The sequence below is a fragment of the Vombatus ursinus genome, unplaced genomic scaffold, assembly GCF_900497805.2.
Source record: "Vombatus ursinus unplaced genomic scaffold, bare-nosed wombat genome assembly UNPS02014821.1, whole genome shotgun sequence".
NCBI lineage: Eukaryota > Metazoa > Chordata > Mammalia > Diprotodontia > Vombatidae > Vombatus > Vombatus ursinus.
In genome coordinates this window covers 3,541,749-3,613,837 of record NW_020954599.1, presented here as the reverse complement: position 1 = coordinate 3,613,837, position 72,089 = coordinate 3,541,749, and positions in this window count along the sequence as shown.

Below are 72,089 nucleotides of genomic sequence, written 5' to 3'. Positions count from 1 at the left end.
TTGGAGTAGCTTTTTTCCATGCAACACAAATCCTGAGGCTTTCTTTCCCTTAGATTAAAAGGTATTGGTGCACTGAAAATAAGCAGTCAACACAGGCTCTGCTTTGCCAAATGGCCTCTCTAGCCTTTGCAAGACACTCAACACCTCGAGTTCAGGTTTCTGTACTTCCAGGGTACCTACAGGATCACATGTAGGCCTCAATAGGTTTTCCTCCACCTCTCTCCCTGACAATACTATAGCACTTAAGTGGCATATCACATCTGAATGGTCCCTTTCCAAAGGGGCATGGATGCTGACTTGAGAAAGTTCTTAGCTTGCTGTGCAATGAGGGAGGTCCTGATTAGTACAAATAATGAATCCTGTAAAGTACCACAGGAATTGAATGTGCATTGTATTTTTCCTTTTGGCTGGAACCAATTAACATATTTTACATAATTATAACTTCAAATATCATGAATTCAAATACATGCAACCACTTCATAGGATTCATTGTTCACACTAATCAGTACCTTTTCTATAGTCAGTACCTTGTTTTTGCACTGGCCAGCCAACTCTCAGATCTCCATCTATAATGAATGCTAAAAGGCCAGATGCCTTTTTTAAAAACCATATAAACTTGGAAAGATACAAGAACTTTTATGATCCATTCTATATTCTCTCTTCTCTTGATATCTCCTGATATGTGGTGATATCTTTCCACTTGAGTGAGTGGCCTAGTTCCTTGTTTCTAGATATTCTCCCAAACTTTGATCGCTTCAAGATAACTCAAATGTAATTATTGTTCAGGTAGTTTACAAAACACAGATGGTTGCTGCCTGCATGAATCCTTTAGAAAACAGCTTATCTTTCTTCAAATTGTCTAAGTTCTTACATAAGGAACTTAAAATATTGATATCTTTTGTTTTAAAATCACATTTATTTCCTAGCCTATTTTTCTTCCCTTTTCCATCCAGAGACTCATTTCATATATTGAAGAATTAAAAAAGAAAAGATGAAAATTAGCTCAGTAAAACTAGCCAAAAATCAACTAAGCAGATAACATATCAGCATTTCACATCCATAGTCCCTCACCTCTACAAAGAAGGAAGGAAGGTGTAATCTCATCTTTCTTATTTGATTATAAAGTACATTGAATATCTTTTCCCCCCACAGTCAACCAGTACTCTTCAGAGCAAAAATCCCCTATGAGGATCTAGTCCCATTACTATTTACAATCATGTCAGTGATTGGACAGCCCTGATGCTTATTTTGGCCCAAACCATAATCACAATGCATGGGGCAATGCACAATGTCAATACTTAATCACATCCAAGCAATAATGTTAGCACTTTATCACACTACACTGTACTCACATCAATAACCAAGAGCACACAAAATTTTGTCTACATGGGTCCAAGAACTCCAGTTTCTTCTCCAGAAGTCAGCTTTCATAATTTCTTGTCACTTCTCTGCAGCTGTCCCTCCCCATTGCTCCTGGCTGCTGCCATTTTTCAAGTAGTTCTCTCCTCTTTTGGGCTCCAGTGGTACATCTCTGATAATTCCTGACAGAAGCTCTACCACTATCCTTCCAGAGCTACCATTTCTAGGGTAGCTTCCCTGAGGGAGACTGTGCAGACAATTAAATTCTTCTCAGGGAACCTGGGCTGCTTTCTGGTCTTAGATCTCTGGTCACTTCCATAATCAGCTGTTTCTCTCCCCATTGTTCCTAGGCCTGAGTCCTAAACTGGGGCTTAGCTCTACAAAGCCCCAATCCAAGTGCATCATTTCACTGTTTAGTCAGTCATCCTCAATGAAGTGTGAAGAGCTTGGTAAGTAGACAGTTCAAAAATATCTCCACATCCCTCAAGGAGATACTTTAAAAGCTTCAAATGGAGCATCAATGGGCAATCATGCCCATCCAGGAGGCATAATAGAATTTCCAAATAAAGGCCTCCTTCTGTGGCAGCCAAAAAGTAGATGTCTTCTTGAACTACATTAAGGATGGCAATATGTTTAGGAATAGGGTGATGATACTCGCACTGTATTCTTCCAGGAGTATTAAGAGAGAGAGTAGCATAAAATACTCTTCCGTACAAAAATATTAGGGGGTGGTGAGGTGGCACAGGCCATGTAGTCAAGAGGACCTGAGTTCAAATACAGACTCTGACATTTGACACTTCCCAGCTGTGAGACTCTGGGCAAGGCACTTAACCCCAATTGCCTCACCAAAAAATATACTCTTCTGTGGCATTTTTCTTTCTTTATTTCTCGATTTTTCTTTCTTCATTTTCTAGATTTCTTTCTTCAGTTCTAGAGTTAAGAAGGGTGCTGGTGAGCTGGAGAATGTCCAGAGGAAGTGTCCAGGATGGTGAAAGGCCTTGAGTTTATTCTATATAAGGATGTGTTGAAGGAATTGGAAGTGTTTATCCTGAAGAGAAGAAAACTTGAGAAAGGAGAGGGGGTGCAGTATAATTGTGCTCAAGCATTTGAAGGTCTGTAATGTGGGACTTGTTGCTTTTAATCCTGGAGGGCAAAACCAGGGGGAGTAAGTGGATGTTGCATAAAGGGTTAATTTAGATTTTATGTCAGGAAGAAAACAACCACCACCACCACCACCTTCCTAATAAAGGGAGCTGTCCAAAAGTCAATTGAGAGTTGCTACATTCCCCCTCCTTGGAGTTCTTCAAGCAGAAGTTGGAGGACCTCTTATTGGGTAGATTACAATGAAGACTAAATTTTTGTATGGTTTGGAGTAGATGAACCCTGAGGTCCTTTCCAACCCTATAACCATGATGGAAACAGTCCAATGGATGGAGAAGTTGAAGAGTAGTTACAAAAATTTCCAAGCTTTCAAAAGTAGAAGCTTAATGGATACACTTCAATTACACTATTCCATCTGTACATAGTGACAATTGAATAACAGTGTATGTTTCTCTTAGGATCTCTAGATTATAGAATGATTTTCATTTCATATTCATTTCATTTTATAAGTGCATGTTAGATGGAATGGAAGCTCCTTAAGAGCAGTCAATGATTCATTTTTTGTACTTAGATCACTAGAGCCTGACATACAGTGTCATGTAATAAATGATTATGGATTGAATGGGAGCTTGTCCTGTAATTGCCTTCTAGTGAAGACTTTCTAGTGAAGAAGAAAGTCTTCTGCATGTGTAGGGCAGCAACAGCTTTAATTTAGAGAATCAGAGTTGCCTGAGGCACTGAAAGGTTATGGAATATCCAAAGAGTTTCACAACAGAACTTGAACCCAGGCCATCCATAATCCTGAGAGTTCTCTCTTCAAAACAAAGCAGTGCTCCAGTCCTTAAATAAAATCCCATCAAATCAGATTCTTTCCACCACCTCTGTCAGATGTCATTTCACATTATGCCTTCTTTCTTTCTCTGTTTCTCTCTCTCTTTCTTTCTCTTTCTTTTTTATCTCTCTCTTTCTCTTCCTTCCTTCTTTCCTTCCTTCCTTCTTTTTTTCTTTCTTTTTGCTTAATTACTTGGTTCTCAACACAAGTTCATGATGGAGTAGAGTGGAGGGAATGTCCTTATCTGCACATTTGCAGGCCATTGCTGAACCTGCTGAATCGGGCTGGCAAGTGTCGTGTTTGACAGCAGAAAATGTGAGAAGTACAAAGTGATACAGTTAATAGAGATAAGTGCTCACTGAGTTTCCAAAGATGAATTGGCCCAAAATTACAAGGAACAAAAAGAGATCAGAAATGAAAATGAATCAAGAAAATATGAGTCATAGTTGAAATGCCCTTTACCTCCCCACATTGTACCTATCTGCCTCAACTCTAAACTGTCATCACATACTTAGGGTATCCCACAGACTCAGATTATCTGAATTACAAAGGATATTAAGTTCATCCAAAAGGGCAAAAATGTACAAATACCTAAGAATCCTTCTCACAACTGATCAATCAGCATTTGCTTAAAGACATCAATCTAATAAAAACTGGCTACCTCCCTAGGCAGCCCATTGCCTGCTTTGATCATTCTAATTATGAAGAATTTTTTCCCTGACATTAAGCTAAAATCTTCTTTTCTAAGATGACACAGTCATAGACTTTCAGTGTTGGAAGGTCTCAGGGATCATTTAGTTCAAGCTAGATCAGAAAAGGAACCCTTGGTGACCTCCAGGGAATATTAGAACAGGAAGGGACTTTAGAAAGAATCTAACCCAACCTAATTTTGCAAATGAAGAAACTTCAGCCCAAAGAACATAACTGACTTGCTAAAAGTTGTGTAGCCAAGTTCTCACTCTTATTGGAAGCCAACCCTCCTTCTAACTTAGAGGCAGTTGAGTGTTGCAGCAGTTAGACCACTGGGCCTGGAGTCAGGAAGAGTTACCTGAGTTCAAATATAGTCTCAGACACTAGCTGTGTGACCATGAGCAAGTTTGCCTGATTCAGTTTCTTCAGTTGTAAAAAGGAAATACTAATAGAATTTACTTCATAGGATGATTGTTTAAGGATCAAATTAGATAGATCTATAGATATATAGATATAAATATACTGTATTTGGCACATAGCAGGTGCTTACTAAATTCTTGTTTCTTCTTTCTAAGTTTCTATTAGTATTCCTTTTTAATAATCACTATTATTATTGTCATTATCATTTTTTGTGAGTCAATTGGGGGTTAAGTGACTCACCCAGGGTCACACAGCTAGTAAGTGTCAAGTGTCTGGTCTGAGACCAGATTTGAACTCAGGTCCTTCTGACTCCAGGGCTGGTGCTCTATCCACTGCACCCGCTAGCTGCCTCCTATTGTCATTATTGTTAAGAAACACTTTGACTCACCCAGAAAACTGGTAAAGATGAAAAAAAGATGGCACTAGTCAATGTTGGAGGCACTGTGAGGTAATGCTATGTCCATCAGCTGCCAACTAATTGCCATTCACAAGGCAGGCATGCTAACCTAGCTGAAGCTGCAGGGGAATTGCAGAGGGAGGGAAGGCAGGAGGCAACATGTATCAGTGGAACCACCACCATCACTTTAACCACCATCTCCTTTGACATCTTGTTGGAGACTGCATGAGCTCTTGAATTTTTTTTTGGTGAGGCAATCAGGGTTAAGTGACTTGTCCAGGGTCACACAGCTAGTAAGTATCAAGTGTCTGAGGTCAAATTTGAACTCAGGTCCTCCTGGCTCCAAGGCTGGAGCTCTGTCCACTGTGCCACCTAGCTGCCCCATGGGCTCTTGAATTTAAAAGCCTTAGGAATAGCAGTATTCCAAACCACAAAACATGATTCCAACCCAACCCCTACAGTCATCATGGAGGGGAGAAATCATTGTGGAGAAGGGGACTGCCTTCCTCATCATCACTAGCAACAGCTGTTGACCAACCACTACCAATAGGCAGATAGGCACAAGAGCTTTGGTAGTGTCAGAATCATCCCCTCACCCCACAGACCACCAGTCCTGTTTCCTCACAGCCATTATTTGGGAAAATGTCTCTTATGGAGAGGAGCTAGCCACCCCTTGCTACCCAACTGCCACTGAAAGTCTAGCTAAAGCAACAAGGCATCCTGAGGGATAGATGTGAGGCAGAACTGTCGAGCAAGTCAAAACACCACCTCCACTTTGATACCATCTCCCTCCAGACCCTGATGGAGATCACCCAAGACCCTGGGTATGCCAATACTTTGAATGCATGCAGCCATCATCCTGGAAAGTAATCCCTGTGGAAATGCCCCCGGAAAGCTGTTGCTAAAAGTGCTATAGCCACAGCCACTGAAAACCCAGTATAGAAAGTTCTTCTCACTAAAGTCCTTGGTACTGTCAAATCATTCATCGTCAGAAACTGACATGATTTTATCAATAGAAATGACATTGAAGAAGAGACATCACCACCTGCTTTACTGTTGCACCCTAAGGACCATAGGGCCTGTCCAGCTTACTTGCTACTAAAACTGTCCATATATTGTTTCCCCCATAGAATGTGAGCTCAATCATTCCTTTTTTATTTTTTATTTCCAGTGCTTTGCACAGTCCTTTGTTTATAGTAAATGTTTAATAAATGCTCTATCCATCCATTTGTTCTCCATGGAAAGGCAAGCACACTAATACACTACTGTTGGAGCGACAAATTGGTTTATACATTCTGCAAATAACTTTGAAATTACTATACAAAGAAATTGATTTAAATGTCCATATCCTTTGGCCCAGAGATCCCACTGTAAGTACATATCCAAAAGAGGTCAAAGAAAAAATGAAAGGTCTCATATGCACCAGTATTTGCAGTAGCCATTTTTAAACATTTTTCTATTTGACCTGATTTTCTAGTTGACTCATTATTTTTTATAACAGAAAGGAGTGGAAAATAAAAGTTAATGTTTATGAATTGGAGAAAGGCTAAACTAATTGTGATGTATATGTTTATTATGTAGTAATATACTGTGACGATGAAGAATTTAGATAATCCAGAGAATGATAGAGTAAAGTAAGCAGAACTACAAAAGCTACATATACAAATAAATGCACATATATATAAATATATATACATATACACATATGTAAATATTATACATATGTGTACAATAAGCCCTTCTATAATATAACCACCAATACAAATCCAGCTTTTGCTTAAAGTCTTATATTGTATGAATATTACATACATGACATGTTACATTATAGACGTATATGTGTGTGTATATACACATATGTGCATATGAACATATATGCATACATGCATGTATGTATATATATGTATATATGTGTGTATGTGTACATATATTACAATGGTGGAAAGGATAGCAAGAACAAAAAGCCTTTACTAAAGGTGGTAAATCATAATGATTAGATATGATTAGATTTGGCCCTGAAAAAGAAATAAGAAAATGCAAATTCTTTGCAGAAGTGGGGATTATGATATAGATTACACTGGTGGTATCCAATTCAATAGAAGTGGGAGCACTAATCCATACACAAGGATTCCTGTGGGCCACATATTGACGGTATGAAAATGTAATGTTGTCTAAGTTTTTTGTATTTTTATTGTATTTTTATTTATTTTATTAAATTTTATTTTTATTTTTTAAATTAAATTAAATTTTAAAATTATTTAATTTTTTATTAATTTAATTTTAATTTTAATTTTTTTATTAATTTTAATAAAATTAAATTTTATTAAATATTTTCCAATTACATTTGAATCAGGTGCAGTGGGCACTTGGGAGTATTGTGGGCCACATGAGACCTGTGTGTTTGACACCTGGATTCCATCATGGAATCCACAGTTAGACTCAATGATGGTTGGTTAGTTTTGCTGAACTTTTTTTCTTTCCTTTTTCTTTATTTTTTATAAGGTACGATTTGCAAACTATGGGGATACATTCAGAAATGTAAACAAAGTGCTATCTGGATGTGAAATCAAACTATATCAGTAAATTAAAAAAATTAATAAGCATTATGATTCTTTGGCAAAGTTTGAGGAATTTTCATGGCCCTAAATCTTGAATTTTGCTTAGTCTTTGATCATTTCGATAATTATTTGACCTGATTTGCTATTTGACTCTAATTATTTTCCCGAAAAGTTTAGATTTCAAATTGTTTGAAAAAGTAAAAAAAAAAGTTCCTTTTCCACTTCCACCCCCAATTATTATTGCTTTTTCTCCATAATGCCGGGGACTCTTTTTTTTGTTTTTCATTTTCAAATGAATTTAGTCCTGCTGCGGGTGCCAGATTGACAGAAGTCGCAAAAGGATTTCTTTATTTAGGCACAGAACAGATGCAGCCCTGGTGGTGTAAAGCTCCTCCACAATGTCCCATTGATGAGCATCGTATGCTGTACATCTACCCTGGGGGGCTTCGAGGAGCTGTCCATGTCTCACTGTGACTTTGAAAACACTGGGGGGACAAAGAGAAAAAAAAAGGTTTATTTTTCTCCCTGCCATGTCCATAAAAATAGTTGAACCTTATAGTATTTTTTTTTTTGTACGTGGCAGGTTTCTTATAGGACTTTAGATTTTGTCTATCCCCCATGACTTTCACAAGATTCATAGTATTATATCTGAAAAAATCATGTTAATTTTAAAATTGAACACTATTGGTGAATATTTAGCTCACCTAAACTGTGGCGTTGAATGTCGTTTGATTGTATTTTGTCTATTGGATGCATGTCCTCTGCATGCAATAGTTATTAGCCAATATGCTTGTACTTCTTTCACCCTGGGGTTGTTTTTTCCTTTGGAAGGATATTGTGGTTGTATTCATCACTGACAGCACTCATGTCTTTTGGGAAGAAGTCCAAATATGAATTCAAGAAATGGATCTTACGTAGCATATTGTCTCTAATAATCTTATAGACCTTTCAAAGATCATGGACGATTCCATCAATTTTCTGCCTTGTAGTTTAGCAAAAAAAGTTTTAGATCACATTTATAATGGTTTACACGCAACTCCTTCAACATTCAAAGCCACAAAGTTAAGCTTGATGTCAGCAAAACTTTTCTTCTACCAAGAAGAGCTCTTCATAAGTGTGAGAGAAATGATTATTTCCCTCCTATCTTAATAGCCAATTATTGAATTAGGAACAAGGTTTTTCCCCTTTTCTACTTCCTCATTCAGAAATCAGCCTCTGTAGGTTTTTCAGACAGCCTTTGAAATGTAGGGCTGATAATGAAAAGGAAAACTCAGATTTGTTCAAAAGGTAAAGAAATTTTAGTTTAGGTGAATTGATGGATTCTGACCCATATTGTTTTACTCGCATATGTTTGGGGAAAAGTGGATTCTCCTCTTTGTCCAGATTACCCTAGGCAGGGTGATATGGATATAGATATATCTCTTTGACCAAGACTGAGTGATCAGAGTTACATCCCTCAGACCCAAAGAATATTAATTCTCTCATTACTTGTAACCAGTCAGAGTTGATTTCCACCTCTAGGAACACCCACTCTTACAAGGACATATAAACATTGAGTGGGTTCCATGAGGCATCTTTGATATTTCAGAGTGTCACTTATCCCTTTTATTAATTATTGTTAGTATGATTAATAAAATGATTACACAGAAACTCTCAAACGTTTTATATGTCACAAGTGGAATGGGCAGTTTCCAGGGATATTGGGCTCTCCATTAGATGATTTCAAGTGATGACTGGATAATCACTTTTTGGCTATGTCATGGAAGGTACTATTGTTTAGTTTTGTGTCAGACTAGAGAGATGTAGAAAAACCTTTCAACTCTGAAATGATGTGATATCTGTTAAAAAAAAAACTAGTGAGAAATAAGGCTGAAATGGTAAGCTTGTGCCAGAGCATAAAATTACAGATTTAGTAATTATGCTATGGCTAGCCCTCTCTTATGATAAATGAGGAAATCAAGGCCCAGAGAAATGATATGACTTTTTCTAGGTCACACAACTGGTAAAGGTTAGAGCCAGATATTGACCTGAAGTCAGTCATTTCTGGACTTTAAGTCCAGTATTTTCCATTGCATCATGTTGACTCTGTGTATTTCCCTTTAAAGAGTTTAGTTTTACTAGAAATTTTAAAAAAGAAGGCTTATACAAAAGGATTTTGGGAGAAATTGTACAGATGCATTATTGGAAAGAGCCTGAAATAGATTAGCTAGGAGGCTATTATAATAGTCCAGTAAGAGAGAATAAGACCCTGAATAAATAGGATGACGGTGAAAATGGTGGATGGATTCCAGATGAATTGTTGAGTAAAATCCAAAAGACTATGAATCCAATCAGAATTGGGAAGACATTTACAGAGAGACACACAACTAAGTCTAAGGTTTTAGGTTGGTGCAATTGGCAGACTGTTAGTGCTAATAACAGATATTGGAAAATCTAGAGTACCTGGAGGAATTTTGACTTGGAGTATTTTGTAGTTAGCTTGGAGTTTTGATTTGGTGTATATTGAAGTTAGTTTTGGTGATGTTGTGTCCTAAGATGACAAAAATGCCATTTCATTAAATAATTGGTCATCTCATATTATATTACTTGTGGTAAGCATTTCCTAAAGGAACATCATGAAGAGAGCTGTAGTTTGTATATTATTTGTTTCATGGGATGAGGAACTAGAACAATTCTATAAAGAACTCACTAATAATACTTCAAATTAATAGAAATTTTTAATGAGAGGCAATGTATAGGAAAATGAAGAGTTGGCCTTTGAAACAGGAACATTTGGCTTTAAGTTTCATCTTTGATATGAACTGACTGTGTGACCCTGAGCAAGTCACGATTTCTCAATGCTCCCAACCACCTCTCTGCGATTACAAGTAACAGAGTAGGTATAAGTCTCCATGGCAGATGGAGTTTCTTCATCAGAAGATTCCCATGAGATTGACATCATAAATCTGGTCTTCCAAAAATATTTTAAGTTATGGAATCTTCAGTTCCAAAGTGGGCAGAGTAAAAGAATTGGTTAGGATGAAAGCATGAGAAAGGCCAAGCACTTGTAGATTATACACCTTTGGTAATCTTTATAGCATGAATATTTCCATCAAGAAGACTTAGAAAAAAAAAAGAAGAGTTGGGAGGGAGTGGGCACTGAATAACACCCTCTTCCCCCAAAATGGAATTGCTCTTCAGACCCCTGGACATTGCTAATTATCTACAAATATAAGCTAAGGGCCTTGCCTTGCCTTACACATTGTCACTGCACCTAACAATCAATAATGATCCCAAAGAACAGACAACAAAGTATACCTAGAGGCGAGTGGTTTTGTAGTGGTTAGAGCATTGGGCCTAGAGTCAGGAAGAGCTGAATTCACATCTGGCCTCAGATTTCTACTAGTGTATGAGCCTGGGCAAATCCTTTAACTTCTGTCTGCCTGAGTTTCCTCAACTGTAAAATGGGGATAATAGATCATCACCTAACTTCCAGGGTAGCTGTGAAGATTAGATAATATTTGTATAAAATGCATAGTTAGCACAGCACCAGACACATAGTAGGTGCTTCATAAATGCTTGTTCACTTCCCTGTCTTATTAGCAATAGTTTGCAACATTCTCTCTTATGCTTGTAAATGGTTTTTATTTTCCCTTTGAAAACTACTTTTTCATATCCTTTTACCACTTAAATGCTGGGAAATGACTCTTTTTTTTTGATATATAAGAAAATTACAATACAAATTCTTATATATCTTAGGTATTAGGCTCTTTTTAGAAGTATTTCCTAGGAAGATTTTTCCCCCATCACCTGCTTCTCTTATTCTAGCAGTATTGATTTTCTTCATGGAAAAGCTTTTCCATTTTGATGTAATGGAAATTATCTATTTTGTCTTTCATGATCACCTCTAGCCTTTGTTTAGTTAATAATTCTCTCCCCACTCAGAGTTGGCAAGAACCATCTTACTACTCATTAATCGTTAAAAATAATCTAACATTGATGCCTTTTGTCTTTACTTTGCAGTTATAACTGAAACTCCATTTCATCCATACCTTCCTCATAACAAAAAAAAAACCAACTTCTTCAGTGACTGCTTATGATAATGTATATAAAAACCTAACCCAATAATCTCTTCTTTCTCTGCTTTGAGGAGGTCTCTTTATGCTCTTTCTTAGAGATGTTTAGGGAATTTTCTTCTTTCTATTTCTTTCACACTTCACTTGAATGTACATTTTCTGGAGTCATTATCCTGAAATTCAGGATGGGAGTGTGAGCTCAGTATCAGGATCAGATAACTGCCAGTAGCCACACTCAAATTATAGTCTTCATCCTGAAGTAAGGAAGACAACAAGCCTGGCTGAAAACTTCTTAAATGCGTACCTTTCAGCAGACTTGGTTGGTGAAACCTAGTCAGAAATCATGAATGAGCCAGTCCAAGTTTCTGCATCTTACCCCTTCTTTGCCCTAGTTGTTTAGTTATTTTCAGTCATGTCCAACTCTTTGTGACCCCATTTGAGATTTTCTTAGCAAAGATACTGGAGTGGTTTGCCATTTCCTTCTCCAGCTCATTTTACAGATAAGGAAACTGAGGCAAACCGGGTTAAGTGACTTGCTCAGCCTCACAGTAAATGTCTGAGGCCAGGTTTGAACTCAGGAAGATGAATCTTCCTGACTCCAGACTTGGTATTCTATCCACTGTACCACCTAGCCCTAGGTAGGGCAGCTAACTTGGATTATGATAGTTCTTGGCTTAGTCCCTTCCCATAGCTGTGTAGCTCTTCCCCTAAGACGTTTTGCATAGAGTTTTCCATTCTATATTCTAAACCCTCTTGAAGGCATGGAGTGAACTTTGAGGCAAGTAGCATACTCCTTGGTGATGTTCCCTTCCCATAGTCCTAGGTAGCCATCAAAGATGGAATCATAATGGTGTTGCCAAAACCTAAACCTGTGATCACTTAAGCTGTACTTCTACCCATAGGCCTGAGAGGAAGAGGCAAGGTAGAACTCACCTCTGCCTCCCAAATTCTGTCCTCTGGAAATTCTGTGATGGTTTGGAGAAGCCTGAGGTCTAGGTGTCCTGGGTGGGGATGCTGAAAGACCCTTCCCTCTGAAGCCTGCCCATCCTATAGTTCTGGAAAGAGTTTAAGAGGGAGGATAGTAGTTTCTTGAGCACTGACTCAGATCCTTATCAACATGATATTTTGTTGATGCAATTTTTTTTCTTTACTGTGTATGGATTACCTCACAGATGTTTCTTTAGCTGATCTCTCCCGTTTATCAATCCCCTGCTATATTTGGAATAATCTCCCATTTTTCCTGAGATGGTTACTGAGTAAGATTGGCTTGACTGGAGACTTTCCAATATCTTTGCTGGAAAATTCTGATATTTATTATTCAGATAAAGAAAATATATATCAATTTGATTCATTACTTTGATGAGCTTTTTTTCAATGAACTAATACTAATGTGCAATAGTAGTAATGAAACTTTTTCTAAGACCAACTATTATTTAGATTACCACATTCATCCTTGTTGGAATAAGATATTATGTTTAAGTCCAGATTTTTTTCTTATAATTATTTGTAAATAATTATTAATTTCTTTTAAACATTTTTAATAAAATTTTGAGTTCCAAATTATCTTTCTCCCTCCAGTTTCTTTCTCCAACCACTGAGAAGGCAAGCAATATGATGTCAATTATACATTTTAGAAAAATAAAATGAAAAAAATATACTTCAGTTTGCGCTCAGAGTTCATCAGTTCTCTCTCTGGAGGTGGATAACATTTTTCATCATGAGTGCTTTGGAATTGTCCAGGTTCATTGTACTAATTCGAATTGCTAAGACTTTCACAGTTGATCACCCTTACAATACTGCTATTACTTCACTCTACATCAATTCATATAAGTTCTCCCAGGATGTTCTGAAACCATCTTGCTCATTGTTTCTCATAGCACAATAGTATTCAATCACAAACATATAACACAACTTGTTCAGTTGATCCCCAATTGAGGTGTATGGCCTCAGTTTCCAATTGTTTGTCATCACAAAAAAAGAGCTGCTATAAATATTCTTGTACATATAGGTGTCTTTCCTTTTTCTTTGATCTCTTTGGGATACAGACCTAAAAGTGGTATTGCTGGGTCAAAAGGTAGGTACAATTTCATAGCCCTTTTTGATGTAATTCCAAATTGTTCTCCAGAATTGTTAGACCAGCTCACAACTGCACCAACAGTGCATTAGTGTGCATACTTTTCTATATCCCCTCTAGTACTTGTCATTTTCCTTTTGCATCATGTTAGCCAAACTGATAGATGTGAGGTGGGACCTTGGAGTTGCTTTAATTTGCATTCGTCTAATCAATAGTGATTCAGAACATTTTTTTATATGACTATAAATAGCTTTTATTTCTTCTTTGAAACTGCCTATTCATAACCTTTGATCTTTTACCAATTTGGAAGTGGATCTTGTTTTTATTAATTTTACTGAGCTCCCTAAGTATTTGAGAAATGAGGCCTTTATAAGAGAAACTTCCTTGGCTTAGATTCTTATAATCTAGCCACCGCTCACATTCTTATAATCTATCCAATAGCTTATTAATGTTCAATCTCCTTAAGAATCTGCCCAATATGATGGATGTTCTATTAAACCTTGTCTTTGGCTGAAAGAAGGCTTGGGTCAAATTCTTTTGGGCAAGCATCCGTATGTTGTGTTATTGGGGTCCCAGCACCCCTGAACCTCTAAACCACATCATTTTGGTGGCCCATAGGGGGAAACTGCCTAACCCCAAGTTTTTCTCCAGCCAAGACCGGAAGGTACTTAAACCTCCCCCCCCCCCTTCTTGCTCTGTAGTTGGGATTGCTCTCCAAGCACCAAGACTTGGAGGTACTTTTCCAGCAGACAGTTACAAGACTGTCTCGCACTCAGTCTGATGCTCTCAGGCTCTTAGTCCACTAGGTCAGTTCGAGGCCATGGACCTGGGTACACCTTCCACAGTATAGAGGACAAGGACAGATGCCCAACCCGGAAGTGTATGCCCAATTCTATCAGTTCTCTCGCCACTGTAGAATTGGGGAAAACTGCAGTTGCTTTTTGGTTCCCTGAGGCTTACTTACTCCCTTCCCTCTACACCCCTGAATCCTCCTTCATGGAGGTTTCAGAGAAAAGTTAGAACAGCTAAAAATATCTTGGCAGATTTTGGATTGATCATTAAGGATTTTTGAAACTCCTCCTTACAACCCCGGTCACTCCTTTCTCCCACTCCCTTCCCTTGAGTCAAGAGGCTATGTTAACCTCTCTCCTAGGAGAAGAGAATTTCACCCTTTACCCCTCACTTTTGATTTCACCCTCCCCCACATGGGGAAAAGGAAGGAGAGGGGAGGGGCAGCAGCTACAGCATAGCCTCACTGGCAATGGCCTTGGGCTCTGGGGCAACCTTTTCCTGGAAGCATCAGCCAGGTTCAGCACATCCTGCCCAAGGTAATGAAGCTAGCCTCTGAGCTTGGGTAAGCTCGTTCTTTTAAATTTGTAGTTTTAACTGTTAATGATGAGATGTTGATTCTCTTTGTAAAGTAATTTGGAAATGAATTTAGCAAAATTGAAGTCACCTGATTGGTAATGGGTTTGTTTCAAGTTTCAAATTGGTGAAATTTTTGTATCACTTATGTCAAGCAACTTTTCATAATTTGGTTACTGCTAAAATAACTTGGCTATTGTTGGTTATTGTTATAATGTGTAAACTTGCCACAAATCTTGTTTGAGTTTTGTCTTATCAAGAATTTGCAATCATATAGAAATTTCTAATGATTGGCTTTTTACACCAGGACAAATTTAAGTTTGACATGTAAATCCTGGAAATTTTTTTTCCTAAACTGGGATTAGTGAAACTTGTTGTTTGAGGTAAAAGCTCGTAGGATTTTATTTTGAGTTGTCTGATGGATCATAATCCATTGATAATCAAAAATCTACCATCTGAGAGAAATGCCACAAGCTACTCAGAAGATGTGATACTGGTGGGAAGTTAGCATTGGGAAAAGATGAGAGGACAATTTTAGCCTTAGTCTAAGATGGGATCCTCTTGGCTCAGATTCCTCATTATGTTCCTTTGAAAGGGAATATTACCCACTTGGCTATTCCTGAGTCTGGCTATGAGGTGGATTTGATACTGCATGGTTGGAAAACTGAATTATCTGAATCCAAACAGAGCTAAGAATGTTTTATCCTCTCAAAGTTGGGCCCTAAATCTAGTCCCTGATTTATATCTGGGCCCTGCAGTGTTTTCTGTTAGATTTGTGTCTTCCAGACTATAGGCCATTCACCTACAGTTGGTAGCAAACAGCAGGTACCAGCTGATGTCTCCCCATCAGACATTCAGCCTGTGCACGGTTCCAGTCAACCTCCTCTTTGGGACCCCTTGAGGCAGGGACAGCTCTACACCCCTTGTCAGCAGGAAGCAGTTTCAGAAGCCGAGATCTTCACCCTTTACACCAAAAGAATTTGGGTCCCATTTGTTTGACAGGGGAATGATGGGATTGGGATCTGGACCCCAGAAAGGAAAAACCTTGGACTTCTCCACATGGCCAGATCTCTGGCTTTTGCCTGAGGCTATAATCCCATCAACTAGCTGTACATAGTGGCTACACCCAATCTCCCAATTCTGTTACCCTTAACCTAGCCTGGCCTTGCTTTATCTTACCTCCTGATGGCCCCCTGCCATTTCCCACTCTTAATCCTAGCTAGGCTCCATTCTCCCTTGGCCATGAGGTCCTGGTCCCAGGAATTCTGTTCACCTCAGTTTACTGGCCACTGCTAGGTCCCTCCCAACAGTCTTTCTGTATATAGGGTCCAGCTTGTCTCCATTAAGATGCTTAGATTCTTATAATCTAGCCATGGTTTAGATTCTTAAAATCTAGCCACTGCTCAGATTCTTATAATCTAGCCAATAGCTTGTTAACGTTCAGACTCCTTAAGAGTCTGCCCAAAATGATGGATATTCCAATAAACTTTGGTTTTGGCTGGAAAAAAAAAGAGAAACTTCCTTTAAATAACTCCCCATTTCCAGTTTTCTTTCCAATTTTGACTGCATTGATTTTGTTTTTGTAAAAAATTTTTAATTTCACATAATTAAAATTAACAATTTTACTTTCTATGATCATCTTAATCTCTTATTTAGTCATAAACTCTTTCCTTATCCGTATATCTGATAGGCAAAATTTTCCATGCTCTCATAATTTGTTTATGGTATCACACTTATGTCTAAATCATGTTTTTATTTTGACTTTATCTTGGTATACATTGTGAGTTATTGGTGTGTGTCTAGTTTCTGCCCAACTGCTTTCCAGTTTTCCCAGAAATTTTTGTCAAATGTGAATTCTTGACCCCAAAACTTGATCTTTGGGCTTATTGAACAGTAGATTACTATGATAATTTATTACTGCATATCGTATACCTAATATGTCCCAGCATCACATTGTTTTCATGATTACCACTTTGTAATGTTGTTTGAGATCTGGTTTTGCTAGGCCACCTTCCTTCACATTTTTATTTCATTGATACCTTTGATATTCTCAATGTTTGGTTGTTCAAGAAGAATTTTGTTATTGTTTTTTTTTTCTAGGTCTGTAAAATAATTTGGCAGATTTATTGGAATGGCATTGAATAAGTAAATCATCTAATGTAGAATTGTCATTTTTTAATATTTTTGGCTTGGTCTACACATGGACAATTAACATTTTTCCAGTTGTTTAGATCTGTCTTTATTTCTGTGAAAAGTTTTTTTAATAATTGTGTTCATATGGTTCCTGGGTTTAAACATCTAAGTATTTTAGATTGTCTGCAGTCATTTTAAATGAAATTTCTCTTTCCAGTTTTTCCTGCTGGAATTGGTTGATAATATATAGAAGTATTGAAGTTTTTGTGGGTTACTTTTATATCCTGCAATTTTGCTAAAGTTGTTTATCATTTCAATTAGTTTTGTAGTTGATTGTCTAGGGTTCTCTGAGAATTCTTGTTATTGTTGTTCATCCTTCCTACTCAAAGAGTACTTCATGCTATTGGGATCAAACTACAGTGTGTTCAACTGCGGCCAATCAGTCAAATGTGAGCTTGAGAACTTCGACCACAGATCAGCTGCAAACAATCCATTTGAACATTTCGGATGGAGATTCATGAAATCTCATGTTTCCATTGTGATTGTGCTTTGCTCATGGAGCACAGTATCTTCTTTCATACAGGCATGCCGTGCTGGGTGATCCTTTCCCAATATCTCCCATGTCTCACAATCGATACTAAAGTTATTCAGAAAAACCTTGAGAGTTTCCTTGTATCACTTCTTCTGAACTCTATGTGAGCGCTTGCCTTGTTTGAATTCTCTGTAAAATTGTCTTTTAGGTAAACTTGCATTTGGTGCTAAAGTATACCATCCTAATATTTGCAGAGTGGTAATTTTGTTTCCTCATTGCCTATTCTTATTCCTTCAATTTCTTTTCCTTGTCTCATGGCTATGGCTAGCATTTCTAGCATAACATTGAATAATTGTAATAATGGACAACCTTATTTCACATCTGATCTTATTGAGAAGGCTTCTAGGATATCTCCATTACAGATAATACTTGCTGATGGTTTTAGACAGATACTGCTCATCATTTGAAAAAAGTATTCAATTTATTCCTATGCTTTCTAATGCTATTAATAGGAATGGAATTTTGTATCTTCTCAAAAGCTTTGTCTGTTTTTGTTTTACATTTGTTATAAACATGGTCAATTATGCTTCTGCTTTTCCTAATATTGAATCAGCCCTTCATTCCTAGAACAAATCCCATCTGGTCATAGTGCATGATCTTTGTGCTGTATTGCTGCAGGCTCCTTGCTAGTATTTTCTTTACATTTTTTGCATCAACATTCATTAGGGAAATTACTCTATAGTTTTCTTTCTTTGCTTTTGCTCTCCCTGGTTTAGGTATCAGAACCTTGTGTTATAGAAGGAATCTGGTAGAACTTCTTTGTCTACTTTTCCAAATATTTTATATATTATTGGAATTAATTCTTTAAATATTTGATAGAATCCATTTGTGCCTTCTTCTGGTTTGGGAGATTTCTTTTAGGGAACTCATGTAAGGCTTGTTCAATTAATCTTTTTAGATAGGGTTATTTAAGTATTTGCTCTTAAGTATTTTATCTTCTGTTAATTTGTTAATTGATTAATTTATATTTTTTATAAATATTCATCTACTTCACTTAGATTATCAGTTTTATTGGCATATAATTGGGCACGATAACTTCTAATAATTGCTTTAATTTTATCTTTATTGGTGGTGAATTCATCCTTTTCATTTTTGACACTGGTAGTTTGATTTTCTTGTTTCTTTTTTTTAAAACAAATTAACCAATGGTTTATCTATTTTATTGTTTGTTTGCTTTTTTTTTTTTTATAAAACCAGCCCCCACTTTTATTTATTAGTTTAGTTGTTTTTTTCTTTGACTTTCAATTTTATTAATCTCTTTTTGGATTTTCAGGATTTCTATTCTGGTGTTTAATTGCGATTTTTAATTTGTCCTTTTGCAAGTTATTTTAATTGCACACCCAATCATTGATCTGTTCTTTCTCTTTTCTATTGATGTACACATTTAAAGATCTAAATTTTCCCCTAAGTATTCCTTTGACTGATCCACAAATTTTACTATATTACCTCATCATTGTCAGTCTCTTTAATGAAATTATTTGTTGTTTCTATGATTTGTTCTTCAACTCACTCATTCTTTAGGATGGGATTATTTAGTTTCCAGATAATTTTAAACTATTTTTCCATGAACCTTTATTGAGTATAATTCATATCACATCATGGTCTGAACATTAACTCTCCTTGGTTGGTTGGTTATTCTTCCATTGATAAATTTCACATTTTCTTTTTTCTTTTCATTCTTTAGACTTTGACTTTGTTTCATTGTTTCTTGATGTCTCATGGAGTCATTAATTTTTACTTGCCCAATTTAAATTTTCAAGGGAAGATTTCCTTCACTGAATTTTTATACTTCTCGTTTCCATTTGGTCAATATTGCTTTTTAAGGAGTTCTTTTCTCCAGTGCCTTTTCCCAGCCTTTTTAATATCATTTGGCCAATTCAATTTTTTTAGGGTGTAATTTTCTTTGGTATTTTTGGTGTCTCTTTTACCAAGCTGTAATCCCCCTTAAATGAAATAATCTTAATCTCTCTCTCTCTCTCTCTCTCTCTCTCTCTCTCTCTCTCTCTCTCTCTGTCTCTCTCTTCACACACACACACATTACATACATATATGCATATACTTGAACACATCATAGCAGATATTTAATTCCTTACTTGAAGTGTCTTTAACAATGGAAAATATAGTTCACATGCAACAAACATTTATTAAGTTCTTAATATGTGCAGAACATTATGCTAGGTATTTGAAGAAATATAAAGTTTAGATAAGGTATGATTCTTGCTTTCATGTAACCTCTAGTTTAATTTAACTGGGTTTCCAAATAAACCTTGAATCTTTTGTTTGCAGCTACATATGTGGAAAGATAGATGTCTCCTAAGTCATGGAAAAAAAACAGTGTGATGTGGCACTTATTACCTGATTTCAAGAGGTGAGGTTAGTACTAGAGCTTCTTGGGAGCAAGGCACATGAATTTTGACATACTCTTTTTCATATGTGGCTCCATAAACTCTTTTAGAAACTATTTTTAACTTCTACTATTTATTTATTTTAACATTTAAAAAAAATTGAGTTCAAAATTCTCTCCCTCCCCCCCTCCTGGCAATTTGATACCAATTATACATGTATAATTATGCAAAACATTTCCAAATTAGCCATATCAGAAAAAAGCAAGCAAAACAAGTGTGAAAATTATACCTCGGTTTACACTCAGATTTCATCAATTCCCTCTCTGGAAGTAGATAACATTTTAAAATCACAAATTATTGGAATTATCTTGGAACATTGTGTTGATCAGAGTCTCTAAGTCTTTCACTATTGATCATTAAAATATTGTTGCTACTGTGGACTATGATCTCTTGGTTCTGCTCATCTCACTTTGCATCAGCTCATAATTTTTCCCAGATTTTTCCAGATCGTTTCTTATAGCACAATATTATTCCATAACAATCACATGCTATAACTTATTCAGTCATTCTCCAGTTGATGAGCATCCCCTCAATTTCCAATTCATTGCCACAACAAAAAGAGCTGCTGTAAATATTTTATCCATATAGATTTTTTTTCACTTTTCTTTGATCCCTTTGAGTATAGACTTACTTACTTGCTAGTGGTTTTGATGGATGTAAAGGTATTTCCAGGTTTGGTTACATATACATATATTTAGGGAGAGAGATTCATAAAATGACTGGCAGCCACAGACATGTTAAGGGAAGTCAACTGTTCAACACATCCCTGACTTCTGATTGTGTCCCTTGAGACTCTGGAGACTTTCTCCTTGGGTGAGATCATGGCCTTTCTTGCTTTGGAGATCTCATTTCATTCCCAGATGAGCTCATTCACTCATGTATTTTCCAATATATTCTAACCTTTAGAACTGCGCTAATTTCAGTGTGGTATCTGAGTTTGCATGCTATTTGCTATTTGTGAAGGTGTTTTGTGTAACTGGCATTTGGTTGGAAGGGGATAACCTGGTGAAGATAAGCTGAAAGCTATCTTACCCTTTAAGAGTGACTAATGAAGTAGTTTCCTTTTGAATCCCCTTTAAAAAAAATCATCCATTTGACTGGAGCATATTAACAGGGACTAGATGAAGCCCGCCCAATACCCTTTTGCAGATAGACTATGGAAGGAATAAGTGCCTAACTCCAGCCCTACTCCTACTCTCCTCAAGATAGAAACTAGTCTCATTGGAGAAGGATGGCCCACATTTCATATACATATTCTCTCTCTTTGTCTCTCTTGTACATGTAGATGCATATGCATATGTATGTGTGTATACACACACACATATGTATATAATGATGTCCACAAGCCATGTCTATACATTTTAAATAATCCATGAGATGTGAATATCTCACCTGGGTGCACAGATTGTACACTAGTGATAATCCCTTTTAACTCTTTCAATGGACTTCTACCCATACTCTGTTCTTTTAGTTACTGAAAGAAAACTCCTAGCCTCTGCTTTTCTCTGGAAGCATACTTCTAACCTTATGTACAGTAAGAGTGAACCTCTGACCACTATCCTGTATTCTTTAATTTTTTAATTCTCTGACCCTAAATTTTTTAATTCAAAACAACCTAGTCGTGTGTGTGTGTGTGTGTGTGTGTGTGTGTGTGTCTGCAGTGTGGGGTTGTGGGCCCTTGTTGGTTAGGCCCTAGGAACCTTCTTTCTTTTTGTACTTTTTATTATTCAATTAATTTTAGGGCCTTTTTGGATTCATTTTTCCTCCAGTCTGCTTTCATTGTGCAAGCGGTTGTTTTAATGACCCTTTCATTTATTTTCTGGTCACTGAGCCCTAGTAACATTTATTCTCTTCTCTTTTCACTTTAGACATTATTCCAAAGTTTTTTTCTCCTTTATTGGCACTTTTTTATTTGACTTTCTTTCATAATGTTTTGTCTGGTTCCCAGTCCTCTCATTGTACCCTTCACTGGATTTTTTTTGTATCTCCTTGGGCAATGTCTTTCTACCCTTCAGCAAATGCGGATGTGTTTTGACAAGGTTTTTAGTTCTGCTTAAGTGTGCTTTAATGCTAACAAAGTAAAGAGCATTTAAGAGTCTAAGCTCAGTCTACTGTTATGTATCATGCAGCCTTGAGGGGAAAAGTCCTTCCATCCCTAGTGTATTACAGAAAATCAAATGGATAACTGAGCAGTTCAGCTCTGAGAAGTAGAGCTTGCCTATCTTTTACCTACCCATACATCTGCTTCCACCCAAATAGCTACTGAACCCTTACTATCTCCAGGGGAGCAAAAAACCTGAATATACAAATTCAGAGCTATAGATAATCTCTCTCCACCGCACCACTGTTCTCTCTCTGTCTCTCTTCTGACTCTATCTCTGTGTCTTTTTCTCTATATAAACACACACACATATATACATGCATATACACAAAATATGCACATACATATATGTATATGTATGTATGCATATATGATGCACATGTGTGTATGTGTACATGGGTGATCAGGGTGGACTAGCACCTCCGGTTTAAGGGATTGCCAAGCCCTTTGTAAGGGCTGCTCATCCATTTTTGATGTCCAACCAGCTCTCACCTGTGTCTCCAAGAAACTGTAGCACCCATAGCAGCTACACCCTGGTAAAATCGTCTCGGCAGACAGGCTAAACCAGGCCTCAGATCTGTCAGTGAGTTAGCGTAATGTCTCCCCAAACATGAAGAATTACCCCAGCAGAATGGGTGGATGAAAACTGAAATTTTGTTGGGATGAAAATTTGTTCCAACAGCCATGAAGGCAGCTGAAGCAGGCATTGTGGAGTGCTTAGAGCTTGGTCAGACTTCAAAGATGCCAAGGTCACCCACTGCACCTCAGGCCATTGCCAGTCACCTTGACATTTGTCCTGCCACTGGACTTCAATGACTCTTGAAGAGAGAGCAAGGCTGATGACTTTGTGCAACTCTGCTTCACTTAAATCTAATTCATACATGAGTCAAGGTATCACCCATTACATCATGATGTCATTGGCCCTCTTTGAAAAAGAAGAATGAATAACAACATGTATACATACAAATATGTCTCTGTCCAGCTATCTCATTCCTAATCCTTCTCTTTCAATATAACAGGAAGTTCGAGGACCTGAAGACAGTGCAGGTAGGTTCACCACACATGTTTCAAAAAATATGTATTTTGAGCAATTAAAATGGAAGAAAATGCCTTATTTGACTGTGCTTAATAAGTGTTGAATTCATGTATTCATAAAATATAGAATGATTTTAATTACCCCCAAATGGCTCCTGACTATTTGCCTTGTATTTCCTTTACTGGGAGTCACTGTAGTATAGGGGAAAATGTTGGATTTAGAGTCAAGATTTGGTTCAATTCCTACCTCTTCCCTTTGCTAGCTGTGTGATCTTGGATAAGTCATTTGCTTTCCCAAAACCTTAATTTCTTTTTTTAATTAATTAATTGATTTATTTTTAGTTTCCAACATTCATTTTTATAAGATTTTGAGTTCTAAAATTTCCTTCCTCCTTCTATTCCCCCTTCCCCAAGATGGCATGCAATCTGATATACGCTATACATGATCATTTTAAACATATTTCCACATTAGTCATGTGAAAAAAGAATCGGAACAAAAGGGAAAAAACACGAGAAAGAAAAGGCAAAAAACAACAGAAAAGAGAGAAAATAGTATGCTTCCATCTGCATTCAGACTCCATAGTTCTTTCTCTGAATGTGGATAACATTCTCCATCATGAGTCTTTTGGAATTGTCTTAGATCATAGCATTGCTCGGAAGGGCTACATCTAACAGCTGGTCATTGCACAATGTTGCTGTTATTGTGTACAATGTTCTCCTGGTCCAGAACCTTAATTTCTTAATTTGGAAAATGGATATTGTAACAGATTTCCTTTGGTCAGCTAGGCAGCACAGCAGATAGAGTGCCAGGCCCGGAGCTAGAAAAACTCATCCTTCCGAGTTCAAATCTGGCCTCAGACACTTACTAGTTGTGTGATCCTGGGCAAGTCACATAACCCTGTTTGCATCAGTTGCCTCATCTGTAAGATGAGCTGGAATAGGAAATGGCAAATCACCCCAATGTCTTTGCCAAGAAAATCCCAAATGGGGTCATAAACAGTAAGACAAGAAGAAAATGACAACAACAATAACAATTGTGATCTAAAACCATATCTAAAACAGTAAAGAGGACCAAAAAACCCAGCTTGATCATAAGGGAAGAGAGTATTTCTAATATAGTGTAGTAGAAAGAACATTGTGAATAGATTCAGAGTATGTGACACCCCATCCACCTCCCTCCGCTGCTTCTTTCCCCACCCATCACTTAGAAACCCACCCAATCATTTACATGGGACTCCGCACTGGACCCCTATGCTCTCGGATATTGGGATCTCCATCACTCACAGGAGCTGCTTGGCGCGCCAAGGACCATGACCTGAAATCCACCCACCCCCTTAACTGTCACTTAGTGGCCTTGTCCCCCTACAGACTAGTTATCACCATTAGATTTGGTCCTGCTCTTGATCTTCAACCAGAGCTCATTGTCCATTTGGTGGCTGAGAGGACAATAAACAACCTAGCTGCCCTGAGGCTTTTGGTTGGGACCTTATAGGATCACCTCAGTAACTGTCTCCAGGGTCCACACTGATTTTCATCACCTTTCCTGGACCGTCCAAGGTGAGGTGCTCTCTAGTCACATGCAGAGCAAACTACTCTTTCCTATGCCAATCCTCTTTAGTTCTTCCCTGGGAGTTAGGGGGGATAGATGAAAAGGACACCAACCTCTGGATCTTGACAAGACTGCTGCGAGTTCTGCCCACCCATTAAGACAAACCTGAGACCAATCAGGAACCAATGAATGTACTACCTTCCACCCTGCTGAGTCTCACCTGTGTACTCTCTCCTTAGAAAATCTTGAAATCTAGGGGCAGCTAGGTGGCACAGTACATAGAGCTCTAGCTTTGGAGTCAGGAGGACCTGAGTTCAAATCTGACCTCAGACACTTGACACTTAACTAGCTGTGTGACCCTGGGTAAGTCACTTAACCCCAATTGCCTCACCAAAAAGAAAAAGAAAATCTTGAAGTCTTGCCTACCCCACTTGGACACAATGAAGAATCTTCCCATGACTGATTGGATAATAAATCAATATTTAAATATTTCTCTTTCTAGTCATTATCCTAAATCTTCCTTAATAAATAAATCTATATCCCAAGGGTCCATGAATTTTGTAATATATTTTTAATCAAATTGCTTTTCATAGCCAGGGACCTTTTCAAAACATATTTATTGGGGTTCATATACCCTCAGAGTAGCCTGAGCCTGAGGGAGAGCTCACTCCTCTCTATAAAATATTCCTTCATCATTAGTATTAGTGAGAAGGATTATGGAACCCAGATTTCCCCTTGCTGACTTAGAAATTATAAGACCTTATTCTAACCTCAGTTTTCCAAGTCCAGAGGACAGACTTTCAAAAGGCTATCAACCTCTTCCTCCTGCTATGACCTAGAGATCATCACAATTAAGGGTCTTTTTTTTTTCTGATGACTGAGAAGCCTTGTCTTTTTAGTGTCTGAGATGAACAATTATCCTTAGCCCCCTTAGCCTCTCCTCTCTTACTCATTCCAACCCTCATGTCCCTAGTGTTAATGTAATAACAATAAGACTTAAGACTTTCCTTTTATCAGTTAAATCTGTGACACAAATTACTCTGGCATTCAATTGTCTTCCCAACCTGGGACCCAGTTGGTGACATCATACTACTCCAGCCTTATTGCTGGACGTTACTATGTCCTCTACAGTCCAGACAAACTGGCCTTCTTACTGGTCCTCACAAACAATGCTCCATCTCCTGATTCTCCATTTCTGCTTTGCAGTGTCCACTCTTCATGACTCAGATAATCTCCCCCTCATCATTTTCTCCTCTTGGAAGCCTAGGTTTCCTTTAAGACTTAGCTTAAGTACAACCTTCTTCAGGAGGCTTTTTCTGGAATCCCAAGTGCTAGCTCATTTCATTGTAAGATCACCTTGCACACTTTGAGTGTGTTCTGTCTATACCAATATATATGTGTATTGAATGAATGAAAGCTCTTTAAAGGCAAGGACTGCTTCTCTTTCATCTTTGTATTACCAGTGCCTAGAATAGAATCTAGTATATAGTAGGCATCTAATAAATGGTCGCTAACTGATGGATGAATTGGTTAAAACAGGCAGATCATTAATATCTATTGCTTATAGATCATTGTCTGGTCTGCAGGACTCTGAAAGCCACACATTTCTACAGCAGCTGCAATGGCCTTCCTATTTCATTAAATTGTTACTCCTTTGGGTATTAGTTTTTCATCTATACCATGATGGGGCTAGGCCACTGGATTTCCAAGGTCTCTTCCTGAACTAAATAGGCATGGCCATTGGGAATATTACACCAGTGGTTTTCACTTAAGGTGTGGCGGACAGTGCTATAGACCTGTGCATCTTGGATGTTTTCCAGAGTGCTTTTTTCATTAAAACTTATTTACAAAGAATAGATCAGTAAGAAATATACTGTGTCTGCCAATCAACTTGCCCCCCAAATACTAAATGAGAATAGTTAAATCAGCAGATTCACTTGCTGGCGTTATCTGCATGGCAGAGATGTCAGAGTACTGCTACCAGGCCTGACGTCGACATGCAGGGAGTAGCAGAGCATGGCCTTATTCCTTTTATCTTCCTCAGGAGAGCAGCCAAGTGGCATAACCAATTCTTCCATCCTTTGTCTTTCACCTGATGTTTACTCTGCACATCACTTGAAGCTTTGCTGCTCTTCCCCTATTTTCAACATTTGTCTTTTCTTTCTTCCCCATAATGAAATCAACGTTTATCTCTGTGCCATGCTATTGTGAATTGTACTGCATTAACATCTTCTAGACTCCTGTACATTAGGAGCAGATCTCTGACTTCAGTATTCCTCAATTCAAACCAACTTAAGTGTGTGTGTGTGTGTGTGTGTGTGTGAGTGTGTGTGTGCATGTAAGCACTGTGGGATTCTAGGCATTTCTTGGTTAGACTCTAGGAAGACCCTAGACTTTCCCTTTCAAAGCTATCAAAAGACAGTGAAAAGTTGTGCTAGTCATTAGAAGATTTTCAGCATCTAGAGGGGGTACAAAGAATAACAGCCTCTGCTCCAGGGACTAAGGGGATTTAAAATACACAGACAACCATAATGAATTAACTGTACTGGTCACTGGGATATAGTACTGTACCTACCAGAGATCAAGTACCCTGTCCCACCCCCTTTTGTCGTTTCTCAAACTAATGTCAAAGAACTGTAGATTTGTTTTTAATGGCTGTAAATTAATGGAGGAGGCATTGATGTATTCTTAGGCCGAAAAAAAGGATCTGATTTTTACAAATGACCATACCTGTCTTTTATTTATTTATTTATTTACTTCTTGGAGTGGAGTTGCCATCAGGAATTTCCCTGGTCACTTAGTTAACAAGATCACAGCACTATTTCAAGGCTTCTTGAGACATGCTAAGAAATTTCAAGCTTTTATTCTCAATTGCTATTATTTTAAAGTCAATACCACTCACCTAGGGGAATGGCTACAACTGGGTCATGACTTCCTTTGCAGTGACATTTATTCGATGAATTTCTTCATGGCAATAATTGAATTAAAAAAATCAAACTAGTGTTACGAAGTAAATGCCATTATGCAATAAATACGAGTAGAATTCATACAGGGCCCAGAGACTCACAAGACAGGTTAATTAGCTTAAGGTCTCCATGTGGTATGCAGAATTTAGCACTGATGTTGCATGGACAAATTATTTTCTTGGCTGCAGTGAGTGAATACTTTGCCAGAATGCCTAGCTAGAAGTAAGGTCTAGTTTTATACATGAATTTTTATGTTGCTATTAAGAGATTTAATTTTTTTCTTTTTATTTCCTTCCTTCCTTCTTTTCTTCCTTCCTTCCTTTCTTTCTTCCTTCCTTTTTTTTCTTTCACTCATTTCAACAACAATAAATCATATTTTAAAGGAAAGAAGAAATAAGAATGTCTATATCATTTGATGTTCCCAGAGGGCTGTCATCCAAACAGTAACAAAGACAACTTCCAAAATCTAACACATTCAGTTTGAAGTTATCATAGACCAGGGATTTTTAATCATTTTGTATGTGTGTCATGTACCCTTTTGGCAATTTGGTGAAATCTATGAACTCCTCAGAATAGTATTTTAAATGCATACACTAAAATAAATTGAATCACAAAGGAAATAAATTATATTGAAATACTATTATAAAACTATTAAACAACACCACAAACAACCAAACAAATGTATGGGCCCTAGGTTAAGAACCATTGTCAAAGATTATAAGGACTTTGAGTATCATCCCAGGAACTAATTGCATGCATACATACATACATACATACATACACATGCATACATACATATACATATATATACATGTGAGTGTATAATTCACGGAACAGCTTATCTAATGGAAAGAGACAGATCATTAGCTTGTTACCCAGAATTTGATGAATTCTCAGGGCTAAGGCAAGTCATTAAATATAAAAGACAAATTAAAAGTGGCTAATAGTCTTGCATAAGTCCCTTCCACTTTTGGAGAGATGGTGGTGGTGTGTCATTAGGAAAGAAGAAAAGGATGCTAAGAATCACAAGTTTTAGACAATCTCTAAATTCTAGTTTAATTGTTGCTAGTGTAAATATAAACTCTTTGTGTAATGATCAATGCATTTATATCCTAGTGGAAGAATTGAAACATATGAATATTGACAATATCATCATAAATGAAAACTGAAAAATGTAAAGACATCATAATTTATTAGAAATATGGCTCACAAGTTATTCTCTGAGAGATGAATGAAGGAGTTGGCAGAATTGATTTTATTCATGCCCCAAGAAACATCATTTCATGGGTCACTTGGTCATTTCACCTTGCAATGTGAACATAAGCACAAAAAAAATCTAACACAAACATAATTTCTACTTGTATGCCGACATCTACTGAATATTCTCATCTTGGAAATTCTATAAAAACACTTGACAAGATCCTCCAAACTTAATCAATATGTGTCTTAATACTTGGTGACTTCAATGCGATGGTGAGTGCAGGGAAGCATCTGGAAAATAAAATTTAGCATTAAGAAATGAAAAAGGCCAAGGATTTTAAATGATTCAAGACCCTCTGTACGTTATGAATACTTTACTTGAGAAGAGAGCTAGAAAGTTCTGGAAATGGTGAGTACTGAACATTACTGAAAGTTAAATTGACTACCTATTTTTTCTTAATCATCTTTTCCAAAATATTATCGTTGTATTTTGTGTTTTATAGCATCACCATTTTAAGAATTACAACCCCTTTCTTCAGCTTCAGATTTAACTCTCTCTTGCAACAAAGAAAAATAATTAAATGAAAATATCCATTATATTGACATATGAAAAAAATATAATATTTTACTCTAGTATTTTTACATATTTTCACCACAAGGGTGGGGATATGTTTCATCATCTGTTCTCTGGGCCATTATTGGTTATTCAATTATCCAGAATTCTATTTCTTTTAAAAGACATTTTCTTTTACATTGTTGCAGTTATATATATTGTTATTTTAGTTCTGCTTATTTCAGTCCTTAATGGTTAATACAAATCTTTTTATGTTTCTATAAATTCCTAGTATTTATCATTTCTATTTTTATTATTATTAATTTATTTATTTTTAGTTTTCAAAATTTACTTCCACAAGATTTTGAGTTCCAAATTTTCTCCCCATCTCACCCCTCCCTCCACCCCAAGACAGCATACATTCTGAATACACTTTCCCCTAATCTGCCCTCCCTTCTATCACTACCTCGCCTTCTCTTATCCCCTTCCCCTTCTATTTTCCTAGGGTAGGATAGATTTCTATACCCCATTGCCTGTATATCTTATTTCTCAGGTGCAAGTGAAAACAAATTTTAACATTTGTTTTTAAAACTTTGGATTCCAAATTTTCTCCCTTCCTCCCTCCCCACCCACACTCATTGAGAAGGCAAGCTACTCCATACAGGTTATACATGTGTAGTCATGCAAAACACTTCCATAGTAGTCATGTTGTGAAAGACTAGTTTTATTTCCCTCCATCCTATCCTGCCCCCTATTTATTCTATTCTCTCTTTTGACCCTATCCCTCCTTAGAAGTATTTGCTTCTGATTACCCTCTCTGCCAGTCTGTCCTCCCTTCTATTATCCTCCTGCTCCCTTCCTCCCTATTTTCCTCTAGGGTAAGAAAGATTTCCATATCCAATTGAGTGTGTATGTTATTCCCTCCTTAAGCCAAATCCAATGAGAATAAGATTCACTCATTTCCTCTCACTTTCCCCCACTTACCATCCACTGTAAAAGCTTTTTCTTGTCTGTTTCATGTGAGATAATTTACCCCATTCTACCTCTCCCTTTCTCCTTCTCCCAGTATAATCCTCTTTTACCCCTTAATTTCATTTTTTAGATATCACCCCTTCATCTTCAACTCACCCTGTGCTATCTATCTACCTACCTACCTACCTACCTACCTACCTATCTATCTATCTATCTATCTATCTATCTATCTATCTATCTATCTATCTATCTATCTATCTATCTATCTATCTATTTTTTCCCTCCAACTACCCTAATACTGACAAAGGTCTCATGAGTTACAATTATCATCTTTCCATGTAGGAATGTAAACAGCTCAACTTTATTAAGTCCCTTATGATTTTTCTTTCCTGTTTACCTTTCCATGTTTCTCTTGAGTCTTGTATTTGAAAGTTTTTCTATTCACCTCTGGTCTTTTTATGAAGAATGCTTGAAAGTTCTCTATTTCACAGAATATCCATTTTTTCCCTTGAAGAATTATACTCAGTTTTGCTGGGTAGGTGATTTTTCGTTGTAATCCTATCTCCTCTGACCTCTGGAATATATTCCAACCTTCTGGTTCCTGAATGTAAAATCTGCTAAGTCTTGTGTTATCCAATCAGTGTTTCCACAATACTGGAATTGTTTCTTTTTGACTGCTTGTAATATTTTATCTTTGACCTGGGAGCTCTGGAATTTGGTTATAATATTCCTAGGAGGTTTTCTTTGGGAATCTCTTTCAGTTCTCTTTCAGATCTCTTTCAAGTTCTATTTTACCCTCTGGTTCTAGAGTATCAGGGCAGTTCTTGAAAGATGATGTCTGGGCTCTTTTTTTCTTATCATGGCTTTCAGATAATCTGATAAATTTTAAATTATCTCTCCTGGATGTATTTTCCAGATCAGTTGTTTTTTTTCCAATGAGATATTTCACATTGTCTTCTTTTTTTTTTCATTCATTTGGTTTTGTTTAACAATATCTTGACTTCCATAAATCACTAGCTTCCAATGACTCCATTCTAATTTTTAAGGAAGTATTTTCTCCAGTGAGATTTTGGACTTCCTTTTCCATTTGTCCAATTTTGCCTTTTAAGGCATTCTCCTCATTGGCTTTTTGGATTTCTTTTGCCATTTGGGTTAGTCTATTTTTTAATGTGTTATTTTCTTCAGTATTTTTTTAGGTCTCCTTTAGCAAGCTGTTGACTTGTACATTTCCAATCAACCATCCAGGTTGTCTTGGGCTGGAAATTTGTTTCATGCTGTCTTTTTGTGGGTTCTGCTGCTCTAGAATTTGTTTAGAGTCATTTTTTACAGGTTTTGGAAGGGTTTGGGGGGGGAGCTCAACCAAGTCACTGCTTTTACTCTGCTATCTTGGCACTGCCCCTATCATTTCTTTCTATACAATAGTATGTGAGTATGTATTATTCCCTTTAAGGCACTCTGTAGTCTAGCCAAATGGCCTTCTAGGTATTCCTCACACCCAATCTTAATTTCTCTTTTCCAAGACATTTCTATGGCTGGCCACTATGTCTGGGATCCCTTCCTTCATTTCCTCTACTTCTTAAGTATCACTTCCTACACAAGACTTTTCCTTATCCCACCTACTATTGATGTTATCTCTCCTCCCAACTATCTTGAATTTGCTACATGTATTTTTTATTTATTGATATGTATATAAATTGTATCATTTTTATCTCATTTAGTCCTCATAATAACCATTTTACAAATGAGGAAACTGAGGGATGCAAAGACTAAATTCCTTGTATAGCATCACACAGCTAGCAAGTATCTAAGGCAAGACTTGAACTTGAGTCTTCCTGACCCCAAGTCTGACAACACTGCTCCACCCAGCTGCCTATATATTATGTATATAATACAGAGTGAGTGTGTTTTTTAGTCCACATGTGTTAAACCCTTCTCATAGACAATGAGCAGTTAATCATCAACACAAAGCAGGGCTAAGAATCATGAGTACCTTGGACATTACATAATCAACTGCATCATCTTATTAACGAAAAGACTGAGGCCAGAGAAGTGAAGTGATTTTTCCAAGAACACATGGGTTGTAAGAAGCTGAGTGTAGGAGGGACCATAGCATCTACCACAGTCTACCACCATGGGGTTGAGCTGACTTTTCCTAAGTCATGCAGGTTAGGCTAGTTTCTTTTTAAAAGATATTGAAATTCTACTTAAGGTTTGATTAGCTCAGAGCACTAAGGCCTGGCATTTCTTGACTTCCTAGAAACCTAAGGATGCCTCTGTTATAGAGGCATATCAATGTGGAGTGGGGCATGGGGTGGGATGTGCTTATGCAAAATCTCTCTAATCACCCCCAACCCTTGCCCTGAAAATGTGGGTTGGGGGTGTGTGTAGCAGAGTTTTCAAGTGTTGTATCTTTATTGAAGATCTTTTTGTTTTTGAGCATTGGTTAAGTAAACCCCTTTTTGTTAACTATTAAATGACATATCTTATTTTCCATTATTGAACCTAATAATAACCTCATAACCTCACTTGTAGCTCCAAGAAGCTGTAGCATGTACAGAGGCTACACCCTGGCAAAGCCATCTGGCAGATGGGCTAAGCCAGATTGACGGTAACTGACAGTCCTCAAAACCCTTGTGAGTTAGGGGCATGTCTACCCCAAGCATGTGAAGACTTCCTTGGTGGAATGCACAGATGAGAGTAATTTGTTCTAGTGGCCATGAAGGCAACTGAAGCAGGCACTGTGGAGCACTTAGAGCTTGGCTGGACATCAAAGATGCCAAGGTCATCCACTACATCCCAGGACATCACCAGTAGTCTTGACTTTTGTCTTGCCACTGGGCTTCAATGACTCTGGAAGAGAGACTGAGGTCAATGACTGTGCTTGTGCAACTCTGCCTCACTTACATCCAATTCATACACAAGTTAAGACATCACCCTTTGATGTCACTGGTCCCCTTCGAAAAATGAATGATGAACAATAAATAACTGAACCTAAACTGCCAGGGGACTGGCCTGAGGCAAGTTTTTCTTAACACAGAGAAAGACTTTGAATCTAGATGCTCTCTCATCAATCAATCAAACAATATTGTTAAGTGCCTACTATGTGCCAGACACTGTACTAAGTGCTAGGGTTACAAAGAGATAAAAGATAGTCCCTGCCCTCAAAGAACTCACAATCTAATGGAGGAGACAGCAAACAAACAAATATATGCAAACTATGTACAGACAGTATAAACAGAAATTAATCAAAAGAGAGAAGGCATAAGAAGAAATAAGGGTTGAGAAAGGCTTCATCTAAAAAAGGGGCTTTTAGTTGGGACTTAAAGGAAGCCAGGGAAGCCAAGTAGACAAAGATGAATAGGAAGAGCATTCCAGAAATATGGGACAGTTAGAGAAAATGCTCTGAGCGGAGAGATGGAGGGTCTTGTTCATGAAACAGCAAGGTCAGTGTCATTGGATCAAAGACTACATGGCAGGAACTAAGGTATAAAAAAGACTGGAAAGGTTAGAGGGGTCTAGGTTATGAAGGGTTTTGAACTTCAACAGAGGAATTTATATTTGATCCTTCAGGCAACAGGGTGCCACTGCTGTTTTTTGAGTTTTTTTTTTTGAGTCACTTTAGTGACTCATTGTTTATGCTGTTTATATAGGACTTAATATAAATTTTATAAGCAGCCTTGGCACCAACTCCTTGGAACTTAATGTAAAAGAACAGATTTAATATCATCAAATTTCTCCAGGAGATGTATCCTGATAAAATAACAGCATTTACCTATCCTCTGGAGTTGTGGCCTCTTTGATACTATGGTTCAACTGACAAGAAATACAAAATTGCAGAATCAGAGACTGACTTATAAATATCTCCAGAACTTGATATGGAGTCAAGAATAGAGGGGAAGCAGGAATTTCATATTTAGTATCACTTAAATTTCTCCATATGTTACTGTTGGAACCATTCTTCAAGGCTGGGAAAGAAAATTAAAGAGTAGTGGAATATAATGGTATCTCTCTTTGGAAGCTTCTTTATTGGTTTGTCCTAGGGAAGCTAAAACAAGGAAGAAAAAATTTGAGTATGTTTTGCATGGTAGTAGATTGAAATGTGACCTTTGTCTTAACCTTTATTCTAAATTCAAGAGAAATTACTGTAAGAGATTATCCTTAATTGTGCTGGATAATGATATTGTTGGTAGCTCACATTTATATAGTACTTTTTGGTTATAGAGTCCTTTCTATGAATTAACTTACTTGATTCCCCTGTGAAGTAGATGAATCAAGTCTTAACAACCTCATTTTGCAGACAAGGAAACTGGGGCTCAGAGAAAGTAAGTTACTTGACAAAAGCCACATTGATAGTAAATGGTAAAACAGAAATGGATATGTCTGTATGTATACTCATGTGTATGTATATACACATGTATGTGTATAGAATCATAGGTACATATATGTGTATTCACATATATACATGTGTGTATTCACATATATACATGTGTGTGTGCATATATGTGCATATAAGTCTATTGTCCAGTTATAACACACTGTAGAGATAAAATTGCAAGTTTCATGAAAGTTGGTGAAGATTAATGAATGTATATTTTTAGGCAAGTCAAATATGTTCTACCAGGCAAGGTAGAGCAATTGTCCAGAAAACAACCTTTTCTTTAATTATGTTTCAGATTAAGCAGAACATTTGTTTTGGGTACCAGATCTGTGTTTTCATTGGCACAGAGAACTTCTCAACCAATGCAGATTAGCCTGTGCTCTGGTACTACAGCAGTAAAGAATTGCCTTGCCCGGCATTACCTCGTCAGTGTGTATTAACGGTGGAATTTGAACCCACGTCTTTTTAACTCTGAAACTGACTCTATGTCTCTCACAACAAGTAGTGTGGATAGTGGATGGGGGATATAATAAATGGATATGCAAAGAATCAGCATGGAAAACCCCTTCTACCAGTGCAGATCAAGACCACTTTGTGACTCAGATCTACACTCAGAAAGTCTTCCCTAGTGTAGCCCAAGGGCCAAGTACTGTGCTAGGTGCTTGGGATACAAAGGAAAAAATGGAATGATCTCTACCTTCAGAGAGGTTACCTTCTCGTGGAAGAGATAACAGGCATATGGAAAAGCAACCACAAAATACAATAAAGTAAATGTCAAGTGAGAGGATACTAATAATGAGGGACTTCGGAATAGGTCTACTGTAGGAAGCAACACCTGAGTTGAGCTTTGAGGAAAGTTCTAGATTGTTAGAAGAAAGGGTGAGGAGGGAGTATATTTCAGGCACCAAGTGGAAGATGGAACAATGGATAAATGAGTATGTATGGAACATAGAATGTGTGAGGGACAATAATATCTAATTAGTGTAGAAAGATAGGAGGGAGTTGTTGTGAAATCCAGACTGAGAATTTTATATTTTATCCCAGAGGCAATAAGGACCCCCCCAGATGACTCATAGGAAGTTGCCTGAGGTACATGGAATATGAATGACTTACCCAGGACACCTAGCAAATAAGTGTCAGAGAAATTATTTGAACCTAAGTTTTCCTGATGGCAAACTAAGCACTGTAACATGTTGCCTCTAAAATATCTAAACTTTTAGAAAATTGCATGAATTCTTTAGTTTCTTAAAGTTGCTAAGAATTTTCTGTTGGAGTTGATGGTGAGGTACTCCAGATGATCTCTTTGCAAATGAAATTGTGCTGCTTGCAACAAACCTCAGATCGTTGCTGAACTTTTTGAAAGAGATCTCTAATAACTCAAAGGAGTTTGCTGGGTCTATCTGCACAGGAAAAATCAAGTATATGAAGATTGTCTATTGCCTCATTTTTAACATTCACTTGGATTGACACTAAATAGAACTTGTTCCATAGTATATATACATGGGACAGGCAATACAGATAGAAGATGGACTAGACTCAGAATTGAAAAGGAAGAGGGAAGTGAGCTGGATTCCTTTCAAGAAACTGCAAAGTTCTTATGCTGACTCCAAGCTTCCTGTGAAAGTTATGGTCTATAGTTAGACACGGAATTCTACTGTCTCTGAAAAACTAAAAATGAGTATCATATAGGTCAGCAGAGAAGGACCTTGTGTATGTGAGCAGGATGTAATATATGAAGATATCTGAAGAACAGAATAAAGGACACAGACCCCTCCTCCCCATGTTATTTCTCTGTTTTCCCCTTGGTATTATTTTTAATTTGGAACTGAACAAACACTTCTTTCCTCATCACTTTTCCTTGAAATATAAATACGGGTGGTGTGGGAATTTTCCTCATCATGCTAAAAGATCTTGGATGGCAAGGAGGATTAGGAAATGACTAAAGGCAGACTGATCTTTTTTTGAAATTTTTGCTAGGTTCAGGAAATTATGCAATGAGATATCACAGCAAATAGATTGCTAGACCTGGGAGTCAAGATGATTTAAGTTTAAATCCAGCCTCAGATACTTATTTTATGTATGACCCTGAGCAAGTCATTTAAACTCTTTCTATCTCAATTTCTTCATCTGTAAAATGGGGATAATAATAACACCTGCCAGGATTGTCATGAGGTTGAAATTAGATGTTTGCAAAGGGCTTGGAAAACCTTACATTGCTATCATCATCATCATCGTCATCATCATTGTCATCATCGTTGTCATCATCATCATCCTCATCAGTTATTGTGTGGTCACATTATATTGAATATCTTGATCCAGTGAAAAATAGAGAAGAGGCCAAATAAAGAACTGAAGGTCTAAAACTCCTTATAGAACTATATATTTTTAGTTGCGATATTAAAAACAATTCATTTTACTCCTCATGTAACTGGATCCAGCTAGTATTTGCTTAGAGACATAGGTTTGGCAGTGATGTTAGGTAAAATGGTCTAAAAGTCTAAAGGATTAGTGGCTTCTGGTAGCGAGAGGGCACAATTCAGATTAGCATAATACTCTACCTAGGAGGCACTGTGTCTGAATGTTAACTGAATGCTGGGTCACTTTATCAAAATATTTCACTGGAGGCAGAGCCAAGATGGCAGAGTAAAAGCAATGCTTTATTGAGCTCTCCCCTAAACCCCTCCACATATGTGTAAAAATGACTCTAAATAAATTCTAGAGCAGCAGAACCCAGAAAAAGACAAAGTAAAACAAACTGCCAGCCCAAGACAACCTGGATGTTTGACAGGAAATGTCTGCTGTGCTGGGCTGGGAATGGAGCGTAGTTGAACATGGGCCATTCCAGCACAGATCAGACTCCAGTAGGCCCAGAGCAGGCCTCAGGGACCGAATCCCTGGCAGCTGTGGTTGGTTTACAGATTTCTCAACCCACAAACACCAAAGACAACTTAGAAGGTTAGTAGGAAAGCTCTTTTGGACCTGGGTGAGAAAGGAGCCCAGGCCACACCCATGGTGGCAGCAGCTGCTCCTGGAGATCTCAGCCCATAGACAGTAAGGGGCTCAAACAACTGATCAGAAGGAGATTACAGGGATCTCTTTGTTGGCACTGAGGCAGGATTCTGTTGCTTTGCCCATAATTGGATCTGGGTTGCAGTCCTGGGGTGAGGAGGAGCATCAGCGTAGCAGAGCTTGTGGCAGCAGTGGAGAGGGAACCCACCTCATAGTTCCAGGGCAGAAAAGAATGCTTGTGGTCACTTACAGACCAGAACACAGGCCAGGAAAGGAGTAAACACCTCTTCTTAGATCTTACCACTTTGAAAGAACTGAAAACTGACAGGTCCCTAGAAATATATCTGAAAATAGCTACACAAAACCCCTGAAGCTTAGAACAGTACACCCTCCGTACTTGGAGACAAAGCTCTGCCTTAACAAAGAGATAAGAAGTCAAATAATTGGCTGGGAAAATGAGTGAACAGCAGGGAAAAAAAACAACTCAGACTATAGAATCTTATTTTGGTGACAAGGAAGATCAAAACATGCAATCAGAGGAAGACAACAAAGGCAAAGCTCCTGCATCCAAAGCGTCCAAGAAAAATATGAATTGGTCTCAGGCCATTGAAGAGCTCACAAAGGATTTGAAAAACTAGTAAGAGAAGTAGATTAAAATTTGGGAACAGAAATGAGAGTGATGCAAGAAAATCAAAAAAATCGAATCAACGGCTTACTAAAGGAGACCCCAAAAATATACTGAAGAAAATAACACCTTAAAAATAGATAAGACTAAATGGTGAAAGAGGTCCAAAAAGTCAAAGAGGAGAAGAATGCCTGAAAAAGCAGAATTGACCAACTGGAAAAGGAGGTCCAAAAGCTCACTGAAGAAAATAATCCCTTAAAAATTAGAATGGAACAATTAGAAACTAATGACTCTATGAGAAATCAAGAAATTATAAAACAAAACCAAAAGAATGAAAAAATAGAAGACAATGTGAAATATTTCATTGGAAAAACAACTGACCTGGAAAATATAACCAGAAGAGATAATTTTAAAATTATTGGACTATCTGAAAGCCATGATCAAAAAAAGAGTCTAGACATCACCTTTCAAGAAATTATCAAGGAAAACTGCCCTGATATTCTAGAACCAGAAGGTAAAATAGTAATTGAAAGAATGCATCAATCTCCTGAAAGAGATCCCAAAAGGAAAACTCCCAGGAATATCATAGCCAAATTTCAGAGTTCTCAGGCTAAGGAGAAAATGTTGCAAGCAGCCAAAAAGAAACAATTCAAATATTGTGGAAACACAGTCAGGATAATACATGATTTAGCAATTTCTACATTAAGAGATCTGAGGGCTTGGAATATGATATTCTTAAGGTTAAAGGAGCTAAGATTAAAACCAAGAATCACCTACCCAGCAAAAGTGAGTGTGACCAATGAGGGGTAAAAGTTGATATTTAATGACAGAGAGGAATTTAAAGCATATTTGATAAATCAGAGATAAATAGAAAAATTGACTTTCAAATACAAGACTGAAGAGAAGCATGAGAAGGTAAACAGGAAAGAGAAATCATAAGGGACCCATTAAAGGTAAATTGTTTATTTTCCTACATGGAAAGATGATATTTATAATTCATGAGACCTTTCTCATTATTAGGGTAGTTGGAGGGAACATATATACATATATATGTATATATATACACATATGTATACATATATGTGTATGTATACACACACAGGGCACAGGGTGAGTTAAAAATGAAGGAATGATATCTAAAAAATAAAATTAAGGGATGAGAGAGGAATGTAATGGGAGAAGGAGAAAGTGAGAGGTAGAATGGGGTAAATTATCTCACATAAAAGAGGCAAGAAATAGTTTTTACAGTAGAGGGGAAGAGGGGGGAGGTGAGAGGGCATGAGTGAACTTTACTCTCATCAGATTTGGCTTAAGGAGGGAATAACAAATACACTCATTTTGAGTATGGAAATCTGTATTACCCTACATGAAAGTGTAGTGGATAAGGGAAGGGAAGTGGATAAGAGTTGGAAGGGTGATGGAAAAGAGGGCAAATTGGGGAAAGGAGTAATCAGAAGCAAAAACTTTTGAGGAGGGACAGGGTCAAAGGAGAGAACAGAATAAATGAGGGATGGGATAGGATGGAGGGAAATATAATTAGCCTTTCACAACATGATTATTATGGCAGTGTTTTGCAGGACTACACATGTTCAACCTATATCTAATTGCTTGCCTTTTCAATCAGGGCAAGTGGGGATGGAGGAAGAGAGAGAATTTGGAATTCAAAGTTTTAAAAACCAATGTTGGAAATTATTTTTACATGCAACTAGAAAATAAGATACACAGGTAATGGGGTATAGAAATCTATCTTACCCTACAGGAAAATAGGAGGGATAAAAGAAGAGGGGTGTTATAGAAGGGAGGGCAGATTGGGGTAAGGGGTAATCAGGATTCATGCTGTCATGGGGTGGAGGGAGGGGAGAGATGGGGAGAAAATTTGGAACTCAAAATCCTATGGAAGTGAATGTTGAAAACTAAAAATAAATTAATTAATTAAAAAAGAAAAGGAGAAGACAATTCAGACTTGAGTAGAACTGAAGTAGGTTGAGGAGATTTTAAATCCTCTTTGGATAATAAAAACAGTGGCACATTGGCATCCTTTAGCTACAAGGAAGGCAGGATATTAGCCAATTTGGAAAACATACATTGTGGGAGTGCCGGTATTATAGTTCCTCCAATATCATGTTCTTCCTGTAGAACATCTAAAACCTCAGTGTTGTTACTGAATAATATATTTGCTACAGATTGTTTAGCTAATGTGTTTGCTACAGATTATTTAGCTAATAAATTTAATATTGTTTTGTTAGGTTTTATATTTAATATGCTTAATGGGGCTTTGAGAATAAAATGCTGCTTTTCTATTTTTATTGTTATTGCTTATGTTTTTTTGTAGGCATTAACTTCTAAGAAAACTCAGGGCAGAATACTTTAAAAGGACATCTTAATGGGCAAATTAAAAATAATGAATAAAAGGAGTAAGGGACATACAAAGCCTTTTCAGACTTTTCTGGCTATATGGTACATAATAAAATTATGAATATGGACAGAAAGGGAGGAGTGTGATTTTTTTTTTTGTACCTTTTATCTGTCTATTCATCTGAATGGAAAAGCAGGAGTATGCTGAATCCTTGATTAAGGATTTGATGAAGTATAGTATAGTAATCTAAGATCAGTAGTAAATCATAGAAAATTCCTTCTCTAAGTGAGAATGAGGGCTCTGACAAGTAAGCCCAACCTGCTAATTTAGGAAGTAGAATTTAAAAGACAGAGAAGCCTGAGAACACTAACTAGTTAGCTAGGAACATTGTAATGGGAATTTGTATTCTAAAGAGTCTCATGCCTGAGGCAAAGTGTCTCTAAATATAAAATCTGTCCCAGCCAAGACCTAAAAGGAACAGAATGGCTTTTCTCATTTATTTAAAAAGGTTAGGAAGATTTTTTTGTCTTCCTCATTCTTACTAAGTTTTAAGTCAGATGGCTGAGGTGTGAGAAGCATGAATGAGCCCACTCTTCCTAAGAGGAAAACTATCCTAAGGCAGCTAAAGCCCAAAGCTTAGAGCAGAGGAAAACTTCAGGAGCTCATGCTCAGCACTTGGCAGCTGCCAGCAATGACAGTGATGCAGGGGAACAGTACCCAGTGGAGACAAGAAATCCAGTAGGGCAATATCTGACATGCAGTGTATGCACCCACTAGAGGATCGGAAGGGATCAGCACTGGAAGCAACAGCTGGATCATATCATAAGAACACAGCAGAAGATCTGCAATGTCAGAGGCATGAATGTTGATTACTTATCTGTATACCACTGCACTCACAGAACAAATCCACATTAGAGACAGACAGACAGAGGCAGAGGCAGAGAGACCCACAGAGTGAGACAAAGGCGGAGTGAGACAGAGAGAGAAAAAATGGTTTGAGATCATATCCCATTTTCTGAGCATCTGAATTAGTTTTTTTAAATTTTCTGATGAGGAAAAATTAAAAAGTTGGTGGACATTCAAAGTTGTGTTTATAAAATCCTGAAAAAAGTGGTAAAGAATGCTAGATCATTTTAGCATTTAAGTCTTCATCTAAGGCAAGAAAATCTCTTCCTGTATTTTGAATAAATCCCATACAACCATGTCACTGACAACAAAGTCAGGAAATTGATGATTATTCACATGTAGTGAAGGTATATGGAAAGGAGCAGAATAAATGTAAATTTCTGTCAATGCTATTTCTCCTGTTCCCTAGAATAGAATAGATTAGCTTGAAAATCTTTAGTTAAGTCCTGATTTGCCTATTGAGGACTGCTGTCCAAATATATACTTGTTATGAAGTCCTCAAAATCTCAGCTCTGTTGCTCTCTACCTGAATGACTTTAGACAACTTAACCTTTCTGGGATTCAGTCTCCTCCTAAAATTGTCTTGTTTTGGCTGCGGAAAGTTTTTGTTGTTTGTTATTTGTCCTTTGCTTTCTAAAAGGACCAATGACATCATGAGGGTGATATCTTTCTTGACTTGCATGGAATTGGATTTAAGTGATGGAGCTGTACAACAATCAGCATCACTCTGAGAAAAGTTAACAGAGCGGTTATTACAATTCTCTCTCTATAAGAACATAGGATTGAAAAGTGAGAGACGGAAGGGACCTTAAATGTCATCTAATGAAATCGCATTTGCAGATGCACCAGATGACATCTAAGGTTCCTTCCATCTCTCAATTTCTAGTCCTCTGTTTTTTTTTTTTTGTTTGTTTGTTTGGCTAGGCAGTGGGGTTAAGTGACTTGCCCAGAGTCACACAGCTAGTAAATGTCAAGTATCTGAGGCTGGATTTGAACTCAGGTCCTCCTGACTCCAGAGCCATGTTCTATCCACTGTGCCACATAGCTGCCCCACTATGTTCTTATAGAGAGGGAATAGTGATTACCCCTCTGAATTTTCTCAATCGAAACAAGACAACTTTATCCCCAGAGTAAAGCTAGAATAATCATAGTTTTTAAAATGCTATCATGTCTGTTTGTGTGTAATGAATATGTCAACACAGACAATTTAAATATCCTGGAATCCCCTTAATTGATATAAGTAATCATTCCTTACTCAACAATTTTTTTTCAGCACCTATATTATGTGTAAGACAGGTATTGTTCTAAGAGCTAAAGGGTATCCAAAGAAGACTTAAGAGATTCCTGTCTTTAAAAAAAGTTTACATGTTGATATAGATAGATGTAGATATATGCAGATATAGATATATGTATGTTTATGTCTATACATACACAAACACACACACATATCCGTATACACACATATGGTTTAGGTTCTATTGTGTTCTAGAAGATGAGCTAAGCCATTTATGCACAATAATAAGGACAGAGATTACACCTGGACCTGTACTTTCATTGATATTAGGAGCACCCAAGTGAAGAAGTTGCTTATTGTATTTCAAGTTGGCATTTTCTCTGTAATTTATGGTCTTAGAGAGCTTCCCAGGGCACTGAGAGGTTAAAGTGACTTGTGGCTGCTAGGTGACAGAGTGGACAGTCGTTCACCAAGTATTTGGGAGTGCTTTTCATGTGCTAGCTATTGCACTAAATACTGGGAATAAAAAGGAAGACAAAAGCATTTTCTCTGTTTTTCAGAAGGGGGAGAAAATATTCATATGCCCCAAAATGTGTGTGTGTGTGTGTGTGTGTGTGTGTGTGTGTGTGTGTGTGTGTGTATGCAAGTGACTGGAAGGGATTAGGAAACAGAGCATGGCCCTCCAAGTCAGAAAGACATGGATATTAATCCTTTGTCAGACACTTACTAAATATTTGATGCTGGGTAAACTGCCTAACCTCTGTCAGCCTCGATTTCCTCATGTGTAAAATGTGGATAATAGCACCTTTCTTATGGTGTTGTTATGAAATCAAATGATATAATAGTACAGCAATAATTAAAAAAGAAAAGTTGAGCCTTTTCTCTTTAGAATTAATCTCTGTCTTTGAACTCCTACTCAAAAAACCTGCAGCCATTTTTAAATTTCTGCTTAAAATAGGACAGGCGACATGGTATATGATTGAGCATGTCGATAGTAATGTTTAAAACCACAATTACACAGTAGCTATAATTTGGAAGGATTGATTACAATGTTAAAATTTTTCTGAAGAGAACAATCATCTTTGTATGTATAAAATAATTATGGCATTCATAAGGTGTTATAAAATATGGACAAAGTTGACATACATTCAAATTATATTTATTTAACTCAAAGGATGGGGTAGCATTATGCAGTAGATGAGAATTGAAGGTTAGAACTATGCCTTTTAAAATTTCTACTGCTAACTAATGAGTATTGAAAGACTTGTGACATTATATCTGTTTGTATGTATACACATAGATACATGTGCAGAAATATTGCATACATATATACACATAATATGCCATCAATTAATATGTGTGTTACATATTCTTATAGGTACATACATGTATAGATATAGGTATACACACATCCATAGACATATATTATAAAAGACATGTATATACATGCACATATGTATGTATGTACATACACACACACATACATACATACATACATACATACATACATCCTTCAGAGGAGGAGCTGAGGTCTAAAGAGGTCAAGAGACTTCTGGAAGATCACAGGAGTAAGCTTGAGAGTCAGGATTTGAACCTGGGTCATTTGACTCTAGAACCAGTGTTTTTTTTCACCATACTGTGTATATGTTGTATGTATTGTGTGTGTGTGTGTGTCTATGTGTGTGTTTATACTCACATGTTTAGATGAACAAATAAGCAGCACCCTGGCATGGCAGAAAGATAGCAAGCCACTAGAGTTTGCTTACCAAGGATCTTCCTTCACTGATGAAATCAGTGATGAAACCAGGACTTTCAAAAAGTAAATATATTTGCCTAATGTTATATAAAATTCATTGTGAGGAACTCCCCTCTATACAAGTTGATCAGTAGCTGTTCTGCACGTAAATTCAAGACTGCTTGAGTGGTCTTTGGCATTGGGTCATGCAGTCAAATGTTAGAAGCATCTTTGGAATTGAAGATTTTCTGACTGTAAGACTGATACCATATTTTGTGTTCGTGTGTATACATGTATATTATATACATGTATAACTATGTATACACACACGCTTATGGGTTTGAGGGGAGTTTATGCTCATTGTGTGTAAATACTCATCATGTGCATGTTTATTATGTGTAAATCATATGATGGATGATTGGCGAAGAAAGTTAATGCTATCTGATTTTAGGCTACATTTAGAGGGGTGTAAGCTTCCAGGAATAAAGATACCATAGCTCCACCAAACTCTTCCTTGGTCAGATCATACATGTAGTAATGTTTGGGTTTATTTCTGGGGATCCCTCCATTTTTGTACATGCATCCAGTAAATGTTTTTGTTTTTACAGATACCCATGGATATGTGTACACACATGCATGCAATGTATGTGTATGCACATGTACGTATATGTGTGTATACTTGTGTGCATATATTGCATTGTTTGGGATAACATCTATTATCCCTCATGGTTCCTTTTCCCATTTTTTACATGTCCTTGATAACACCTTCAATATCACTTCTTAATAATAAGTCATCAATCATAATATGACAAATCTTACACTTACACCTTCCTCCATTGCTCTTTGAGCCTCTTATAGTTTTTATTCATCTGAGGCTGTGGTAGGAGACTGTTCATAATGTATGACCCTAGAGCATCCCTGGAATTATAGTGGTATTCCAAAAGATATGCTTAAGGATAAGGGAAAAACTTGGGATCATTGATAGCATTGTGTGATTTCCCAGAGTTAGACAACCTCTTCTATATTTGCAGCATATTCAAAGCTGAGCCCAGCTCAGAGAACATTCATAGCACATTTTTAAAATACACAGATGGATGGACTGTATTTTAAATGCAATGTGATTTCTTGTTGCAATTTGCAAAAGAAGACATGGCCCCCACCCACAGAAAAGTTTGCAGAGCTAAAGAGCCAATGCTTCAGCTCACGTACCACTTGTCTGTGTAAGGGAAGGACTATTGCAGAAATAATGTCATCAGATATTGGCAACTAGTTAGACATACAAAGTGAGGGGAAAGGAAGAGGCGAAAGTTTAGGGCTTAGGTGATTAGGAGGATTATAATTCTACTTTCTCTACCATGTGTTTTTGGTCAAATAGAGAAAATCTTTACTTCATGGTCTTTGCCCAGAGAAAAATGGGAAGTTCTGGCCATGCTAATCTGAGAACATGGCAATCACATTTTGTTCTTTAAGACTTATGAACTCAGCTGGCATTGGACCTGTCTATCTGAAAGTAGAAAGAGATCGATTCTTGTTTATCCAGTCCTAGGATGGCAATGTAGTGTAAGAAAAAAAGTGTTGAACTGGAGACCTGGCTTCTAGTCCTAGCTCTTACCTTAATCTTGATCAAGTTTTATAACCCCTGTGCTTCTGTTTCTGTCTTTGTTTTAAAAAATGAAGAGATTAAAGTATCTAATTGCCAATATCCCTTACAGCTCCAAAATTCTTTATGACATAATATGGGCATCAGAGACAATGTAAGAAAGAGAAGATTGAAGAGAAATTAAGTTTATTCTACCTTCTGAAAATTTAAAAAAGTGTCATATTGTTTTGCCCTATTCTTTGTTATTTGGTAAAAATTCAAAGTTCCTAAGAACCTTAAGAATCTTATTCATTTATGACTCACTGGAGAGGGTAAAGATGTCGAATTTGATTCAGACAGTTGATTGGGCTCATCTATAACCCTGGTTATCTAACACTTTGATTAGAGTAATCTACTTAATTTGGAAGGCCTCAAGGAACTGGGTGATTAAGATGAGAAAGTACAAGATAGAAATGTACAACACATGATTGATAGTAGTAGACAAATCTATTGGTTGTAACTGATTTCTGACTTTAGGAAACTGTTATGAAGGGTACCCTTCATAAAGGACACATTTAAATCTCAGCTATCCATAAATAATGGGATTCATTTGGTACTTTAAAGAGGCAGCATCGGATTAGACCTGCCACTGTTTTTTTTTTTTTTTTCCCATGACTGTCAGACTTGTTCTTGTGATCCATTAATGTACAATATTGACTTCTTTAACTTTAGTTTTCAGACCTTGACAATGATATTGGCTCTCCCTGATTCCACTTTTCAATACCCTCCCTACCTCTCAACACTATCCTCTGTCCCTCCTACTCTCAACTCTAATATATTTGTTTTATCTGGATAGTAAGCCAGTCTGTACCTCTCTCTTATACAGCAAAATTATATCAGCAACTCACTATTGAATGTTTCAAGTTAGATGTTTCATGGGCATCTCAAACTCAACATATCCAAAATTCAGTTCATTATTTTTTTCTCCAAACATATTCCTCTTATGAAATTCCCCATCACTATTGAAGTCGCTACCATCCTTCCAGACTTTTTAATTTGCAAAGAGTCACTCTGAAATACCCACTCTTCCTCACTACTCTACTGTTTTCAAACCTTAATCCTACTTAATAGTATCTCTTTCATCTCTGCCCTTCTTTCTACTAATATGGTCACCATCAAAATTTTCCACCCTCTTTACCTCTCATTGTTCAGTGGCCTCCTAATTGGTCTTCCTGCCTACTCTCTCCTTTCCAATACACATTCTATGTAATTGGCAAAGTGGCACTGACCATTGTCACTACTTTGCTTAACAAACTTGTGTGATTCCTTTTGCATCCACTGTCAAATACAGATGTTCTTGTTTGACATTCAAAACACTACAACACGTGAATACAGTGTACTTCTCTATACATTTATTTGTTGTTTTTCAGTTGTTTTCAGTTGTGTTCAACTTTTGTGATCCCATTTGGGGTTTTCCTGACAAAACTTCTTGCCATTTCCTTCTCCAGCTCATTTTACAGAAGAAGAAACTAAGACAAATATGGTTGTTACTTGCCCTTCAAAGACTTTATGTATGGTCCATTCTTGCAATTTATCATATATGAAACTCTATCTCCTGTCTCCATGGCTTTGCATTCATTGTCCTACATACCTGAAATGCCTTCCCTCCTTACATCTGCCTCTAAGAATCACTAGTTTCCTTCAAATCTCAGCTCAAGAGTAAAATTCTACCTGGAACCTTTCCTGAGCCTCCTGCCTACTAATGCCTTCTTTCACACACACACACACACACACACACACACACACACACACACACGTGTACATGCACATGGGCACACACAGATGCACACATGCACATCATTTTTATTTCTTTTGCATGTGCTTATATTTATACATGTTATCTGTCTTGATAGATAAGCTTCTTGAGGGCAGAGACTATCTCATTTTTGTCTTTTGTTTTCTCAGTATATTGCCCAGGGCCTGGCATATAATAGGTACTTTATAAAAACTGACATGTTTTTTTTAAATGGCAATCAATTTTACCCAAACCAATTTATGTATTTAAAAAAAACCATCCCAATTAAATTGCCAAAATTATTTTACTGAATTATAAAAAAATAAAAGTCATTTGCAAAAACAAAAAGCCAAGAATATAAAAGGAAATAAGGAGAAATGTAAAGGAATGAGGTTTATCAGTACCAGATCTTAAACTGTTTATAAGGCAGTAATTATCAAAACTATCTGGTACTAACTAAGAAATGGAAAGGTAGATCAATAGAATAGGGTAGACATACAATTTGCACCCACAAATATACATACATACATACATACATATAATATATATATATAATATATATATATATAACATAACTATTTGACAAATGTAAAAAGTTAAGTTTTTGAGATGAAAATTCATTATTTGGTAAAAGTTGTTGGGGAAATTGGAGAGCAGTATGGCAGAAACTAGGCATGGTCCAATGTCTCACACCATTTACCAAGATAAGGTTAAAATGGATTTATGACCTACATATAAAGAGAAATTTTACAAGAAAATTATTACTTATCAGACTTAAGATAGGTGAACAATTCATGAATAAAGAAGAGATAGAAAGCAAAATTAGGCGTAAAATGGATAATTTTGAATATATGAAATTAAAAACATTTTGCACAAATAAAACAACTATAGACAATATTAGAAGGAAAGCAGAAAATTGGGAAAAATTTATAGACAGTTTATCAGATAAAGATCTCATATCTAAAATTTATAAAGAACTTTGTCAAATCTATAATAATATGAGTCATTCCCCAATTGACAAATGGTTCAAGGATATGAACAGGCAGTTTTTCCAAGGAAGAATCAAAACAATTTGTAGTTATCTAAAAATGCTCTAAATCTTCTTTGATTAGAGAAATGCAAATAAAAACAATCATTTTATACCCACCAGATTGGTTAAAATGATGGAAGGGGAAAATGACAAATGTTGGAGAGGATGTGGAAAAAGTGGGACACTAACTTACTGTTGTTAGAATTGTAAAATGATCCAAACATTTTGGAGAACAATCTGGAATTATGCCCAAAGAGTTATTAAACTACTTGCACCCTTTCACCCAGCAATACCACTACTTGGTTTATTTCCAAAGATAATTTAGAGCACTGACCCTGGACTCAGGAGGACCTGAGTTCAAATCCGACCTCAAACAGAAACCACTCACTAGCTATGTGATCCTGGGCAAGTCACTTAACCCCATTGCCTAGCCAAACACAAACAAACAAACAAACAAACAAACAAACAAACAAACAAACAAAAAACAACAAAGATAATTAGGAAAAAAGGAAAAGAACCTGTTTGTTCTAAAATGTTTATAGCAGCTTTCTTTGTGGTGGCAAAGAACTGGAAATTGCATGGATGCCCATCAATTGGCGAATAGTTGAACAAGTTTGGTATATGATTGTGAAAGAACACTACTGTTCTTTAAAAAATAATGAGCTCAATGATTTTGGAAAAACATGGAAAGACTTGCACAAAATAATGAAGAGTGAAATGAGCAGAACCAAAAGAATATTATGTATAGTAATATCAATACTGTTTTAGGGATGACTTTGAGCAAATAAGTCATTTTTACCATTATAAATACCCCAAATTAACTATAAAGGAGATGAAGAAAGATGCTATCTACATTCAGAGAAAGAACTGATAAATAGAAATATATATAGAATAATTTTACCTATGTGTGTGTATCTGTGTCTAATAGTAGCTATCTCTTGGGTGGGAGGAGGAAGAAAAAAAACCAAATGTACATGGTAATTTTGTTGTATATTTAAGAGGAATAGCAAGTTGTCCATGGTAGATGAGCAGTTTGATATAGAATCATATTTTTATTATACTGTTATGGAAATGCTTGTTTTATTCCACCAATTAAAAATGAAATTAAAAATATTTTTAAAAAAAAGCTTATTAGTTGATCTTTGTGTAAGGATAGGATTCTTACACCACCCCAATCAATCATCCAATCAATAGAGTAAACTATACTATAATCACATCATAATGCAAGAACAAGCACTTAATCAATCTGGAAGGAATGTAGATCTTTAAGCTATTGAAGGAAAAGTTTATGATGATGACAATCAGGGTGATATCTTGTGATCATTCAAGAAGATCAAGTCATACTTGTTTATTTATAAAAACAACGAGGTACCTGAGCAGTGGATCAGCCTAATAGAAAGTTTAGATACCAGTTCCAGAGCTGGAGTCAAACTCTGACAAGCTAATTGTTCTTTGGAGAAGGAGACTGGTTTTCTCCTCTTAACTGATCTTCTTATCAGAGAGACTGGACCAGAAAGAGACAATGCAGCAAGCCTGGAACAGAGAGGAAAACCACAGACAAATAGGTCTAGATAGCTTTAACCACCCGAGAGAAAAAAAAGCAGCTTCAAGGAACATGATCTTCATAGCCCAGAAGTGGGCAAAATGTAAAGAGAACTTCATGAGGACTCCCCAAAGCAACAGGCTGACTTTCAGGTGCCAGCGTTATTAGTTACCCCTTTGCCATATCTGTTTTCTACGTCTCTTATCAGCACTGGAATATAAGTTATAGCCCCTTCTTTCCGTGGACTCTGTATGTATTTGAGGCACTCTGCAGATCTTTAAGGTGGGGTTGTTTTGCACCAACTGTATTAAAAAAAATGATTTCAATAAATAACTTTTCTAAAACATCATTGAAATCTAGCTTAATGAATTTAATAGGAAACACACCTGTGGGGACCTGGGGTGACAGTACTAGGTACTTGTCTCCTCAGGATTACTGTGAATAGTAGTAAACTTCCCTTGGCTATCCAGCTTCATAATGTGAGTGAGGTTTGGGGAAGTAGCTCTGGAAAGGATAATACATTTGACTGTTTAATGGTTCTGTTGGGTATTCTCCTGTTGACCTCCCTCTGTCTCTCTCTGTGTCTGTCTGTCCATCTGTCTGTCTCTCTGTCTGTCTCTCTCTTTCTCTCTCTTTCTTCAATCAATGTCTTCCAAACTGGATTGACTTCCTCACTTTTTTCTGGTTTATGCCCCCTGCAATGTTTTTTTCAGTTTATGAGAATTAGAACTAACTCTGAACCTGTTGTTGCACTTGACAAACCATTCTTATCACCTGACATTTTTATTTGTTGATAACTGGCTACTTGAATTTCAATTAATGATGAAGACCCATTGCTGGTCCTCAAATTCTTTTGAGTTAGTCCTTCCTTTCTCCAACATGGACCAAAGGATACCTTTTTGTGTCTATATTTTTGATGCAATATGGCCTAGCAAGTTTAACAAAAATAGGCAAACAAGAATGTCTTTGCATAAGGGAACCAGTATGTACCTTTTCTGGTGTATGTAGCATAGAATTTGTATTTTTTCTTCTTTCCCTTTATCCCTCATATCTGATCAATTACCCTTCTGCCACAATTGTTAGGTATACTATGTGAAAATAGACCAGTGCTCTCTTATATCTCACACAAATCTCACCTTGAAAGAATTCTAAAGTTAAATTTATTTGTTTCCAATTCACTTACATATCTTCCTCTGTCCATCCCCTGCGCCCTGACTAGAAATTAATACTTCTTTTAATTGTTTTAATTTGCAAACAAATATCAATGCTATATAATTGGGAGGCAGCGTGGTGCTATGGAAAGACTGTTAAACTTACAGTCACAGAACCTATATAATTCTGACTCTGTCACTTAATAGTAGTCATATAATCTCTTTTGGACCCAGTTTCCTCATCTGTAGATTGAGAGGGTTGACTCAATGACCAATAAGCTCCCTTTCATCTCTAAATCTCTGACCTGATGATCCAATGAACTATGAAGATTGAACATACATTAGCCAAGTGGAGTTAGTGGCTTGGGGATAGATCAACTGTCTTGGTAACCCAGCTCCCAATGGGAAAACACTCTAGTATAACTACCTGGGGATGGAGGTTTCCCAAGGAGAAGCCCAAGCTTAAAAATCTAGGATAATAGAGACGTGGAGCCATATTCCACTCTGCAGAAACACAAAGAAATTGTTTCTTCCTCATGTATTGATTAATTTAGTTTCCTTAAGAAACGACTTTATAACCCATATACACATTCAGTGTTTAAAGGCAATCCAAAAGGATCTAAGCAGATGTTTTTTATCAGTTACCAGTGTTTGGATGAGAAAAAGAGTTTGCTCTGTGATTCTGTTAAAGAAGGAGTTAGAGAAAACTTTCAACTATGGACATAGGGAAGGAGTGGAGAATTACTAGAGACATTTCTGAGGTCAGCTGAAGAGAAGGGATACTAACCTGGACAGAAAGTTAACCTTTTTAAATTGAAAGGTCATTGAGGGCAAGGACTGTATTTTCCTTTCTTTGTATGCCCAACACTTAGCATGATGTTTGGTGTATAGGAGGTGCTTAATAAATGTTCCTTGACTTGATTCTGAAGAAAATGTTATATTAGATGATTTCTGAGGGATTTTTAATTATACTTGGCATCCAGATTCATAACCCATTGGACCTTATTTGGTTGGGTTTTCTTATACTGGGCATGCTGTTGTACATTTCTTCCACCTGATGATTTTGTCTCACACACCTCTTAGTGCTATAAATGGCAGTTAAAAAAAAAGAAACTGACCAGCATTTATAGTGAGCATTTCCTCATCTGAAAGCGCCCACAAAACCTTATAATCCTTTTTTATTTTATACCTATGTTCCCTAGTACCTTGGACTCATAGTGCTCTGTTTATTGTTGGCCCTTAACATGTTTGTGGAATTTTGTTGAATTAACAAGAGTCATTTAAACAGATTTTGAATCCTTGATACCATTAATGGACTTTCTTCTTAAACAACATTACGTTGGGAAAAAATCATTTTTCCCTAAGATAAAAGCAAACAAACAAAAATGATAATAAACAAATACAAAGCTTAAACAACAAAACTGAACAACATAATTCTAAGTTCAGTTTGACATTTCAAAACCCCAAATCCCAGTACAGCTGAGTAGGCTCTCCACTTAAACAACACATCCTTAACTTCTTGACTTAAATGTCATTAGAATTATAACAATATTCACACTCTTAGATTTTTTTTCTTGTAGAGCACAAAGTGAAAATAAAATGGCAATTTAAACAATGGAATACATTCTGAAGCATTGTAATAATATACTTAAAAGTTTCCCTGTGTTACAAAAGTAGAAAGATTTATGGAGTTAAAATGTCATATGGCATAATCTCTAAGGGGAAGACTGAAGTACCATAAATTGACTATAAGAAAGGAGAAAACAAAGAGAAAATTAAACACCTGATACTTGACATTAAGTACAGACTGAGGAGGTAAATGTAGACAGAAGTTCCTGCTTTATTTTTTGAGGTCATAGCAATTGAGATATACCCCCCCATTTTATTGATTCCCTTTGCTTTGACGCAGCATGCAAAACCTTACAAATACACAAGCAGATAAAAGCACATTCCTCAAAAATAGCAAAGACACATACGCTAACTTAAAGGGTGGCTGGAGCTGCTAGTACCCAGAACTTCCCATATTTATCACTTTATACTTTCGTGGGCCTTGACTTTAATTCTTTGATACCAACATTTTGTGTGCAGCTAGGTGGCGCTGTGGATAGAGTGCTGCACCTAGACTCATGAAGACACTTCTTCCGGAGTTCAAATCTGGCCTAAGAGAGCTGTGTGACCCTGGGCAAGTCACTTAACCCTGTATGCCTCAGTTTCTTCATCTGAAAGATGAGTTGGAGAAGGAAATGGCAAACCACTCCAGTATCTTTGCTAAGAAAACCCCAAATGGGGTCACAAAGTAAAACATTGTCTGTGGTATTTGACCTGCCCTTTGCTGCTGTTTTGTATTAACTTTGCCTTTGCTTACGTTGTTGTGAATATTGTGCCAAGTGTTCTTCTGACTCTGTGTCTTTTCATTCTACGTCACTTCATAACGTCTTCCTGTGTTTCTGTTTGTTTTTCATGTTCATTCTTCCTAATGGCACAATGATATTCTTTTAAATTCATATGCCACAATTTATTCAGTCATTCTCCAAATCATTGGGCACATTGCTTCTTTCCAGCTTTTTGTTTTTCCAAATAATATTGCTGAAATTACATGTATTTCCATTTGTTACCTTTAAAACGATAACAACAAAGAACATGGAAAAGAAATAGAGCATAACAATAAAATGAATATCATTTAGGAAAAAAATACGTAATTGAATTTTCTCCTCTTTTCTGGTGTGCTTCAAAATTGGTCTTAAATCCAGTCTTTTCACAATCACTAGAACTCCTTTAGGATCTAAAGTAATCACAGCCAGGATCTCTCATACATCTATAAGCCTAGCAGAAAAATATTGAGATTGAGTATCAAACATAAAGTAATCACTACATTGTAATACAATTAAGGTGTGGGAAATGTATTGGTGATGTGATTAGAGACATTCTTATTTATGAATTTAGAAAGACAGCAAGACTTTGTGCTGACCTTTTGACTTTTTCAGTTTTGTGCAAAAGACATGGTTTAATGTTATTTTTGTTGTTCCTGGTAACTGCACATAATAAAGGAAGAAATGAGGTTCAGGATAATGAACTTTCCTTTTTACTTAGCTTTTGTTCTTTGGTCACTTTTATTTGTACACTGATCAGGAAAGATCTTAGCATGAAAGATCTTTACATCCCCATAACTCACATAGCTCCTATAAGTATTACGGGGGGGGGCAGAATCTCTAACTTTTGGGGTTTGAGCACACAAGGCCCCCATCAAGAATTAAATGGGAATTGTTAGAAATTCTCTGCCTCTAGTACATATTGTTTTCTTGGACCACAGATTTTTGAATCTTTGCTAGACATAGGCAGTCTTTAATTAATCATAGTCTTAATGTAATCTTAGTACAGATATGTTCCGACTGACATTTTTTTTTTCTGGATCCCCTTAGCTAGATGTGACTTCATATCCTACATAATGTGCTACAGAGATGTTCACCTACACTTGCTATCCCAAAAATTAAACACTTTGCCCAAGATGGAATTGTAACAGGAACACAGGGTTTATTCAATATTAGGGAAATTATCAACACAATAAACTAAATTAATAGCCAGAAGAAAAAAATCATATGATATCAATAGATGCAGAAAATGTTTTTGACAAGATAAAAAAAAATTCTTGTTTTTAAAAATCAAACAAACAATAACAAAAACCCCAAACGAGCAAAACTTCTCATTAGCGCACAGTCTAAAATAATAGAAGAGTCTTGTACTATAAGAAATGATGAAGTGAATGATTTCAGAGAAGTTTTGGAACACTTATTTGAACTGTTATAAAGTAAGTGGAACCAGGAGAACAATTTATAGAATAACAACAACATTATAAAGTCAAACAACTTGGAAAGACTTTAGAACTCTGATGAATACAGTTACCAGTCATGATATCTACCTCTGGCAGGTAGTTGATAGACTCAAGGTACAAAGTAAGACATGTTTTTGGACAAAGCCTGTATAGGAAATTGTTTAGCTTAACAGTGCATATGTGTTAATAGGATTTTATTTTTATTTTAATTCTCATAAATGGGGGGGTGCATAGAGAGAAAAATTGTTGCTAATTGAAAAAAACTTAAAAATAATTGGTGTATCATAAAAACAATATTTGATTTTATCGAAACAATAGAAGTGAGAAAACATAATGTATTTGAGATGCACATTAAATGGTCTTTAGGGGAAAATTGGTATCTTTAAACACTTTCGTCAGTAAAAGACAAAACACATCAATGAATTGTACATATAACAGTTACTACTCCTACTACTACTGCTAGTACTACTGCTGCCACCAACACCACCACCACCACTACTACTGCTACTACTCCTAGTACTACTACGGCTACTACTACTACAACTTGTATTGCTAATAGTATTAGAAAAAACAACAAAAGGAAAAAAAAAACTATAACTAAGCACCAAAATAGAAATTCTGAAAAATCAAAGAAGAGGTGAATAAAATGGAAATAAAAAAGACACATTGAATTGATAAATATAGCTAGTAGCTATGTTTAAAAAATAAAATAGATAAGCCATTAGTATGTCTGATTTTAGAGAGAGGAAAACCAAATTGTTAGTATCAAAATGATATATGATAATTCACAACAGAAGAAGAAAAAAATGAAGGAAATTATATCAAGTTATTTTGCACAATTATATGCTAACAAAACCAACAACTTACATAATGTAGATGAATATTTATGAAAATATGAAATATATTAATAGAACAAGAAATGGAGTATATAAATAATTCAGTCTTAGAAAAAAGAAATTGTAAAAACTATAAGTGAAATTCAAAAATAAAAAGCCCAGGGCTATTTGGATTTATAAGTAAATTGTATGAAATATCCAAAGAATAGCTAATTTTATTATTACATAAAATGTTTGCAGAATAGAGCAAAGGCATCCTAACAAATTTCTTCTATGACACAAGTATGACCTTGAGAACTAAACCAGAAATAGACAAAATGGGGAGGAAAAACTGTAGACTAATATACATAATGAACACTGATATGACATTTTCATATAAAATATTAGCAATTAATTTCTTTCTTAATTAGATTAGGTGAAATGCAAAGATATTCAGTTACTTAATTTCAGTTAAAAAAATGCTAAGGATAGCTCTCAGGGTCATAAGAGAAAGTGGAATAAATCTGAACCCAAAAGTTCATGGGGAAGTTTCATGGGGTGGTAATCTGGCATCATTTTCCAAGTAATATTTAATTTTCCTCCTATCATTCCTCAGATCTTTATCCTGAAGATTTATTCCAGTCTTAGAATTCACACATTGAAAATGTAACCTAGGCTTTTCTGGGAATTCCTAATTCTAAGACAGAGATACCACTGAGGGGATCTTTTGCATACACAGTTTTTCTAACATAGAACCCTCTGTGTCCCTCAATACCTGGGACACAGTAAACTAGTTTGATTAGGTGCCTGTGTCTTTAAAACTGGCAAGATGGAGACGTTTCCTTTTTTTTTTTTCTTTTCTGGCAGCTCTTTCAGCTTCACTCTTTTATCAGACTATTATCTTCTTTACCCAGTGTGGATGCCAAGAACTGAAACAGTGAAAGAGAAAGAGAAAAAACTCTCCTTTCCTTTCTCCTTCTTTGTCTCTGTCTCTGCCTGTGTCTCTGTCTCTCTCTGTCTCTCTCTTTCACACACACACACAAATTTATTTTCTTTTGTTTTTTTTTCTCAATTACATATAAACAAAAAAGTTAACATTCATTTAAAAAACTTTTGAGTTGCAAATTCTATTCCTCCCTCCTTACCCTTCCCTCCTTGAGAAGACAAGCAATTTGATATAGATTATACACATGCAATTGTGAAAAAAAATATTTCCATATTAGCTATGTTACAAAAGAAAATACATACCCCCGCAAAAAAACCCCACAAGAATAATAAAGTTTAAAAAATCATGCTTCCATCTTTATTCTAGTTCCATCAGTTTTTTTCTCTGGAGGTGGATAGCATTTTTTGTCCTAAGTCCTTTGGAATAGTTTTAGATCCAATGATTACTAAATTATTAACTTAAGTTATTTAAGATATTACTGAGAAGAGTGGTCATTCACAGCTTTTCATCATACAATATTGCTACTAAAGTGTGCAATTTTCTCTTCATTCTGCTCACTTCTCTCTGCGTCAGTTCAATTAAGTATTCCCCAGTTTTTCTGAAAACATCCTGCTCATCATTTCTTATAACATAAAAGTATTCCATCATAATCATATACCACAGTTTGCTCAGCCATTCCCCAATTGATGGACATCCCCTCAGTTTCCAATTCTTTGCCACACACAATACAAATGAACTGCTATAAATATTTTTGTACATATATGTCCTTTTCTTTTTTTAAAATTCTTTTTGGGATACAGACCTAATAGTGGTATTAATGCATCAAAGTAGAGTTTTATAGCCCTTTGGGCATAGTTCCAATTGAGTACCAGAATGGTTAGATCAGTTCACAACTCTACCAACAGTACATTAGTATCTCAATTTTCTCAGATCACTTCCAACACTTGTCATTTTCCTTTTCTGTCATATTAGCCAATCTGATAGGTACCAAGTGGTACCTCAAAGTTGTTTTAATTTGCATTTCTCTAATCAATAGTCAATTAGAGCATTTTTATATGACTATAAATAGCTTCTATTTCTTCTTCTGAAAACTGTCTGTTTATATTCTTTGGCCAATTATTAATTGGGGAATTACTCATATTTTTCTAAGTTTGACTCAGCATTCTATATATTTGAGAAGTAAGGCCTTAGAGAAACTTGCTATAAAAATTTTTCTCAAGTTTCCTATGTTGGTTTTGTTTGTGCAAACCCTTCCTAACTTGATGTGGTCAAAATTATTCATTTTACATTTTGTAATGCTCTCTATATCTTGTTTGGTCATGAATTCTTCCCCTATTCATAAATCTGACAGCTAAATATGTCATGGTCCCCCAATTTGCTTATAATATCACCCTTCATATCTAAATCATGTACCTATTTTGACCTTATCTTGATATGCAGTGTGAGAAGTTGGTCCATACCTAGTTTGTTCTTTCCAGTTTTCCTAGTAAAATTTGTCAAATAGTGATTTCTTGTCCCAGAATCTTGAATTGTTAGGTGTGTCAAATTTCAGATTACGATGGTTAGATTACTATGACTAATGTGTATTGCATACCTAACCTATTCTTCTGACACTAGTACCATATTGTGTTGATGATTACTGCTTTGTAATATAATTTGAGATCTGGTAAGTCACTTTCCTTTACCTTTTTTTTAATTCCCTTGATATTGAATTTCATCATTTTTTCTAGCCCAATAAAATAATTTTTGATAGTTTTATTGGTATGACACTTAATAAGTAAATGAATTTAGGTGAACTGTGATTTTTATTATATTGGCTCTGTGTACTGATGAGCAATTAATATTTCTCCAATTATTTACATATGGCTTTACATGGAAAGTATTTTGTAGCTGTGTTCATACAGTTCCTGGGTTTATCTTGGCAGGTAGACATCCAAGTATTTTAGATTGTTTGCAGTTATTTTAAATACAATGTCTCTTTCTATTTCCTCCTGCTCGACTTTCTTGGTAATATGTAGAAATGCTGATGACTTATGTGTATTTATTTTATATCCAGCAACTTTTCTAAAGTTGTTAATTTTTTTCAATTAAGATTGGTTTTTTAGTTTGCTCCTTCTCTTTTAACAAAGTACTGAGAAAAGGGCCTGGGGATGTTGGTTTCTATTCTGCGTTGACCTTGGAGCCAGGACTGCAGGGGGGTGCTTCAGGCAGCCAGCCTAGCATGAAAGACCTGAGAAGCCAGGATGTTGGGAACTTGAACCTCAGTGGGGTTTAAACTTAGAATTGGAACTGTACTCTATAGGAATCCAACTAAACTATGAACCGAACCCTCTTCTCTTCCCCAGGGAATGAGATGGTGCAGAGGGGGTGAGTTATGACTTACACATGTTGGGAGAACAAAATTATATATATATATATATATATATATGTATGTATATATACATATATACACACACACACACACACATATATACATACATACACAAACACAAATGTATGTATGTATCTTTTGAAATGTCTTCCTTTGTAAAGGCTCCTGTGTTACAAAAATACCTTTACCCTTGCCACCTTTCCATATGATTGGATGACTCCTTCCAGAACCTCTATTTTAAGTCAGACCCCAAGATCAGCCTTATCTCATTCTTCTCCAGACTGTACTACAGATTTTCTCTCCCATGACCCCACACTATGGAACTTTGTCTCGCTCTCTACCACCTCCCCCAACACACTTTGAGCCGCTTTTTATTGCATAATCTTTGATGGCAGGAACTGTCTTTCTTCTTTCTTGAGTATTCTCTGGGCTTTGCCCAGTGCCTGGGATACAGTAGGTTCTTAATAAATGTTAGGTGGCTGACTCACTGGACAAGACAAGAAAAAGAAACAGCAGGCTTTAGCATAGGGAAGAAGAAACCAAATTGATTGCTTTTGAAGATAATATGATGATTTGCTTAGAGAACTCTAGGGAGTCAACTGAAATTAATTACGACAATAACTTTTAAAAAATAAAAAATAGCTGGATATAAAAAAATAAACACACTTAAGTCATCAGCCTTTCATATTGCCAACAAAAAAATTGCCGGAAAAGAGGGGAGATACAAAAAGAAATTCTATTAAAAATATCTACAGGACATATAAAGTTTACACGAGTCTCCCAAGAAACACACAGGACACTTAAAAAAAATAAAGATAGCTCTAAATATTTGGAGAAATATTAATTGCTCAAGATTGAGTTGTGCTAATGTAATAAAAATTATAATATTGCCTAAATTAATTTACTTATTCAGGGCCATCCAATCAAATAACCCTAATAATTGATTACTTTATAGGATGTGAAAAAAATAATTGCAAAGTTCATCTTGAGAAATAAAAAATGCCAGGGGAAATGAAGATCAAAAGTGGTAAAGAGATTGGTCTAGAAGTATTAGATCACAAAATACAGTTCTTGTTGTTGTTCAGTTGTGTTTGATTCTTCATTCATCCATTTGGGGTTTTCTTGGCAATGATACTGTAGGTTTGCCATTTCCTTCTCCAGCTCATTTCATAGATGAGGAAACTGGGGCAAACAAGGTTAAGTGACTTGTCCAGGGTCAGGCAGCTAGTGTCTGAGAACAGATTTGAACTTGGGAAGAGTTGTCTTCTTGATTCTAGGCCTAACACTCCATCTACCAAACTGCCCTTGAATATACTACAAATTACTAATTATCCAAACTATTTGATACAGATTAAAAAATAGAAAACTAGATCAGTGAAACAGATTAGGTATACACAACATGAAGAAGCCAAAAGGAATAGTAGTATTTTTTTCATATAGCCAAGGACCCCAAATATTGGGGTAAAAACTAATTATTCAACAAGAATTTATGGGAAAACTGGAAAGCAATGTGGAAGATATTAGATTTAGACTGATATCTCTCACTAGTTAGCATGATAAGCTCTAAATGGATTTGTGACCTAGATATTAAAGCTTACATCACAAGCACATTAAAGGGACAAAAAAGAAAATAGCTTTTAGAACTATTGATTGGGGGGAAAGTTCATGAATAAAGAGAATCACAAAAGATAAAATTGAAAAGTTGAAGTACATCAACTTGAGAAGTTCTTGCTTTAACAAATCAGTATAGTTAAAATCAGAAGGAAAGCAGTTAACTGGAACAAATCTTTGTGGAAAATTCCTCTGATAATAATACTCAAGATACATAAGGAACTGATTCAAATATATCAGACAAAGAACTATTCCCCAGTAGATGAGTGGTCAAAGGATATTAATAGGCATTTCTCAAAGGAAAGAAATTCAAGCTATTAGTAGCTATATGCAAAAAAATGCTTCAAATCCCTTATGATCACAGAAATGCAACTTTAAACAACTGTGAAGTTTTACTTCACACTCATCACTTTTGCAAATATATATATTTTTCAAAACAGCAGCTTTTCAAGGGTTTGCAAGGTGGAAGGAGCACTAATTTATTGTTGGTAGAGCTATGAATTACTCTATCCACTATGGATCATACCCCCAAAATCACTAAACTGTATTTTTGATCCATTGATACTAGTACTAGGCATGTACTCTGAAGAGTTAATAGAGAAAAATGACCCATTAGTACCAAAATATTTATAGCAGCACTTTTTGGGGCAGCAAAAAAAAAACCGGAAACAAAAAGAGTGCACAAATCCACTGGGAGATGACTGAATAAATGATACTATATGAAGATAAGTAATATTATTTTGCCTGATGATTATGAAATGGATGGTTTCAGAAAGTTCTACAAAGGCCTCTATGAACTGATGCAGACTGAAATGAATAAAGGAAGCTTATTAATTTACACCACAATAAGTCTGAAAGCCTTAAGACTCTGAATAATGTACTGATCAGCTACAATTCCAGATGACCTACGAAAATGATAATGGACTCAAAGTGCAGAATCAGATACACATTTTCAGATGGCCAAGAAATGGATTTATTTTGCTTAACTATGTTTATTTGTTAGAAAGACTGTCTTCTTTTTTTTCCACTTTGGGGACATGGTGAAAGAAAGGTTTAAGGGAACAGAGATATAGTTGCCAAGAAAAGAAAGAAAAGTGGGTCACTGAAGCATTTAAAAGAAAATTCACAGAAGATATTAAATAGTTCAATTGAACTGAGGTGGTAGTAACTGTCCCCTTAAAATGGGGGAAACACAATTGGTGGTGGATTTAGCTGCTAGCAGAGAAACAAGATACCCCCAAATCCCTCAGAGTAACCGTGAACCCCTAAGGATACACATAGCAACCTTGGCCCCAAGAGACTGGGTCCAAGTGACTCATTATAGGAGGAAAGTGAAATCAGAGCATGGATGATATAACATCAGGCTTAGGAGAGGACTGAGAGTGGAGGGAGGGTTGGTTTCTGTGAGAAATAAGACTAGGTTGAAGAAGCATAAGGCATAGGGAATGTTGGAATAATGGAAGGCTAGGCAGCTTGGTATAAAATGGATAGAGTGCTGGACATCAGGTCAGGAAGGCCTGAGTTTGAATCTTGTTCCAGACACTTACTAGTTGTATGACCCTGGGCAGATCACTGAAGTTCTCTCAACCTCATCTGTACAGTAAGGATGATAATAGCACCTACCTCCCAGGGTTATTGGGAGGGTATGCTGCTAGCATATATAAAACATTTTACATACTTTAATTTTATGATCAAGTAAGTTTGTTGGTATTTCTTATAGATTTTGAACACTTATGTGTAACAGAAAAATCCAGAGTGATACTTTTTCTGTGGTTACCTCCAAGATCAAATATAAAATTTTCTGTTTGCTTTTCAAAACCCTTCACAATCTGGTCCTTTCCTGCTTTTCTAGTCTTCTTACACTTTTCCTCTAGTTACTCTACAATCCAGTGAGATCATTGTTGCATAAGACAATCTCCTGATTTTGTGCATTTTCTCTGGCTGTCTCCATAATTGGAATTATCACCCTGCCTCTGCCTCCTGAATTCCTTGGCTTTCTTCAGGTCTCCGCTCAAATCCTGCCTTCTGCAAAATTCCCTCTGAAAATTAGTCTCTTTGATTATCTCTGAGATTATCACCAATTTAACCAGTCTATATCTTGTTTGTATGTAACTGTTTGTGCATTGTTTCCTTCCCCCACAATAAACTTTGAATTCCTTGAGGGTAATCACTGTTTTTGCTTTTTTCTTTATATCCCTAGCACTTAGCACGGTGCTTGTCACATAGTAGGTATTAATAAAGAAATGCTTGTTAATAATAAATACTTGTTGACTTGACTTGGGAGGACAGGAAGATAGATAGTTCTTTCAGTCCCAATCTATCATTTTTTTTTCTTTTACCAGGTCTTTATATTTTGAGAGCTTTTCAGTTTGCATAGTTTGGAGGTTACTACTGTTCATTAAAATGGCATCTTTTAAAAATGTGATTCTTACATTTTTGTGCTTTAGCGTTATATTTGGGGAATTGTGGGTAACAGGTTTTTTCCCATAATAATGCTCTGGTTCCAGTATAATTTATTCATGGACTTCACAAGGATACTTTTGTGCTTCTAATTTTAGAATGGTCATTCATCTACTGTTAAGTTTATGAAAAAATATTGAGTGTCTATTGTATAATCCTTAACACTGTATTATATCTTTCCAGGTATTTGATAGAAGCTAAATTTTTGTAACCTTCAGTGATATATTGCACACCTTCTACCATTTTCTTGCAAAATCTTCATCAATTTGTAATTCTGGGCTCCTGAAGATAGTTTCTGATAGCAATGAACTGATCTTATATAGCTATCATGTGCACTTTGGTTTTTGTTAGCATATCTGTTTGATGAAGCTATTTTTTCAATGCTTCTTTGTTGATGTGTTATTGACCGAATTTATATAGATGTCACCCATGGTGAACCTTTTGGTCCCATTCTTAGATCTTGGACATTTCATCTGTTCCATCTAGTGGTAAACCAAAAGCATATTTATTTTTTAGATGCAGTGGTAGGAATCTATTATGATCCTTTACCTGCATTTTGGGAAGTGGTACCTTCAAAGAAATATTCAAGAAATATTTCTGTACATTTTAAATTGCTATTATTTTTATTATTATTTCATTTTATAACATTAGCTAGAAATACTCTTGGGACAGATTGCTATCCAGCTATCATTCTTTCATATTCAATATTCAGTGGCCTGTTATCTTGATGGTCAAAATAGCTTTTTTTTTTTACCTGAATATAAGTATTAGGATGTAAGCTCATTCTCCGTAGACTCAATGAGAACATACTTGGTACAATTTCAGTAGCAGACAGGACCATAGTGATGACATTGGGCTCCTCCTGCTCCAATATGATTTTCATCTCCTTGACAAGATCTCCATATTATACTTTGAAAGCTTTTTGTCCTGAATAGCTTTAATATTATGAAGATTTGGGATAGTGATATCTACTTAACACACTGTTCTTACCTTTTCATGTATTTCTGTTATGACTAAGCAATCAGAAATTTTCTACTTCCCCCTTCGGGGTTTCTGTCTTGCCCTCAATTTCATTACTTCTCAAGGCTCTCAACTAAATTTTGGATGATAGCTTGTTTATGTTCTTTGTGATGTTTTGATTCTTTGTTTCACCTTAACCTTCTAATTTTTGTTTTCAATTATTGATTAAGCAAATCACAGATTTCTGACATGTTTTTATTTTCTGGATTCCTTCATATATTTTTCTTTTTTTATTACTTTTAATTGGGAACTTGGCATTTTATTGTATGTACCAAAGAGATATTGATGAAACCTTTCTGTAATTTTTCAAGTGTTCTTTTAAGGAGTTTCTGTCACGGTGGTCTTTGATGCCTGCCTTTAGGGGTAATTATTGTTGTTTTTGTTGTGGTGGTTATTATTTGCAGCGTCATCTGTGGAATATCATGAGATTAGTAGGAAGAGTAGGGGCAGATTTGGGGATGGGAGGGATTATAAACTTTTGAAGATATGAGAGCTTATAATATCATAGTCAGGGGGACAGAGAGTCAAAAGAGAAGGAATCACGAAGTTGTGTTGCAAGGCAGAATGAATCAAGCCTAAGAGTATGAAAGCAGTGGGTAGCAGGACCCAGCTTGTGTCACAGAAAGGAAGGGAAGAAATCCTGCTGTCATCAATTTCTCTGCGGGTTGATCCCTAGCAGCCTGATGTCAGGATGTGATGCCTTTGATGGCTAGTTAATGCCATATGGCACAAAAGCTCTCTCTGTCTATGTGCTACCTTCATTTACCTACATAGATGATGTTTATTGAGTAGCTTATTTAAAATCCCTCCAAGTCTGCTCCCATGGTGGTAGTACATTCACCCATGCCTTTCCAGATTTCACGGTGTTAATGTCTATAAATATATCAGAGAATCCAGATGCCTAGTGGATCCGTGGGAACAGAAAGATTCACATGTAGGGGTAGCTCCCATGAAGCATCTTCAGCATTGTCTTAGGTTGCTGGGAGAAACTGCATTCATATTCAAAATGTATAGCACAATGAAGGAGATGGTCGTTTTCATATCTCCCAGTGTGTCTCTCTACTCTGCTATATTACTAAATTAAAGGAGACAACCTAACTTTGTGAAATTTAAGTGTTCTCTTCTCTACATGGCAGTATGAAAGTGCTCTATTTCTAATTTGTTCATCAATGATCCTAATAAAGACAAACTGTCACTGTAACCATGGCCTAGATTGCAATACATCAGTTTTATTGCCTCTGAAACAGCTGCTGAAATGTCATTTCCCCTGTCATTCAGTGATGCTGTGTCCTTCTCACTAGGCAGAGCCTTAAAGTTTCCAGGGTATTCTGGACAACTCAAATACAAGCTATTCAAAAATCAACTAAATTTTGTTGTGAGATTTTTCTAGAGGTAAACTAATCTGTCTTTAAAAAATTAATGGTGCCAACTGTTAAAGGATTGAATCCTTATAAAAACATTTGAGGAAGTGTCCAACTTCACTTCAGTTTAAAACTATACCTATTACAACCAGAGATCTCTTTGCTATACTAAGGAAGCAAAGATAGGCAGAACAGTCCCATCTCAAACAAAATCTTGATAGTAAACATCATTTCTTATCATAGTAAAAATTTGGAAACAATGTAAGTATTTATCAATTAGGACATCACTAAACAAATTGTTGCATCAGAATGTAATAGAATATTACTGCACTGTAAGAAGCTATGACTATGAAGACAGAGAAGCATGGGAAGACATGAACAGAGGCAAAGTGAAATGAAGAACCTGGAAAACAATATACACAATGACCACAATGACTGAAGTAACTAGAAAGAATAACAATAACAATAACAACAAACATCTGAACACTCTATAATTAAAATGATCAAGCTTAACAACAAAGAAGAAATGAGAAAATGCACCCCCCCACACCCTTCCTTCTTTAAGGAGATGATGGACTAGTGGGTGGAATTTTGCATATACTATAAGATTCCATTCAAGGATTTTTTTCTACTTTGCTTCTTTATTCTTTGTTACAGGAGATGACTCGGGGAAGTGGCAAGTGATACATTTGGGAATGAAGGAGGTAAAAATAAAAAGCTATCAATAGTTTTTGAAAGAATAATATTTTTTAAAAAGACAGCTTGTGTCTTTTAGAGAAGGCCTTCGATTCAAAGCACAGAAATCTGGGCAACATCTGTGGCCATACCTCTGGTCTTAAATGAATTTATAATTAAATAAGCCTTGTTATATTTTTAACATACCGTACTTACACAAGAGAAAGATGACAATGTAAATTGTTATATCCATATAGAAGGCTCCTGTGGACAATAAGCAATTAGGTAGAGCCTATGATTATACAATTTATCAAAATACCTGAAATTGGATGAGAAAAGGTCAAGGTGAGGGAAGCCAGCTGCAAATTATGTTGCAGCTATGTGGCACAGTATCAGAGTACTAGATCTGAAGTTAGGAAGATCTGAGTTCAAATCCTGCCTCAGTCACATAGTATCTATGTTACCCTAAGAAACTACCTCATTTTCCTTATTTGCAAAGTGGGGATAATAATAGCACCTACCCTCCAGCATTGCTGTGAAGATGATATGAGATAATAGTTGTACTTTGCAAACCCTAAAGTACTACATAAATGCTAGCCATTATTACTAATACATTGTCTATAAGGGAATAATGGAGAGTCCAAGGATTTTTTTAACAGTGTATTCTTCCCCTCCCCCCTTCCTCTTTACCCATTCCAACGTTTCCCCAGGATGGTGCAGTGATTGTAGAACTGGCCTCAGAGTCAGGAAGATGAAGATTCAAGCACCACCTCTGGCACATATTGGCTCTGTGACCTTGGGCAAACCACTTAATCGCTTACCGCTCTCACCCTTTATCCCCAGGCAACCTTCAAGGATTTTGTTGAAGATCTGGGAGTGCCCGAAAGTAACAAAATAACTTGTCTAGGGGGAGAAATAGAAAAAGAAAGGAAAGTTGTCCCCTACCAGTTAAGTTATATGGGATCACCGAGATGTTGCTGCTTCCTCTTAGAGGTCATGGTTACGCTGACCCCCCACCAGTTTAATCTTTTCTTGCCATATTAGCCCAAATATTACTTAAGCTTCTTCTGATAAACAAGGTCCTTTGGGTCAAGTCCTCCAAAGAGAATTTAGAGCAGGTACAGCAGAGTCCAAAAGCAAGTAAGATTCTGCAAATGGTAGCAAAAAGGAAGAGTGCTTGGTGGATATTAATGAAAAATGGTTAAAACAGAAATATGAGTTTTAAAAAGATGGTCGCAAACAGCCAAGGGGCCTTCATTTTATTATTAGGAATATAAAGTCATCTGTTTCTAACACATTTTAAATATATTTTATTACAATTAAATTCAAGTTATTAGGGATACATGCATGTTCATATGAGATATGAGAATATTATGGGTAGTTAAGTGTGTGTGAATTAAAATCAGCTTAACTTAATATCGAAAAAATGTGTTGAGAATGACTGTTTGGGAAATCTGAATAGCCTAAACCATGCGCTGAAACAGCAAGTCCCTGAGGAAAAGGAGCGAGCTGCATTAGTGCAAAGAAAGTCCTTAGCAACCCATAGATCATCCTCACCCTCAGAAGCCCCCACAAACTGTGTAGAGGATCATGGAGCAGGAGCTGGAAAGGATCTAGTACAACTCCCTCATTTTACTGGCTTGGTTAATTGTTGTCCTTAGCTCTCAAAGAGATTCAAAATGACATCACTATGTTGAGGTCAAGTTACAGTGTGTCAGGCTTCGGCTGATCAGACCAATACGAACTTGGAATGCTCTACCACAGGTTGAGTAGAAAGAGTCCATATGAACGTTTGGGGTGGAGATGGCTCTAAATGTGCATTATTTCAAATTTCTTTTGAGTTATTGCAATTCTGCTTTGTTCATAGAGCACAGTGTTTTCTTTGATGTGGGCATGCCATGCTGGGTAGTTCCGGGTCAAGTGTCTCCCATGTCTCACAATGGATTCCAAAGTTCTTCCAAGAGACCTTGAGAGACATTGTATCGCTTTTTCTGACCTCCACGTGAGCATCTGCCTTGTGTAAGTTCTCTGTAAAACAGTCTTTTAGGCAGATGTACTTTTGGCATTTGAACATGGCCAGCCCATCAGAGTTGTGTTCTCTGCAGTAGAGTCTGAATACTTGGCAGTTCAATTTGAGAAGGGACCTCAATGTCTGGTACCTTATCTTGCCAGGTGATATTCAGAATCTTCCTAAGACAATTCAAATGGAAGGTATTCAGTTCCTTGTCATGGTGCTGGTATATTGTCCAGCTTTCATAGGCATACAATGAGGTCAGCACAATGGGTCTATGGACCTTCATTTTGGTAAGCAATCTAACACCTCTTCTCTCACACCTTCCTTCAGAACCTCCCAAATACTGTACTAGCTCTGCAATGTGTGCATCAACCTCGTTATCTATGTGTACCTATCTAGAAAGTATACTGCAAAGGTAAGTGAACTTATCCAGGGCATTCAAAATTTTTCCATTTGCTGTGAATGGCAGTTTCACGTACGGATGGTGGAGAACCTGTTTTCTTGGTATTAATTGCCAAAATTAGCACAAGTAGCAGAGAATCGATTCATATTTTGTTGCACATCAGCCTCAGAGGCTGCATTAAGTGCACAATCATCCATCTGTGAACAGAAAGTCACACACCATCTCTCCCTCTACTTTAGTCTTGGTTTGTACTCTTTTCAAGTTAAATAATTTATCATCAATGTGGTAGCTGACCTCAATGCTATTTTCATCTTCATTGAAGGCTTCTGAAAACATGGTAGAAAATATCATCCTAAAAACCATGGGAGCAAGCACTCAGCCCTGCTTCACTCCATTGGTGACTGGAAAAGTGCAAAAGCGTTGCCCATTATCCAGAAGCTTGGCAGAGCATGCTATCATGAAACTGACATACAATACTGGTGAACTTCTCTGGCCAACCAAATTTTGCCATAATTTTCCACAAGCCCTTACAACTGACAGTGCCAAAGGCCTTTAGTAGATCAATGAACATTGTATTTAGACCCCTATTCTACTCCTGGCATTTCTCCTAGAGTTGTCGAGCAGCAAACACCATATGAAGCCAGAGAGTGGCAAAGCCTCTCTCAGATTTGAATGACCAGGGACAAAAAAAATAGTAGAAAATTTTGAACATATGAACATATGAAATGCCAGGAAAGTTCTGGGCTTTTTGCTGAGGCAATTGACTTACCCTTGGTTGTAGACTGCCTCTGTACCTTCTCTATGCCAACTCATTTAATAAATGGGCACATGGGAGAGAAGGAGTTTAACAACTGGGGAACCCCAAACTCCAGAGCTGTTTGATAATTTAGGCAAGTAACCATTATTTGGCTTGTAGCCTATACTACAAAGATGAACATGTGGGAAGTGGCTAGAATAGTCACCATAAGCTAGGCAGTGGTCTCTGACTGAGCGTTCCCATCCTAGAAGCAGGCAGAGTAATTGAAAGAAAAGGTCAAGCTGGAGAGCATTTATTTATTTGTTGGACTCTGCCTTTTGTTCTTGCTTCTGGGGCAGTTATGGAAGAACTTCTGGAAGTGATTCTGACATAAAAAAAGGGTGCTAAATTTTCAGCTGAGCCAAAAGCTCAAACCAGTGGGTGCTATAGTCAAATAGCATCCATCACTGACTTGTGGAATCTCATTTGGCTGAGGCTATGAAATCAAAATCAGTTAGGAAAGTTTAAAGACATCAGCAGTAGCAGGGATACCATTAGTTACCTCTTCTCAAAAGAGACTTAGCCACACAAGCTTCCTACGTGTGTATCTCTCTGTTTTTTACTTCTAGGTATTTTACTTCCATGTTGCAGAGATTAGGGATATGGCACTCCCATGATCTGGAAAATTCATTTAAATTTTTTTGACCATCCCTTCATACCACACAAGAAGCCTGATTTGTTTTTCTTTTGTGAGGTGTTTGGAGTACTTTATTATAAACTTTGTGTTGCTATTATACAGTAATATATATTATTTTATGCATTTCTGAGTTTCTAAACTTTTTCTATGTCATCTGCTGGCCTTTGCATGTCATCTGCAGCTTCCACAAAACTCCCCAAATATTCCTATTTAATTTTTTATGCCAATCTGTGATATGTTGAAACTGTGATGGGGAAAGTCAAAATGTGGAAGGGATAACTGTATAGCTACTCTTACCTCGATGCTAGGTATGTTTGCAAAGAAAAAATGCTCCATAGGCTTAAGGGAGAGAGATTTTATTGCACTTTTCTTACTGTTCCACTTCAGTAAATACTCTTGCCCTCTATATACCTTTTGAAAGATACTCATTGGTAGGTTTTGTGAGTTGCATAGAGTTGAGACCTGCAGGGTACCTTGGTATGGCCTGCAAATGACTTACCAAGAGTCACTTTGGTGATAAATATCAGAGGTGGAATTGTACCTTCACTTTCTCACAAAAGCAAAGTAGGTAAGATTGTTCCTTCTTTCCCCCTGCCCCAGCCATTTACACTACTTGTTCGTTGAAATCATATCTCAACTGCATAAAAACCTCACTGGTCAATGGGGAAAGAGATGGACAATATAATCCTTTTGCCCCAGAGCTGAACCTCCTAGGTGGTTCCTAGTGACCACCTGGTCACTGACATTGTATCATGTCATTATGCCTACCTTCCTCTACTAAAGTCTCGTTATAACATTTCATCATGGTATACATATGACCAAGGTCTTAAAAGCTTAGCCAATGAAGTGAGAGTTCTGGAGGGTTCTGCCAAGTCAGAAAGGCTTTGAGTTTTGGCCAGGGACTAGTCTAATTAAGTATGGAGAAAATCATTGTCCAAAAGCTGGCCACCAAATGGAGATTCTTCTTTTTTTGACTGCAACAATATTTGAAGGAGCCATGCTCAGAAGCATATTGGATGTGGTTTCCAGTGCAGAGGGAACATCTCTGTGGATGCATCTTAGAAACACCGAAGGGTTAAAGTTTGCTCGAGTTAACAGGAGCCCTTTCAAGAATTGCATGTTTCTCTCAGGGTACATAGAACTTCCTTTCTCTCACTCCTCTCTCCTGAAGATTAGATTAAAAGAAATGTAAATAGAATTAAAAAAAAAAACACATCTGCAGTCTCTCCCCTCTCCAATTTATTTTCCTTGTAGTTGCTGAAATGATATTCCTAAATATCTCCTAGTCAATAAACCCCAATGGTTCTCTTCTACCTTTATGATCAAATTAGAATTTGTTTGTCATTTTAAACCCTTAAATAATCTGACTCTTTTTTCCCTTTTTTATTAATTTATTTTGATTTATCAACAATCACTTCCATATGCTTTTGAGTTTCAATTTTTTCTCCCCCTTCCT